Here is a 57,080-nt window from a genome sequence, read left to right as displayed (position 1 = left end):
CCATTTACCACCCCTTCAAACAGCGCTGCGGGCAACCACAGAAACCTGTTTAGGCTGGGCTGGCTACAAGAGAAAACCACCAAAAGAGATACGGACAAGTCCCCAGGGGAGGAGAAAATCAGTTTCCCAGTGTTGTTAACTTGCTGGGGAGGGGTTTGACAGCGAGAATTAGGACTCTGGGTTTCCAGCTAAAAGCAGCTTTATGCTGAGCTGAGGCAGCGGCGCCTCAGTGAGCGAAACGCATCAACGGAATCCAGCCAGGACGCCTCTCCACACACACCGCACCAACAGCAAACTCTGCCCGGCAAGGAGCGAAGGCATCATTACCACACCAACAGCGACACAAGCTCTTTAACGCCCTACCTCGACTGGGCAGCCGTCGCCAAGTTTAACGCCCCAAGTGTCTTCTCTCCATGAGTTCTCTCCCCAGCTACCCAGGCTCTACCCGGCTGCCAACGCCTCCTCGTCCATGTGGCGGTGCCGCGTCGCCCTCCTCCGGACGCCCGTCAGCGTGCGGCTCCAAGCGGCCACCGCACCGCAGCCCTCGCTCCCCGCAGCCCGGCGCCCCGAGCCCGGCCTGCCTCACACTCATCTTGACAGACATCCGGGCAGCCGCGCCCTCCTCCGGCGCCAGTCATGCCCGGCCGGCGACGAGGAGGACGATGCGGGCCTCGGCACTTTCAGCTGGGAGGGGGGAACTCACGGGGGGGACCGGACCTGACCACACGGCCCTCTGTGAAAAACCAAGATCTGGCTCGCAGCGTGCCAACATCAACCGCGGCCCGCTGCTCTTTTAGTCCTCTGTCGCTTTATGGGGAGCGGGTCTGGCAGCAGCTCACTGCCCCCACGAGTACCCGCACTGTGGTGCGCCCACCACCCTTTTTAGCAGCGCTGTCATGGTACGACCCAACCTCCTAAATTGGGCAGGCGGTTCTGTCAGTCAGCGCAGCAGAGCGGCGCGATTGGACAGGAGCGGGCGGGTGGGCGGGCACTGCCGCCGCCGCCGCGCACGAGTCTCTTCAGCCTGGCCGCTTGCAGCCGGCGCTCTGTGGACAGCGGGCGTAGCGCTGCGAGCGGCGGCTCCCTGCCCGCTGCCGCATCCCTCCCAGCGGCTTGCGCGTGTGCGTATGGGTGTGCAACGTTTGCTTGCTTTCGTAGAGGAAAAGAGGCTCGCGTGGCTTTTAGCGTTTTCAAAAGCAAGTACAGGACGCACGTGGCTACGCAGGTGTAGCGAATGGAAAGCCGAGGCGGCTGCTGCTGCTGCTGCTGAAGTTGCAACTGCCCATGCTTGAAATTGCAGGCTAAGAAACTTGGGGAAAATAAAGCCTCTGGTGGCGGTTTGTAGACTCACTCGAAAGCAGATTTAAACCAACACTGAAGCAAGGTTACACTCCTCATTTTCTGGTTCAGGGCACAACTCCCATCAAAGCACTGGGCAGATAACCAGGGAACAGTTTATACCCCATTTATAGCAAATAGTAAATTACAATTTTAGAGGCCATTTACAGAAAGCTTCTACATAAAGCTACATAGTTTTAAGTGCATAGTTTAAAAATGTAAAAACAACCAGAAAACGGTTGGGTTCTTCCCATTCCACATCTTTGTCCCGAAAGGAAAGATCCCTCAGGGGAGGACTCCTCACGCTCTTCCCCTGCTCCAGCGTGGGCTCCCTCCCAGGGCACACAGTCCAATGTGAATCCTCCCCAGAGGTGGCAGTTCTTCAGGAATGGCTCCAGCATCAGCCCCTTCCATGGGGTGCAGTCCTTCAGGAACACTCTGCTTCAGCGTGGGGCCCCCATAGGGTCACAAGTCCTGCCAGCAAACTCGAAGGTTACGGAAGGGGCCAGGATTTTCTTTTTCCCCTTCTTACATACATTATCCCAGAGGCGCTACCGCTGTTGCTGATGGGCTTGGCCTTGGCGGGTCTGTCTTGGAGCCAGCTGGCATTGACTACACTGCACACGGGGGAAGCTCCTGGCAGCTTCTCACCGAAGCCACCCCTGCAGGCACCACCCCAATACAACTCAGCAAAGCTTTTGCCTGTGCAGGCTACACAGACCCCCTGCTTAGGGAATTTCAAGGGGTGCGACTTGTCATATGGCTTGCAGCATATGTCATACGGCTTGCAGCATATGTCAGTCATATGGCTTGCAGCAGGTTCCAATGCTAGATGTGGACATAACGTACACTATCCAATATCACAGCATTGAAGAAATGCGCTGCACCGCGGCGAGCCAACTGTATCTACACCCCCCCTAGATGTAGGCAGCAGTCTTGCATTTGCTCTGCGGTATGAGGTTTAAACACGCATTTTCTTAACGGGTCAATGCTTTAATGTTTTCCTGCATAATCAGTCTTGTAGTCATGGAAGAAGCCATTGAAAAGAAGGCTTTTCACTATGATACTGAATGCAGTTACATTTCTTATTTCTCCATGCCATAATTCAACTTCTGTATTTCAGTGCTTGTCTCACTAATGCCTATGAAACCCTGCGAGACAGTTAAAAAACCTAACCCTGCTTCACGCTGCCTACCATCCATTTCTTCAAAGCACAGAGCACAGACTTCTGCTGAGGCTCTGAAGAGACTGCAAACCTGCAAATAATCAAGAGGATGACCCAATAGAACTGTGGCACAGAGGTACCTGCTGGCCTTTTTTTGAACATATTCCTTAAACAGATACACTGTGATGAAAAGGGCACTTAAGAAATGTTAGAATCACTGACACCCAGGCACTGACCAAGACATGACCATGAACCACTGGTAGTCTTCAGGACAAACCTATCCTGGTAGTGAAATACCTGCTTACAAGAGAAGGGGAGTCAGTGTTCGTAACAAGCTCTTTGGGTCTTGCTCCTCGAGCCTCTACCCCAGTGCTGTCATTGCCCCAACAACAAAATGAACGCCATTTTCATTGCAAGACTTGATGAAAAACGCTAAGTTCCTGGGGAACATTTCAAGTCTGATAAATGAGCGTTTCCCTGAAGAAAGCTTCCTGCCAGAACATACCCTGTAACCTGTAGACCCCCCCCCCCTTGCTTCTCTTTTCAACATTAGCACACTGCAGCTTTTCCCACCTGTGTTTTTATTCACTGATCAGGGATAGAAGTGTCCCCTTTTTCAGGTCCTTGTCTCTGACAGATGTGTTGCAAGTGAAGGAAACTGACCCCATTAGGTACAATGCAAACAAAACAAATCGATAACATAAGCTTCTTGTACTCTGCAGCTTATCCTTAACTCAAAAGGGCACTTCTGAGGTGAAGAGGATTACCAGAGTAATACTTCTGAAAAACCTAACAGGACAAGCTTCCTACTGGTGATCCTAATTCCAAATGTATTTAAGCTGTTTATGAGCATGTGAATTTTAGAAGATCCATTCTTACCTACTTATGCACTGAATAAAAATGGGAGTCTCCAGAGATAAAGCCTCTCATTTAAATAAACACTGCATAGAAATTCAAATCGAAGAGAAGAACAAGCAAAGGTGTGCAGGCAAACTGGATGCCGTTGTTTCTCGATTCTGAATTCCTGAAAATGCCGCGCTACTGACCTCAGGCATCAGCGATGAAGCACAGGTGGTGGGAACATTAGATGTATTTTATGTACACAGCACCATCTTACCTGGCCATATACTTACAATTTTACATGGGAGAAAGAAAAAAAACAAAACACGTGGGCACGCATGGGGGTAATATTACGAAATAAATCTTTGCACATTGTGTTTTCAAGAAGCATTAAATAAAACAAACACCAACAGAAAGAAAAACTTAACAGTAGCAATCAGTACCTAGCGTTGGTTGCAAGATTCCAACAAAACCGAATCAGGGACTGTTCAAAGGGGAATACAGCATCCCTTACCTCAAGAAAAAATGCAGTGTGACATTACACTAATAAAGATATGATAACCCATTAAGTTTCTGGCACAAATCCCAGAAGCTTAAGTATTGTGAAACAGTCAAGCAGAGTACCAATGAAGAAGGAATAGATACCAAGCGATATTAAAATCATTAAATGCATGGCTAGTAAGCTTTCCTAAAATCTCTTTGCTGTAAAGTAGAACATCTTGCGTCTTTCTCCACCAGTAGTCCAGGAATAGCCATGCAGCCTGTGCTACTGTAAAGCACAGGTTATAAACCATAAACCACACAATTTTAAGGGCTCCATGTACCTGGAGAAATAGATTCACCTGATCCCAGAACTTCTGCTTCCAAATACACTTGGAAGGCAGGCAAAATTCAGAAACCCATACGTGGAAGCATACACAAAAAACAGCTTAACAAGGTGAATGAAGCTGTGTGCTGTAAGCAGTGGCAAGTCTGAAGAAGGCTGAGGCAGCAAAATTCTCTGCTGACCCTGAATCAACAAAGCACTTTTACATAGCCTTGCTTTATAGCACCTTCTTAAACTTGGCACTTTCCAGAGCCAAAGCTGACTGCCAGCAGCACATCCTTGCTGGGCAAATCATGAAAAGCAGTTAGATTTCACCACACAGCATAGCTACGGTGAGGCTAGAGCAGCAGCAGGCCAAAGGGAAGAAACTGAGTAAAATACCTGAGAGAATCAAAAAAAAAACCCAACGACTTTAACAACAACAGAAGACTAAGTTGGATGCAGCCTGTTACGAAAGAAACTGCTTTACAGATGTTAGGAATCGAACACTTCTGAGAAAAGAAATTGAAACAACCCTTTCTCCTTCAATATTTAAATTGATGAAAATAGATTTCAAAGACAAATCACCTTCTCCCAGGAACCAGACCGCAGCAGAGGCTGCGCCCTACAAGCTTTTGACAGCCATCGGGAGCAATTTGCATCCTCTTCCTTGCCATTATCCACTTATCGTTCCGAATGCCATAAAATATTCCATAACCATATGAACCAGCATTGCTTTTCTCAATCCAAATGCGTGCAGAAATCCAAATGAGTGCAGAAATCCTTACTTTAAAGGCTGGCTTGCTTCACACAGATCACTGGGATGGCAACATTGCCCCCTGCTACGCTGAGGCTGTGAAAAGGACAGGATGCGAAGCAGTGGGGCTGGTGCAGGAAGTATCAAGGCAAGGTATGTTGTAAACAAACACCTCACCTCCCTGCGATGAGTAGTTTCCATGGGACAAGGGACTGCTCTCATCCGTGAGAATCACAGAATCATTTAGGTTGGAAAAGGACATGAAGATCATGCAGCCCATCCATTAGCTAGCACTACCATGTCCACCACTGAAAGGTGTCCCTAAGCGCTACATCTACACGAGGGTCACGTTGATATCCAGTGTTAATCACTGTCCGTTTTGCAGCAGATTCTGGTTTACCAAAGAGCTGATGCCTTTCGTAAAGACAGAATGTTAGATATGAGACTCCTCCTCTCCCACTCAGTCATTATGATGCTTGCATTGATGGGGGGACTATTGTTTTCAAACCTCTCAGAATTTGTCACAGCACCTGGGAAGCCACGAATACATCAAATTATCCATACCTGTCGCTGCTGCTCTTGTCCATTATGACGCCTTCAGGTGAGTCACGTCAATACTAATGGAGTATCTTCAACTGGAAGACGAAAAAAAGATATCAAACATCTTTTTTACAAAAGAACAACGCATTGTGCTCAGTAGATGTCACTCAAGCTGTGCTTCAACGGTCACAAAGGCCAACCCAGGAACGTCCTTCCTCAGAGTCAGCAGAGAGAAAAAAGAGAAAGTCAAACGAGCAAGCGTGAAAAATCTTGGGTTTCCAGAGCAGCGACTCATTACAGTACAGTGATGGCCAGAATGCCTGTTACAGCAAACAAAACATAAACCCCAACTGTTAATTTCCTTTGTCTGTGTGTTTCGGTGCACACAGTCTCCAAAGTTATTTTTCACTGCAAAATTTAAGACTCACCCCTCTGCACTCTCCTGCAGGTATTTCAGAGCTGTGTGAATCCCTCAATTCTCCCCAGCAGCCTAAATCGTCTTTCAGTTACGTTCAGGACGATGGTGTGAAATACTACACAACAGGAAGGTTAGATGTAACCTAAAGAACAGATTTCTTCCGCAAGACAACAAATCCTTTGAATTTCTGAGGTTCACTAGTTTGACAGATTTCTGCACAATCCTCAATATTGGCAGGCTGAGGCACAATCTCTGCATCAAACACACCTACAGTTCAAGACACCGACTTCTGGAAAAGCTCGTAAATGCTGGGAATGCTCCCGTAAACACCTCTGCTGGTTTCAGAGAGACCTGTTAGAGCCACAAACAAGCCACAAGCACTCATCACTATATTGTAACGAGTGTTTGCAGAGATTGGCCTTAGATGTTTAGGAACAACAAAATATGTTCAGTATTCACCTGCCTGGAACAGCAAGGCAGCAGGAGCCCCTGCTGAGCCCTTCATCATTCAACCCAGCGAGCTACATGGCAGCTGTTCTGAATACCTGCCTAAAGCAAGGGGTCTGGGTCAAGATCTCCAGGGAGCTATGCACAGAGCCTGAGCTGTCCCACTGGCATCCCAGGAATTCCAGGATGAATGGGAGAACCAAGATACCCATTTTCCCCTTCCCCCAGCAGTGATGCTGCATTTCAGGGCAGCTCTTAAAGAGAACTACAGGCTTGGCCAAGAGTATGACAAGCCAGGCTATAGGCTCCACTACAGTTAGTTCAACTTCAAATATGCCATCAGGGCACTGCCTTCAGACAGCCAGATAGCCCTGTGATGAATGGAAACAGCTGTGAAAAGGGGAAGGAGTGGAGAGAAAAAAACCAAGCATTAAAAATACAGCTACAGATTAAAAGGTAACTCCAAATACAAATTCAAAGCAGCAGTGTTGAGGAAGCAAGGAGAAAACAAGGGGAAGGACGTTGCATCAATTACCGCAAGAGAGCGACCCCCTCCCATCCCTGTAACAGCAGAAGAAAAGAAACAAGCCTGGAAACACAAAGACATGGAGAGCAAGCCTAGATTAAAGCGCAGGAACACCTCAGTAGAAGCAACAAATCTCCAACAGGAAGAAATACGACTGAAAACATTCCTGTTTCAGTTTGTGACATTCATTTGCAGCATCTCACACTCCTGAGTGAGCAAAATGATTTACGGCTGGGGAAGAGGCCACACTAGCATGATGTGAAACCTTGTGAACCCACTTAGAGCAAGTGACAGTCAACAGGAGCACAGATGCTTTGATGATTAGATGAAGGAGCTGATCTCTGGGTCATGGTTTTAATCCCAGGTAAGATAACATGGGATAACCCTTCTGCAAGCCATACAAAGATACGGATGGGAAAGACGGGATGCCTCTCAGGCACCCACCTCAACCTGCAGCTAGCGAGACTAAGTAGTAGATGTGCACACTAAGTTTACAGATCTGAAAGCAAACCAACCCTTAATATTTGTTCCCTCCTCAGAACCATGAAAAATGTCACTTTTGCTGGTAAATAAACAGCCTTAAAAGAACAAGAGGTCCACTTGAATTTAAAAATAAACAAAGGCAGGAGAAGCAGGAAGCACATACTGAAAGAATTCCAACTTCTTTTTAACTCCTGTTTCTTTAATTCTACATTCCTGGTCTCCAAACGTTCAGCCACTGCACGGATGTCACAGGGTAGTAACATATGCAGAGAGATGCATGCCCATGTTTGACTAAACAGGCTGCTGGGGAAGCCTGCTCTGTCACCAACTTATCCTTGACAGGGCTATGAAGCATGTGAGCGGCCAGCAGTAAAATCTACATTTCCCTGAACAATCCAGGGTTTGCAGGTGCCTTTGACAGGGCCAGCTTTTCAACCGTACTGATGCAGCATCCATTTGAGGGTGCACGGGCATTACTACTGTAACCTATTTCAACAAGGTACAAACGCCTTTGCTTTTACTTTCTGCAAACAAGCTGTGTATGTAAACCCAAGCTTTCCTCCCCGACGGCTTCTGGCCTAGCTGGTTAATTCAGTCAGGAGCTCCCGTCTTGCTCTAAAGCAACTGTTCCGTTATTAACTTACACAACGGGAGGTGGCAGAGCTCACGTCGCCGCGCGACGACCGCGACGGGCTGCGGGGAGCACCAACGGCTGCTGGCCCCGGCCCGCCCTTCCCCGCGGGTTGTCCCCGGCAGCTGCAGGCAGGCGCCGGGAAGCTGCTCCCGTCCGCCTTAACGTGCACCTCCGTGACGCCGCTGCTGGCCGCGCTTCGGCGCTCCGGCCTGATGCGGATAAGCCGCCCCGCACCGCCGCAGGGGGAGCGAATAACGTGAGCTAACAATGGGAGCTCCGTCGCGCCGCGGCGTGCCCGGGGGTTCCAGAACGTGCTAAGGGGCAGTAGTGCAGAACTGAGCCTGCGAGCGCTTCGAAGCCATTTTTAAATTCCTTGGGAACTGGATGAGAAAAGCAAACCACAGAAACAACAAAAACAAACCAAACCCCAAACTACCCCCCCCCCAAAAAAAAAAAATAAAAAACAACCAAACCACACCCCCCAAAAAAAACAACAAAAACCAACCAAAACCAAACCACACCCCCCCCGCAAAAAAACAAAAAACACCAAAAACCAACCAAAACCAAACCACACCCCCCCAAAAAAAAACAAAAAACAACAAAAAACAACCAAAACCAAACCACACACCCCCCCAAAAAAAACAAAAAACAACAAAAAACAACCAAAACCAAACCACACCCCCCCCGCAAAAAAACAAAAAACAACAAAAACCAACCAAAACCAAACCACACCCCCCCAAAAAAAAACAAAAAACAACAACAAAAAAAACAAAACCAAACCACACCCCCCCCCAAAAAACAAAAAACAGCAAAAAAAAAACAAAACCAAAACCCCCCCCCCCCCCCCAAAAAAAAACAAAAACCAAAAACCAACCAAAACCAAAGCAAAGCAAACAAAACCCCACAACAGAACCCCACAAAAATAGAAGGGGAGGGTTGTGAGGCCTCACTTGCAGCACCGTGCACAGTTCCCCTGTCCTCAGCGGAAGAAGGACATGGAGTTGTTGGAGCAAGTGCAGAGGAGGCCACAACAGACCAAGATAGGCTGAGAGAGTTGGGGCTGTTCAGCCTGTAGAAGAGAAGGCTGTGTGGAGACCTCATAGCAGCCCTTGCAGCTCCTGCAGGCTTTGCTGAGTAACCCCCTTAGCTTGTGAGTGCAGTATTAAATCATCTCAGTCAAATACACTCTGTTAATCTAAAACACAATAAATGAACACATCTCTGATGCGGTGCGAGTTACCAGTTCCACAAATTGCTCATGCGCTGACCAAGAGGATTTGCTCAACCCTATGCTGGAAACTACTCACCAGGTGATTGCTTGGTGAGAGCTGATCCCTGCAACTCAATTTCTGAGATTCCCTGCCACTTCCACAGTCTTCTGTGATGTTTGGTTGAAGATTTTCTGTGGAAAGGGCGAATCCTGTGTCAGGTTCCTGTTGAAGAAAGCTTTCCGTCACGATAGCCTGATCCCCTACAGCGCTGGTGGGTGATCGACTGGTCTCCAGGGGCAGGCTCTGCACACATAAATAGTGGAATGCTGTTATTTCACAAAAAGGATACCGTATCAAAAGGCACAGAAATTAACAAGAATTCTAGATCTTTCTCCCCATCAGCCGTGCACAAACCAAAACAAGCTTCCAGCCTGTTCCATGGGAGGTTAGCGTAACACGCCTTGTGCAATGCGTTCAGCTGCCTCATTTTCAATCTTCCCACACACAGCTCCACATTCTTCTGCGTTTTCCTCAAAGAGCCGCAGGCACGAGATCCTGAACCAAAACATACTGCCTGAATGATTTCATTTTGGTGCAGCTGAACCTGTGGAGCTTATGGATCTTCAGTATACCACTTCCTACAGGAGACTTGAGATCCATCAAACAGCACTGAACTCGGAATCAAAACTGCACCGTCGTTTCCAACTTGAAAGCCCAAGTAACCGTTTTGCTGCCTGTACTGACTGGGGACACAATACTGCCCAGCCTCTTTCCACCTAACCCAGGTTCCCAGCCTGAACTTGTGCGCTTAAGAGCTTGCAGAGACACAGATTATGGCAAGAATCGGCGTGCCCTTCTGCGAATCTGACTTTGCAGACCGTTACCCTGCGCTTGCAGAGTACACGTATCAAGCCAAACGTGTACGTCAGCGCTCTCCTCTAGGAAAAGTTCTGGGCTTCTCCACCTTTCTTCCTTTAATACTGGCATGTGACCGTCAAGTCTACCTTAAATGCTGCTTGTGACATGCGTTATAACAACACGTGGCAGGACCTACTTACAAGCAGCTGCCTTATGAGGAGGAGCTGAAACAGACTCAGTGAGTCTGCCCGACACTCTTCTGTTCCTCACCTGCTTGGCTGTTTTGGCCTTCCTTTCGAGTTAAAACAGGACTCACACCTCACCCACCAGGACTGCAGCTGAGAATCCCCTTAGCTCCAGTGTGATCTTCAGATACAGTGGAGGTGGTGGTGGGGAAGAGGAGATGGGGAAATATAATTCTGGTTCATACAATTCTAGTACATATCTAATTCTGGAGTATTCATTTCTCATTGGAGCTTTCTGTAAAACCTCACACAACTAAAGCCAATTTTCAACAGCGGCTTTGGGCTGCTAGAAACCAAATGCTGTGCCTAGAGGAGATACTGCCCAGCCTCTTTCCACCTACCCCAGGTTCCCAGCCTGAACTTCTGCAGTCACTGGCAAGAAAATCCAAGGTTTAATGAGTGTGGAATTTTCTGCTTCCTCACCTTTAAGCGTGCAGTTTTGGTTTCAAGCACACCAGCTCCTGAGTCCCCACGTTATTATATGGGATGCTGAATTATGTAAAAAATAAATCAATCCATGTTTATTTCTTGGCAAATTTCCTTTCAATCAAGCTTGCCGTTTCCCAGTTATCACCGCTCATTGCCCACTTACGCTGCACTCTCCTCTTCGGGCAGTCCTAAGGATCCACTGAAGAAAAACTGCTGCCACATACACAGCAACACTGCTGCAGATACCTAGAAAGGACAACATGCTCTAGAACTCACAAATTAGAAAATGAGTTTCTTAATTGGTGACTGAGCTAAAGAGACAAATATTCAGGTATCACCTCAAAGTTATGCTGCCACAGGGTGAAGGCACGACCCTACTGGACAGGAAAGCTATCTCACTAAGTATCAAAGGATCTCTAACAGAACAAAGATGACAACAAGGGCTTTGAAACAGCCTAGTGATGATACCTTCTTTGCTCCTCTGACCACTTCTTTGGTAAAGACCTGCTCCGCCTGATACACGGTAACTCTGGACCTCGTAACAAAGAAAACCTCTTCCCAACAAGAAGAGGTGGGAAAGAGAGAGCAGAAACATACTCATGGCCCCTAATAGAGTAGATTTCAGGTGGCAAGAAAGAGCAAATGGAAAGGCACTCTCACATGCAGCTTGCAACTCAAATACTCCAGCTGCTGTTTTCACTCACACCCTTATGGGCACATTACAACCCATGTATTTTCAAATCTTACCTTGCAACAGACGGAGAAGGTGCTTTTGTGGGAAATCTCTGCAGCAAGAAAAGAACTCTTGTTAGATTTGGGCTGCTCAGCTGCCATCAGTAACTAGCGCAGCCATGCATCTGGCAGCTCAGTTACGCGTGCCCTACCTTGAAGTGGTCGTTCAGAATGCTGGAATACTTTGCTGCAGTCTCTTTTTTGCCACGGAACAGGGCCATGTTCAGAAGGGACAGGCAGCGCATGCTGTCAACAGAAACACACCCAAGCTTGGTCAATATTCACGCTTGCTGCTGCCTCAGCTCTGCTGCAAAGTCCAGAAAGCTCGGGATTTCTCCTCCTTCTGCCTATCTTTAGAAAAGTCACTGTGAAATAATCACAAGGGGAAAGAAACCAAACGAGGGCGGGGTCTGGTCTTTCATATAAACAGGTGCCCAGCCTCTTACAGGTGCCACAGGCTGAGTAAGCCCCCCTGCAGCCACGTGCCTCAGCTACGTTCAAGCTACAGCTTCAGTGAGGTGGCTCCAACATGAGCAGCCAAATTGCATTCTTTCACCTTAGGTGAAAGCCCTTAGGTGCTCTCGAGTTACCAGAATATCAGATTTTAGAGCCTGTGCCTTCCACGTGTGGTCCCTTGTGATATGTTGGCTCACACTAGAGGTGTTCCAGTTCAGTCTGGATTTTCAAGTGTGAGGATTTCTTCCTTGCAGAACCCTGATTCCCATTTCACTCATTCCTTTTCCCCTGAAAGTAATGAGTCGTTCACTCGATCAAGTCTAAAAAGTACGAAGGCACAGAAAAAGAGTTACGCACCATAACACGGTAAAGATTTCTTCATGTGAAGGTGCTGAGGGGCTCATACAGTATTTTAGCGTCATGATGAATCTAAGGAAACAAAAGAAGGAGAACCTTGTCAGCCGTCAGTGATCTGATGGCCCGCTCTTTATAGGAGAAAACAGTGCATGCCATTATCTCAAAGGCTGGTCCAAAAGTCAGGGAACCTGCCCTGAGGAGGGGCAGGACTGAAAACATCCGTAAAACGGAGGTTTCTTCCTTAGTAATATTCCCCCCCATAGTCCCGTTCCCGATTGCTCACCTTTTCCAGGTGATCGCATGTCCAGACCTCTTCAGTGCTACCCCAGCAGCCTCCTCACCTCTGCCAGGTGACAGGTCCGTGTCTGGATCACTTCGGTGCTCCCCCACCGGACTCCTCTGAGTTCAGCAGAGCTATGCCACCGGCCGCCGACTCCGAAAGATTAGCCCGAGTTCCTCCTGTTTGGGCACCGTTTGTGGGGTATCAAAGATGGACTCCAGCTCTGGTGAAATCTGAAGACCTTTATTTCGCCTCTCGCATCCCTTTTAGAGTTTCCTAAGTGCTAAGCAGTAACTTTCACACTTTTACTCCCTTATCATCCCCATTTAGCAAAACTGCTAGGGGTTACAAATATTCACACTCTTTGGTCTGTCTTTGAGATGCACATCCTGCTTTATCTTGCAAACTGCCTGCTTTGTTTTGCTAACCAATGTTTACCCTTCATTGTTCTCTTTACAGTTCCCAAGGCTTAGGCCTCATCAGGGCAACAGCACCTGGTATTTTCTTTACCATTCCCAAAGGCTTAAGCCGGACCAGGGCGATAACGCCTGGATCCATTTCGTTAACTATTTTTATCCCATCACCCACAGAACGCTTGGTGGATAAAAAACTGGTTGGATGGCCGCACAAGAGGAGTTGTGGTCAATAGCTCAGTGTCCAGCTGGAGACCAGTCATGAGTGATGTCCCTGAAGGATCAGTGCTGGGACCAGTCTTGTTCAGCATCTTCGTCGCTGACAGGGACAGTGGGATCGAGCGCGCCCTCAGCGAGTTTGCCGATGTCACCAAGCTGTGTGGTTCGGTTGATACGCTGGAGGGAAGGAATGCCATCCAGAGGGACCTTGACACGCTTGTGAGGGGGACTGATGCCAACCTTAGGAAGTTTAACCATGCCAAGTAAAGGTCCTTCACCTGGGTCAGAGCAATCCCAGGCACAGCTACAGGTTGGACAGAGAAGAGATTCAGAGCAGCCCTGCGGAGAAGGACTTGGGGGTGTTGGTCGATGAGAAACTGAACTTGAGCCGGCTTCAGTGTGCGCTCGCAGCCCAGAGAGCCAACCGTATGCTGGGCTGCATCAAAAGGAGCGTGACCAGCAGGTCGAAGGAGGTGATCCTGCCCCTCTACTCTGCTCTCGTGAGACCTCACCTGGAGTATTGTGTGCAGTTCTGGTGTCCTCAACATCAAAAGGACATGGAACTGTTGGAATGAGTCCAGAGGAGGGCCACGAGGATGACCAGGGCACTGGAGCACCTCCCGTATCAAGACGGGCTGAGGAAGTTGGGGCTGTTCAGCCTGGAGAAGAGAAGGCTGCGTGGAGACCTCATAGCAGCCTTCCAGTACCTGAAGGGGGCCTATAGGGATGCTGAGGAAGGCCTCTTGATTAGGGACTGTAGTGACAGGACAAGGGGTGACGGTTTAAAACTGAAACAGGGGAAGTTTAGATTGGATATAAGAAGGAAGTTCTTTACCGTGAGGGTGGTGAGGCACTGGGATGGGTTGCCCAAGGAAGTTGCGAATGCTCCATCCCTGGCGGTGTTGAGGGCCAGGTCGGACAGAGCCTTGGTGACACGATTTAGTGTGAGGTGTCCCTGCCCGTGGCAGGGGCTTTGGAAATAGATCATCTTAAGGTCCTTTCCAACCCTAACAATTCTGTGATTCTAAGGTATGATTGTGGCTGGGGACTCCAGATGACTCCCACCATTAAATGGGGCTTTCTATCTTGAATTAGGCTGAAACTGCTTCCAAAACTGTTCTCAGCACTGCTGCAGTGCAGAGTTGTGCAAACCCAAGTACTTTATTCCAGATGCTCCACCTGAATTGTTTGCTGGCTGCTGTTACCACATCTGTATTTGTTTTCTGAACCTTTGCATGTTCTCTCGACTGGAGCCGGCAGCAAATAAAGCGCTTCTAGCCAAGAGATGACACTTAGATCTGCAGTTCCTTCCTGGCTCTAGCAGCAAGGTTGGTGGTGTTGCTGCCACTTCGTGGCATTCCAGCGCAGCTCCTTGGATTCCAGACTGTTGCATTTCCGAGCTGTTCCAGCACAAGAAAAGCCACCAGGAAGCTGTGTGGTTCCTGCCATCTGACTTGCCTGGTGTGCAGGGGTTGTGGCGCTCCATCGCTCCAGGCCAAAAGCCCATGCCAATCCATACCTGCCCTCAGTTTGCCACCAGACCGGTGACTCGGGCTTCCAGTGAGTGCACACAACCTATGGTAGGTGGGGCAGCAGTGTCCTCACAGAGATCAGACACACGGGCACTGGGCTGCGCTGAAGAGAACGCACGTGTGCCTGCGGCTGCCTGCCTGGCTTCTGAATCACAGATTGGATTGGGTTGGGTTGGAAGGGACCTTCAAAGCCCATCCAGTCCAATCCCCCCGCAATGAGCAGCGACATCAGCTACATCAGGCTGCCCAGACAGACCCACATCCACCCTGGCCTTGAACGTCTCCGAGGACGGGGCGTGGACCACAGCATCCCATGGGCACAGTTCTGCCAGTCCCTGCCTTTGCCTTCTGTGACTTGGGCAGTTGGCTGGAGCTCCGGCGGGTGAAGACCGAAGCAAAAAACTGTCCCTGAGTACCTCAGTGTCCCTTCTCCATGCCCCAGGTAACTTGGTCTTTCATTTCCTTCTGCAAGGGGGCCACACTTTCCCTCGGCTTCCTTTTATCATTGACACACCTGTAGGAGTTTTTCTTGTTGCCCCTAACGTCCTTGGCCAGATTTGGTTCTGCCAGGGCTTTTACCTTTCCTAACCTGATCCCTGGCTGCTCTGACTTTTCCTCAGTATTCCTCCCAGGCTGCCTGTCCTGGGTGACAGCGGACAACATTGCCGTATCGTTACAGTACGGAACGCTGGACCCAAGGAAACATTAACCTCAGCGATACGGAGTAGGAGAGGAGAAAAACCAGTGGGAATCCCAGGAATCCCGTACCTTGACTGAACACGTCGCTTGTGTTTGACATGGGCTGTAACGTGCCCAAGTCCTCACTGCAGGAGCATAAAGGTTACAGAAAATGGTGGCCCAAGAGCACTGCTGATTTCAGGTAGTGATGGGTTACTAAAAGTGCCATTAGCATACAGAAAGCAGAGGCTGCCAGCAGGCTATTTTAGTGTTTGGAGAGCAGCACGGGGCTGAGAAACCGCAGTCAACTTGAATGCAGCTGCTTTGCCAAATGTAACATTTGGCTTTGAAAAGGATAAGCCAAGCCGAAGCGACAAAGCCAGACAGTTTATGGTACGTAACAAATCTCAAAAGAGATTAAACACAGTTGCAAAATGAGATTTAGTCAAGAAAGGCTCAATAAACAAACAAACAAAATCTGATTGCAAAGCAACCCCAACGTAGTTTTGGCTGCTTTAGCTGGGGATGGGGCCACTGCCTTGGGCACAGAGCTGAGTAGGGCCGTGGATGCTTGCTGCAGCCCCACGGCCTCCTGCTCCCCCTTTGCCCTCCCTGGCTTTGAGATGACCTCCCTGCTGGCACGTCACACCTCCTCCTCCTGCTGCGTCCCTCCTCTTCCGCTCCCCATCTCCACCCCACCTCCAAAATGAACCCTCCTCCCTTTAGCCCCAAGCAAGGATTGTAGGAAACAAACCTTTTGGGGTGCGAGGGGTAGGGAAATGATGGAACAGAGGATGCGAGTGACACAGGTGCAGCTGCACCCTGGCCAGCAGAGAGGGCAGCTTGTGTTCAACTCACCCTCGCTCCCCACCAGAACCACAGCAAGATCCACACATGTATGGCCACAACCACGAGCTGCCTTCCCATGCTCCTCTTCTTACCTTCCATGCATCTTGCAGCCGGCCTGGGGGAGACCTGCTGTCACACCACTTGAAACACTGGTTGATGGCAGTGAACTGAGTCCCAGTCCCACCTTGCCTGAGCAAAGGCACCACCAAGCTCCTCCTGTCTAAGCCTGTAACTAAAATTCCCACCAGATGCTCACATGGGGATGTTTCACATCTGGGTTATTTTACTAATGAGATACTTCTTTCCTTTACTCTTTCTTCAGTACCAGTTTTGCCACTGGGGCTTTACGTGTGCAGCAAAAAAAGCGAACTGAGCCCCCCAAAAGTGTACCTTTTCTCTACGTCTGTAACAGGAAAGTGTCTGGTGGGTATTACAACAGGCTTCAGAATCCTCTACAGTTTACAGACTACGTTAGAAAACCACATCCATGCTTAGCAGACGTCTTTGGCGCAGAGTCTGATGCAGAAAGGACCTGAATAATGCACGAACTGTATCACAATAGTGCATAGAGACATGCAGAAATCATGCTTCCAAGGCACAGTCACACTGCCCAACATAAAACCAAATAATGGGAAAAGCCCCAAACAAGAACTGTTAAGGCCGTTGCAAAATGCTCACCTCACGGCTGCCGGCGGCTGACTCAGGCACAGTCTTCTCTGAATCCATTTCAGGAGGAGAAGAGGCTGATGCCTTGAATCATGACCCTCCTGCCACTCTGAGCACCTAGATTTGCACACATTCTTGTTCCCAAAGGAAAGGGCAAGGGGTGACAAACAGGGGAGCAATTGAAACGGAGACTTCTTGTACATAAATTCATACTTAAACCTCATTCAGAAGGGAAACGCTAAGACCAGTCAGAGAGAAAAGGCAACCCGCAACTTCTCTACAAGAAGCACGAAGACGCTTGCAACAACTCATAACAAATGGGCTATTTCATTTATTGTTTATTTCCCCACATAAATGAATCGGCCATCTCAGAAACTCCATCACACACAGGGCAGAAAACATCATTTACAAGACGAACCTGTGTCCCCAAAATAAGTTTCAGGCGTATAGATTTAGAATGGGAACCAAGAGGGAAGGGAGAGGACAAAACAAAACCAAGGACATCGCAGTCAGACTTTGACCTTAATTTACAGAAGAGATCTCTGGGGGGTTTCAACTATTGAATAAATGGCATCTTAAAAATAGATCATTTGACAGTTTCAACACGTGCATTATTTCTCCTAAATAAATAGGGCATGGAAATGGTTTCGCTTTGCTACCACAGCTGCCTCCTTTCCTTACGGGACTTCACCATCACCCGTTTCCCTTGGATTCATGATTTTGTTCCTCAATGGCAAATGTTATTTCCTCCACTATTACGTGTTTTGGTTTTAGTCATTCCTTCATTCGCACTTGTTAAGACCTGATACAGGCCCAAGTGCAAATGATGAGCATCTTGCCTAACCCTTCACAGGCCTCTGAGCTGGCTCGAGGTGGAAACATGATGGCTTTTAAAAAATTAACTATTATTGAAACAGTCTCCTCCATGACCTGCAACAAAGCACAGCTTCCTATGTAGCTTGGTACAATCCTCAGATTGCTTTTGAAACGAAAGCCCCCAAATACCGCCCTGCACACCTGTGACATGAACTGCCCAGGATCCCATTTCCTCCAATTCCAGGGGAGTTTGCTTTGGGAGTGGGAGCAGTCCTTGCATGACCACTGCCACACAGTAGCAGAGCACATGTGCCCTTTCCCAGCTGTAAAGAGGCAAATGCCAGTACATCTGCCTTGCCCAGGCGTCTTCTTACCAACTCTGCTCACATAATGCACTTGCATGAGCTTTCCAGGGCAGCAGATGATTGCCATCTGGGCAGCAAAGTGCCTAAAGGGCCGGCAAGGACAGGACCTGGTGCACCCACAGCTTACAGCAGGGGTGGGCAAGTGGCTCTCCAATGGGAACACGGTCTGGCAGCAGGGAGTGAGAGGGGTGTATGCAAAATTAGAGTCCCGAGGGGACCTGCGTCCCTGCTTCACCTTATGCTTACCCATAACTAACACTCTGCCAAGGCTCTTGCAGACTCCCACAGTGGTTTTCAGATTCAATAAAGCTTCCTTCCTCTTCCTCAGCCGGTGAGCCTAAAAATTGCTAAGTTGCTTTGAAGACAAAGTCACAAGGCGGCATCGACCCACTAGTATGGAATCGAGCTCCAAAGTGCATGTCAAGCCTTCAGGCTGGCTGGCCATCCCCATGCTTCCCGAGAACAAAACACTTAAAGCTGAGCCCCTCTCTGTCGCTGGCTCACCCAGAGCAGCCCAGGGAGAAGGAGCGCAAGTGAAGTTTGATAGCTAAAAGAGCGAGGGGGGGACATGGACCTTCCTTCCACTGGTTAGGACAGCTTATCCCTGAAAGGCACTAAGGCTTTCAATAAAGTGAACATACAAGGACAGTCCCTTGAAGGTACAGGAGGTCCCGCACTGCCAGGGTAGGCGAAGGGACTCCAGGCTTCCCGGTGGCAGAGGCCATTTCTACAGGAACTACTTCTGGAAACGAACACCTTTTGCTCTCCGCTTTCGTGACCATCCAGACTACTAGCAGGTAATTTACACAATACTGCTGCACACACGCAGACCTGTTCCTCCATCCTGAAATCATGGGGAAAATGGAGCTCATCCTTTCCTGCAAGTACAGCTATTTTAGGACACCATTCTCTTCACCACTCCCACAGGTCTGTCCGAGACAGGGCAAGGGGTGCCAGAGGGGACCAGAGGGCTAAGGCACACTGTGAGATATGAGGAGGGCAGGATGCTGCTGCCACACAACAGGAAATCTTTGGGTAGAGAACGGTGTCCCCCTACTGAACACACAAGTGCCGCAGATGCTGCCCTCACAGTTACTGTCACCTGCAAAATCACATTTTCAAAACGCAGCCCCCAACAAGGAAAAAATTGCTTGCAAACAGCTCATTATTCCCTCGGGTGTCCCCTTGACAAATTCCTAAGTTGCTGGGCCCATCCTATAGTTTGGTTCAGAGAGAGCACATGAGTTACCTCCCACACGAAGGAGGTTCTACTTTGCTACCAAACCCTGCTTTTACATAGTCACTGACACCAACAACGGTTACAGGCAAATACCCAAACACAAAATTTGTCTTGTGTTCCACATTCAACCACTCAGCCCCTCCTTAGAGAGAAGCGATTCCTCCCCGTGTAAGCTCTCAGACCCAGAACAGCGTCCAAACAACCACAGTGACCCAGTACAAGCCGAGTACCCCCACTAGTCAAAACGGCAAAAAGCAACAGGACAAGGAGTCCTCAGTGTCAGTGATGTCCCTTCACCACAGCAGAGGCAGAGCTCTTTCCAACCACAGTTCGTCATTTTGCCACCCCAACTGTGTTTGGCTTACAAGGTTTAAGCCAAACAAGACCCTAAGTAACACAGTTCAAGTGCTAAGAGCATGTGTGCGTGGCCAGAAGGACCAAAGCAGCGATGACTGGAGTGAACTTGCAGCACTGAAGGCGGTGGCTTTCCCCCAGTTCTCAGGACAGCGGGTGGCTGACAAATGCCAAAGGGTGAGGTCGGACACAGGCAAGGCAGTAATTTTTGCGGCTTTTATTAGAACGTAACGCTGCCCGGCGCTGGTGAGGGTGTTACTTGCCAATGCAGAGGTAAAGACAACAAAGACTGCACCAGTGCTTGCAATAACACTTCTCTCAGATGTCTTCTGTTCAAACAGCTGTTGCAAACACTGGGATGTTGCATAATAACCTCAGGAGGAAGATGTCCTTCTTGAAGGCACTTCTTAATGTATAATTATTGTTCCGCTGGTTATTCATAGAAATGTTTGTAGACCATCAATACATTGAGCCATTCAGACACTTCATTGCGCTTCATTGTTTTAAAGGAAGGTGCCATCAACGCTGTGGCTTTCCTCCCCAGAACAGTTCAATGTTTTTCCAGTATACCCAGATCTATCCCACGATGATTCCTCTTCCTCTGCAGGCGCTTTGTAGCTGACAGTTCCACAGTTCAACACCTGAACAAGCTAAGAATTCAATAAAGAGAGGCTGAGACATTGAAAGTGCAAAGAACAAACAAAACCCCAAGGGCAGAAAACAAAAATAAAGAAATAATAATAATAGAAATAAGAATGATAGTAAGAAAAAGAAGTTCCAGGTACTTCAGAAGAAAAAGTTGTTCCACGTACCTACGACGTTCTTCCAGGTACCTACGACGCTGTTCCAGGTACCTAAAAAGTTCTTCCAGGTACCTAAGAAGTTCTTCCAGGTACCTAAGATGTTCTCCAAGGTATCTAAGAAGTTGTTGGAGGTACCTAAGAAGTTGTTCCTGGTACCTAAGAAGTTCTTTGAGGTACCTAAGAAGTTGTTCCACGTGCCTAAGAAGTTGTTCCTGGCAGTTAAGAAGTTGTTGGAGGTACCTAAGAAGTTGTTGGAGGTACCTAAGAAGTGGTTTCAGGCACCTAAGAAGAGGTTTCAGGTACCTAAGAAGAGGTTGCAGGCACCTAAGAAGTGGTTGCAGGCACCTAAGAAGTTGTTTCAGGCACCTAAGAAGTGGTTGCAGGCACCTAAGAAGTGGTTGCAGGCACCTAAGAAGGGCTGGGAGGTACCTAAGAAGTGGTTGCAGGCACCTAAGAAGTGGTTGCAGGCACCTAAGAAGTGGTTGCAGGCACCTAAGAAGTGGTTGCAGGCACCTAAGAAGAGGTTTCAGGTACCTAAGAAGTTGTTGCAGGTACCAAAGAAGTTGTTGCAGGTACCAAAGAAGTTGTTGCATGCACCTAAGAAGTGGTTGCAGGTACCTAAGAAATTGTTGCAGGTACCTAGGTACCTAAGAAGTTGGTCGAGGTACCCAAGAAGTTGGTCGAGGTACCTAAGAAGAAGAAGTTGTTCCAGCTACTTAAGAAGAAGAAGAACAACCAACTTAAGTAACTTGAGCACCAGTTAAGGCATGTTGTTTTCCAGTCTCAGCCAGTGTAAACCCTGTCTAACATAGCGGACTAGTCTGATCAAGCTGCTGGTCAGTGACAGCTCCTCCGATGCTGCGCCGAGTTCCCCAAAAAACTCTGGAAAAAAAAAGAGAGAAAACATTTGGTTGGTTTCACACAAGAGGCACGGAGGAACAACAGCAGCACACTGTCACTTGGGAAGTCCCGTTAAACACGTGGTTAATACAGACAGCTCAGCGGTATTAGAAGGCTGGGAAGTGTTAACAAGCACGCACGGCAGGGCATACGAGAGGAAAAGGCACTCGCGTGTGCATACACACTGAACCACCTCCCCCAGTGCCTGTAAAAGGACATTGAGACTCCACGGCAGGGGGGAGAAGTCTGGGTGTTCACACCCCAGTCCCTGCCACATGCTCCTCCAGATGTTGAACCGGCCAGATTTGACCGTCTTTCTGAAGGATGCCCAGAAGCACACACAGCTGTCAGAACAGCCCTTTCCTTTCATCCATCCTCAAACCCTGGAGCCATCACGATTTCTCAACTGAACAGGTTTAAACATTTCTAAGGCTTGACAGGCTATACAGCTCTAATTTGAGTTGCTTTTAGCTGGGCACTTGAGGCAGGGTTAAGGTAGTGCTCCTATCCTCCCACCAACTTCAGGCACCATGCTCCTTCTCCTGCACAGGTAGGAGACGGCTCTTGTAGCCTATCTGAGGCTGCTGGGAGGTGCCGTCAGGCCGCACACCCTGCACTGTACTGGCAATCTTCTCTGCAGGTGACAGCAAGTTATGGGAAATCAGCCCACCTGTTCCTTTCCGGTCACCTTTCTGAGACGTTCCTGTAGGACCTGCCTTCCAGTGACATGGGCTTTTCCCAGTCCCTTAGTCCCTCCAGTCTCAATCATGTTGCAGAGTACCTTTCGGCTCTCCTTTTTTACACACAAAGATTGGAGGCTGAAAACTTCTGCTCAGCTGTGTAAGGAACATTTCGGGAGTATTCTCTGAATTCCAGCCACTGCCTCGTTAGCGAATTTTTACAACCTTCCAGCAACTGAGCCAGGCACATTGGTCTTTTTGGGTTTTTCTGAGTTTGCCAACAGATTGTGACACTACACCCCTTCACCCACAGCAGCTCAGAAAGCTGTGGTTTATGGAAAATGACTGCAATGGCTGCAAATGCCACGTGGAATAGCAGGTTACACACTGAAGGCACCCAATCTAGGGCTTTTGAGCATTCACCGCTGCTTGTACCTGTCGCGGCACCACAGGACAGTACAATCTTTTTAACAACAAAACTGTAAAACACAAAAAGTAGCAGCAATGTCAGGAGATGCTACCGGCAAATACTGATCATGTGCCCCAGAAGAACTCCAGTTCAAGGGCAGCTCAGCCTCTCTGTTACAGGGTGATGCCAGCCCCACTGCTCTCAAGACAAAACTACCTGGAAGATTGACCAACAAAAGCACAGGGCTGCAGGCCAAAATGTTTCTAGTAAAAGTGAACCCACTCAGCAAACCTAAGCATCCCAAAGGGAAAAGTAAAGAGCAAAAAACTCCTTATGCCTCTTGTGTTACCAGGAAATGCGAGTTGGCTGGTTCCCTGCACTTGATACGCTCACCCCTTAGCTCTTAGACATTTGAGGATGCCGAGCCAACCTTTAAATGGCAACACTCATCAATATATCATCATCTGGCATCTCTGCCAACATGCCATAGCTGTCTGTATGTAATGCTTTGATCTTTAGGTATGGTGCGTGCTACACTGTTAGAATTTAGGCATGCACATATGTACAAACACAACACAAAAGACAGAAAAGCCAGAGGGCAAAAGCTTACCCTGATTCTTCAGGATCAGTGCATCAGCTCGCTCCCAATAATTAAGCGCAGAGAGAACATAGGAAGTGATGTTGACGTAGGAATAGGTGATGTCTGGGATATCGGAGGAGACGGCGGTTGAAGAGCACATACTGTTGCCACTGCAGTTGCCAGCTCCCCGCTGAGAAGTGGTAGGAGACGGCATTGGAAACGATGGAGAAGGCATGCCTGTGCTCCTGCAGGAGAAAGAAACACCATCATGAACATTTAACTTTCGCTGCCACATACACAGCAACACTGCTGCAGATACCTAGAAAGGACAACATGCTCTAGAACTCACAAATTAGAAAATGAGTTTCTTAATTGGTGACTGAGCTAAAGAGACAAATATTCAGGTATCACCTCAAAGTTATGCTGCCACAGGGTGAAGGCACGACCCTACCAGACAGTGGCCAGGAAGACAGGAAGGGTATCTCACTAAGTATCAAAGGATCTCTAACAGAACAAAGATGACAACAAGGGCTTTGAAACAGCCTAGTGATGATACCTTCTTTGCTCCTCTGACCACTTCTTTGGTTACCTGATACACGGTAACTCTGGACCTCGTAACAAAGAAAACCCCTTCCCAACAAGAAGAGGTGGGAAAGAGAGAGCAGAAACATACTCATGGCCCCTAACAATAGATTTCAGGTGGCAAGAAAGAGCCAATGGAAAGGCACTCTCACATGCAGCTTGCAACTCAAATACTCCAGCTGCTGTTTTCACTCACACCCTTATGGGCACATTACAACCCATGTATTTTCAAATCTTACCTTGCAACAGACGGAGAAGGTGCTTTTGTGGGAAATCTCTGCAGCAAGAAAAGAACTCTTGTTAGATTTGGGCTGCTCAGCTGCCATCAGTAACTAGCGCAGCCATGCATCTGGCAGCTCAGTTACGCGTGCCCTACCTTGAAGTGGTCGTTCAGAATGCTGGAATACTTTGCTGCAGTCTCTTTTTTGCCACGGAACAGGGCCATGTTCAGAAGGGACAGGCAGCGCATGCTGTCAACAGAAACACACCCAAGCTTGGTCAATATTCACGCTTGCTGCTGCCTGCTCAGCAGTCACCAGCCTTGTGGGACGCAGGCAGGCATGCCTCAGCTCTGCTGCAAAGTCCAGAAAGCTCGGGATTTCTCCTCCTTCTGCCTATCTTTAAAAAAGTCACTGTGAAATAATCACAAGGGGAAAGAAACCAAACGAGGGCGGGGTCTGGTCTTTCATATAAACAGGAGCCCAGCCTCTTACAGGTGCCACAGGCTGAGTAAGCCCCCCTGCAGCCACGTGCCTCAGCTACGTTCAAGCTACAGCTTCAGTTAGGTGGCTCCAACATGAGCAGCCAAATTGCATTCTTTCACCTTAGGTGAAAGCCCTTAGGTGCTCTCGAGTTACCAGAATATCAGATTTTAGAGCCTGTGCCTTCCACGTGTGGTCCCTTGTGATATGTTGGCTCACACTAGAGGTGTTCCAGTTCAGTCTGGATTTTCAAGTGTGAGGATTTCTTCCTTGCAGAACCCTGATTCCCATTTCACTCATTCCTTTCCCCCTGAAAGTAATGAGTCGTTCACTCGATCAAGTCTAAAAAGTACGAAGGCACAGAAAAAGAGTTACGCACCATAACACGGTAAAGATTTCTTCCTGTGAAGGTGCTGAGGGGCTCATACAGTATTTTAGCATCATGATGAATCTAAGGAAACAAAAGAAGGAGAACCTTGTCAGCCGTCAGTGATCTGATGGCCCGCTCTTTATAGGAGAAAACAGTGCATGCCATTATCTCAAAGGCTGGTCCAAAAGTCAGGGAACATGCCCTGAGGTCTTAGTCCTGGCACCAAGTGCTTTTATGACCTTGAGCAGAGGACTGTCTCAAAACGCCTTGTTTTCCATGCCACAGGAACAGATAACGGCCTCTTATGTGACTCACTCTCCTCTTACACGATTAACAGGCAGCACCCCTTCAAGTAGATGTTCCCCATGGGCCACCTAATGGCCTGGGGCAGACATCTCAGAGGAAATGCGTCGCTTGGTAAAACACAGCCAAGCAACTCTGCTTTCTGAAAGCAAAGCAAAGCAACAGCAGCAGCTGGGAAATACAGTCCTTCAAGAGGAGAAAGCAAATAATTCCTTTTAAAAGTTTGCAGGCTATGACAGAAAAACCTGACAGCTGTTTCAGCTGTGAGGCAAGGCATCAAATCAACTCTCAAACACACTCATACATCCCCTCATTTCAATAGGAATAAACTGATACCTGTCTCCCTCCTATCCAATACATGGTTCCTCAGGTTGTGCTGCCTGTACATGTCACACGGCCCGTGTATGTCATACTACCTGCATATATCTACTATGGCTCTGAAACTAAATGGGGAAGGTTGCTAAAAGAAGCCCCAATAAAGCGTACTGGTAGAAAAACACATGGCAGAAACCAGTAAAGTCTGCCTTCAATCAAGTTGCAAGACCTCTGGGGCACTGACTGCTCTTCCACATGCTGTATTGCTGCTTTGCTTTTTAAAACTGAAATGCTACTGAGCTCGCATGCAAAAGCAACTTCAGGTCTGGATAAAGGAAAAATCCCTTCATGTCCTTTCTTGTCAGAACCGGTGTTCTCTGGTGTACCTCAGCTGCAAGGCTCAAATGCTCAAGAGGACATGGCGCCTACGTCTTCCGATAAGCAATGCTGAACCATTTCAAAGGATTTGTCTCTGGTGCCTTTGCATGGCCTGTCTCGTGCTTGTACAGCAACCTGAACTCTGCTCCATGGTGGGAACCCACAGCTGCCACAGGTGCAAACAAGCAATGCAACTAACCCTTCCCCTCCAAACATGCTGCTTTGAAAACTGCTTACTTGATGAAATCTGTGGTGTCCTGGAATATTTTGTAGGCGAAATTCTGTGCATTCGCTTCCAAGGCAATTCCGTACTCGATGAAGAAAAGGGCAGATTCTAGGTACTGAAAGGCCTTCGCAATCTTGTCAGTCTATTGGGAAGAATATTCTCATTTTTAGATTACGACAAAAATGGCTTAGTGTACCCAAATGTCTCAAGTGTACCCACATTCCCTTTTTCTCCCTAGTAAGTCAGGAGTTGAAGGAAGAAAAAGATGCGGGCCAGGCCTCCAGGTGACAGTTAATGTGGTCTGGGTGTGCTCTGGCTGTTTGTAGCTCTTCCTCTTGACCAATGGTTTCCCCAAGTATTTATTATCTGTACAGTTTTTGGATATTACTGTCTGGTCTTGGAGGCCTGCCTCATGAAAGGCAGGTTCCCTCACTTCATTTTCACAGGTAAATGGCAAGTAGCATATGTAACTTATCTGACTGAGGCCTAACTAGCAAAAAACTACACTACTTCATGTACACTGCTAAACTGCACATAAAGAAGAGAGCTGCTTACATCTGCAAAGGGCACTTCCAAGTCTTGTCCACCAGCAACACAATTACTGTCAGGATCGTGACATTTCAGGGTAAACTGTCCTATAACTGTTCTGACAAGGGCTTTGTCATAGCTCTGCAAAGCAAAGTGGCCTGCTAACCTCAGACAACATCTGCTCTAAATCCTGTTCTTGAGGCATGTTCTCTAGATGTGTTTATAACAAAGGGAAATGTCTGAACATTTTGGGAAACAAAGACAGCATCCCCACATATGACTTGAACAGACTCCAAGTTTGGAGTATGGGAAGTCATTTTAACTGGTGAATCCTTATGCACATGAACACAAATACTGGCTCCCAATGCATGAGCTGCTTTACATTTCTAGCACAGAGCCAAAACTTACCATTGCATCAGCTTTGTGTTTCAGCCTCCTGGCCTCTTCTGCGTAGTATTCTGCTGGATACTTCAGATGTCTGAATTTGGGACACAGAGAGGAAAAACAGAAAACAGGGAAAAGGCAGTGGGATAAACTATTCACCATGCAAATGGCACACAACCAGTCGTGCACTAACAAAACGAGCAAGTAAAGAGTCATGCCCTCTCAGAAAAAGTTACCTGCCTGCCCAGCACCTTGTCACAGAGTAGTTTACCACTTGCCAAGAAGGAGGCAAATCAAAACCTATCATTTGTAGGCAGGCACAAGAGGTACCTCCTCTCAGAGTGAAAAAGTAACTAATTTCTAGAGTAGTGCTTCTAGTCCAAGAAATGCTGTAATTAGACCTTTGCTTTGGGGTAGGTGGGGTAAGTCCCAGACATGAGAAGACAGTACAGGGCAAGTCACCGACACCTCTCCTTCTCTCTTTCCTCCCCAGAGAAATGCCTATTAAGGCAGAAGCCAGGGTAGCTGCAGGGCCAGGCTGGCCTGGTGGCTTTACAAAGTACAGATGACGGGTGTAAGACAAAACCTTACCTTTCAAACTTGAGTTGAGGTCTCTTTGGCTGGGAGGTACCATTTGGCAAAGAAGGCACTGGGAAAAGTTTTGTGACGTGTCCGGCAGATCCCTGACAAATCACAGAATACAGATAAATCTGCTTAGAGAGATGTCGAAAACGATTCCAAAGCTTGCCTTTCCTGAATTTCAATAGGAAATATTTTTTTGTCCCAGGCATAGTCTATCTCCCAGGCTCTACCTGTCTTCTAACCTACTTCCCCAGCACCTCCTCCAATAATGGAAATGAAAACCTGGCTTCTTACCTGACTGCTAGTAGAAAGGCTTAATACCATTCACATCATTAATACTTTTCCCAAGCATGGGGAAATTAAGTAGCAGCTTTCCTTGCACAATGGCTAAGATAGCAGTAAGGCTGCAAGCAGCACATTTTTCAGGAAACCTTTCACTAACCAAGGCAGCAAGAGGTAATATCCATTCACACTTATTTCCAGCTTAACCACAAAATCGTTGATTCTCCATTACCAACTACATTATAAGGAAAAAGCAAGCAGTTAGAAGCCAGCTGAGAGAGCGAGCACAGTCGGGCTTGACTCACACAACATACTAGAGCACACCCACCCAGTCACTAGTAAATAGGAAGACAACTGAATTTTACAACCCAAAAATACAAAGATCCAGCTGCAAGGATCACTAACAATTTCATAAGCAAACTGTGAGGATGGTGAGGCACTGAAACAGGTTGCCCAAAGAAGTGGTAAATGCTCCATCCCATCCCAAACCATTCTATGATACTATGAAAACCTTACACGCGGGTTGTATGTTTCTTATTTTTAAGCAGCCCACTTTTCCCTTTTGTAAACACCCTTATTTTACACCAGTATTGTACTTGCAGTTGCCTACAGTCAGAAACAGTTACTGCCATCAACACGATGCCTTTGGTTTTTACACGGGCACCTCTTCTCACTAAGCTTCACTAAATGAGATGCAAACAAACGATGGCAAGTCAGCAGAGAAGTTACAGTGTAGGCTTCTGGGCTAGTGACGTACGGTTACAGATAGCCGTGAAAGGGGCAAAATGCCTCAGAGAGCTTTCTCTGGTGGCTGGTTTATCTTCTTTCCTTTTCTATATCCTCAGAGCATGTTTCTAAAGAGAATCACGCAGCACCCACGGGTTGCAGGGAACTTCCTGTTAGTTATAACAGATACCTACCTTGATATCCTTTGATAGTTCAGCTTCATTACTCTGCACTTTGCGGTGCTTGCAGATCAAAGGATCCTTGTTGTTGCTCTCGGTCTTGGTTGTGTTGTCGATGGCAGACAGCTCGTCGTTCTGGCTTCTGCGTCTCTTCTGGGCCACCTTTGTTGACTTTGGTGCAGGAGGTATAGGACACAGTGGTGGCAGTGGTGGAGGTTGAAAATCTTTCTTCCAGTATTCATATGAAGCCTTGGAGTTTGATGCTCTGGAGACGGGAAGAGCATTCAGCAATTGGGATGAATACGGTGCATCAATAATGTAGTGAATTTTTACAAAATTCGTTGCATCATGTACCGATGATGCTGAAATCTCTCTGGAAGTGAAGATGACATTAAGAATCCAACAAAGGCAAAATGAAATTTCAGTGTGCATTAGATACCACATCTTCAGCTGCTAACAACAGACAAGCGAGTTGCTTTTCAAGTAGAATTAAGCCCCAGGACTTGTCCTTGGAATACAAATTTATAACCAGGATAGCAGGATATTGCAAAAAAGGCATCCCTCCAACACAGCCGCTTTTTACTTAAAGACAGAGACAGTCAGTTCTCTGGGAGAAATCAGCCAACAGGGCAAATAAACTGCAGCACTGCCTCTCTTGCCCCATTACGGTAGGAGGTGTCTTCTATGGTTACAGATACTCACCCTGACACTTGATCCTGTACACACTTGGACAGAATTAAACCGAACTGTTCCTTTAAGACTTGCCTGCTCAACTAGACAACACTCACAAGACTGAGAGGGTTCAAGTCAGAGATTTAAAATGTTGCACTTTTTGAATGGCAGGGACTATCACATTTAAGAATATGGTGGCATAGCAGATTTCTGATCATCTGAAGTTAGCAATACAAGGGAACTCCGGCAGCTCGAAGCAACACCAAATAACTCTAAACCTTGTTTCACAACTCCTCCTTTCCATCACTTTGATTCAGCTTCTCAAAGTTTACACAAAAATACTCAGCAGTGCATTCCACCTCAGGGACTGCAACATCACAAGGAGGAAATTAAGCTAAACCCAGAGAAAAGACTGAACTGTAACGTTGCGCATCTGGCTTCGTTCTGCTGTGCATGAGACAGTCCTCTCCCCTGCTCCACAACCCACTTTTCCCATGGCACAGTCCCTACCCACTGCACTCGTGCTCCCTAACTTCACTGCCTTGTTACAGCTCCAGAGAGGATTATAGCACAGCAGCACCCTCTGACCTGATCCAGTGCCCTCTCTCCTCCAAAATACATATTCTCCTTTCACTCCCAAAGCCGGAACATGGGGTTTGCCTTCACTGAGAAAAAGGGAGGAATGAACCCCAGTGTCAAAGCCCCTCCGTTATTACACCAGCTGAAATACCACCCAACTAAACGTTAGCCCAGCGTTTCAGCGCTTTAAGAGTACGTCTCTATTTTCTTGGCAGAAAAGCAGATTATTCGTATTTTCAGGCCACAAACCTCAACGCTATACCAATCCAAGGCAATGCCTCAAATTCAAGCCACAAGCAAGAATTTAATGCAGTAGCCCATGACTGATGCGCAAGCCTCCCATTTGAAGACATGCGCCTGGAAGCATTTGCTCTAGCAAAGATCTAGCCAAAATGCTGGTAGCACAAATTACGCAAATTATATAGGGGAAATCTCAGCACATCCATTAGAAGCACTGCAAACGCTATGCTGGAATAAAGGAGAAATTCCCGGCCATAAAGGCCCCCTGAAATTCCAGACAGAGTCATGATTCAAAACACACGCTTGTCTGCCCATTAAGTCACAGATACAAAAAGACAAAACCAACAAGATGATTTTAGTGGAGAAGGGAAATGCTCGCCACCTGCCTAGAAAGCATTTTAAGGCTACTTCTGTTTCTCATGAAAGCAGAAATAATGAACTCTCTGAGAGTTCAAACATCACAGAATAGAATCGTAGTTTGGTTTGGAAGGGACCTTTAACACTTGTCTAGTTCAACTCCTCTGCAATGAGCAGGGGCATCTTCAGCTAGACAGCAAGTTCTCTTGCCATCCCCTGAAACACCTCAACTACCATGCAGAACAAGCAGACGCCACTCCCCATAGAACAGCTAACACCCCCCAGACCATCTAGAGCAATCACCTGCTGACAGATTGCCTCCACGGAGGTTTGGAGAAGGGGAATGACTCCTGCATCCCAGCAGGCAGGCAGTCTACCGCACTGTATGGAACTCAACCAACAAATCTGGTTGGCACAAATGTGTTTCCTGCATCTGGTCCAAAAGGCAGCAGCGCAAATAGTTGCCTACCAGCTTAAAAGGACAAGCAATATGGGCACAACTGGCAATTACATTTCCTGCAGCGTAAAGAGATATCCCGAGCTATGCGCAATACATGGAACAGAGCAGACGGCAACGGAAGCTGCAGGATGGGAAGCGTTTAAAATCATGTCCATCTCGACGGTTAGAAATCTGGACAAATGCCACAACATTCAACGCTTGTGCAGCAGCGAACAGCAAGAATGGGAGGACGATCGGCCACTGCAACATCAGCTTATTCTTGAATGGTTAGAACCATAATCCTCAGCATTAAGAAGGGATCGGAAACAGGTGACACCCAAGTATCACTTCACACCTGCAACAAATAATAAGGTGAATAAATTCCATTCCCACAGCCACCTGGTGGGTTCCAGGAGTTAAAGACAAATCTTCAGCAGATGAAGCCTCAGGAGGCACATTACGTTATAAGCAAATGTGTGAGGACAGAAGATACAGTTCCTTGTTTAAGACACACTCACTTTCGTGCATCTTTCTGCCATTCCACCACCGTATACTCACTTCAGTTTCTTGGAGTCTTTCTTAGGTGAAGAGTTCAGTGATTTTTTTTCTTTCTCTGATTTCAGTTTCTTCCTATTCGTCTCTTCGTCCACCGCTTTCCTCTAACAGGAAGAAAGAAAACCAAATCACTCAGGTTTTTAAAGTTCACGTAAAGTATAAACCAATGCAGCTAAGTTTGATCAATTCTTGTTAGAAGTATTGAAAAGATAGTGGAACCAACAAAGTGGAAACCCAGACCACAGCAGATACAGATTTCAGGTTCACTGAGCAGTATCCTAAGATGACATTTTATCTCCTTCTGCTTGGATATTTTGTAGTGGCAGAGATGGAACTGCTCAACCTCTTGCGGCTAATAGTAATCAAAATTAAGGCACTTCCATTGCTCAAAATAAGCATTGCATCTGTTCTGGCTGGGCTTTTTTTCTTCTACTTGGTATGAATTATACAGAAATGTATTCAGATTCCTCCTGATGTAGTCATGAACTGCAGACAGTTGGGGGTTTTGATAAGTCTTATCAAAGGGAAGGAAAACGCTGCATTCAGATGTGCAGGGGTTCTTGGGTTTATTAACAAAACTATGATCTAGATGAAATTTTAAGAGTCAGTTAAAATTGCTGCCACTGTCTTCCAACAGGAACCATTAAGGTAGAGAGGTAATAAATACTACTTTTCAATTACACTCCCTGGATGGAAAAGTACAAGATATCAAAAATCATCAGCTCACATGAATGAAAATCTTCAGAATACTTTGCTACAAGCCAAGAAAATGTAAAAGAACCTGCACTTATCAGTCAGCGTTATCCACTGGCTGTCAATAGCCAATAGCATGCTAGGACTTTGTGTCCCTCCCAAGAGTACATCCAGGTTTATGTCACTATCACAGAGCTCAGTGGGCTGCGTGCAGCACCGAGTCTACCTTTGGCAGCGTGCTCAGGGCAAGGCTCCAGATCATGACCTTCAACTGTCTCTCAGGTTGAGCTCCACACTGCTGCAAAAGATGTCTGACAGCTGTACTGACCTAGCTGGCTGTGATGAGCCTCCAAGGACAGATGCATGCTTACATAATACAGACAGTGAGGCTCTGAGGGGGGGGGTCCTGAAGTCAGACGCTCAGACTGCCAGGCAGGACATGTCTAAGATCAAACAGCTCCTGCCTTGGGTCTTCTGAGGCAGCAGGAGAAGTGACAGATTTACTGCCTCTTCACCTTTCCCCCACTGCTCTGCACAAGGGGGACTGCTGGGGTCTCTCAAATTTCTTCACGATTTCCCCACCCTCCTGAATTCTCCCCTACAACTATGGGAAGTTCAGAAAATGCCAAGACTAAACTAAACCCACATGGGAACCAGGCTTATTCACCTACACATGCTAAGCTACCCGCTTGGTGCGGACCACCAAAAAGGTATACAGGCACAGAAATATCCATAGCGAATACCCATCCACCATAAGGCTTGCAGCCAACTTTCTCTGTGCCTGCCTGGAAGCTTATTCACAGTCCCCTTTGGGAGATAGATAGCTTTCCAAAAACCACTTGTGAGCAATTACTATCTTTGCTAAATAAAGGGCTGCCTTTAATTCAAAGGAAAGCAACTATTACAGCAGAAGGACTCTGCAAGGATGTGTCTGGAAAGCCCCTTACTGGACATACGTGTCTTTTCACGTATGTCTGTTCACTGCTAGAACCACGACAGCTCCAGGGAAAGCCAAAGAAACCTTCTATGTATTTATCCAAGCACTGAGATCCAAAGCAGGGTTTAGGGATGGTTGTTACTGTCAGTGAACCTGCTTCAGTTAAAAGCCTGCATTTATGGAAAAGCAAAAGGCACGAAGCTTCTACCATCGCCCCTAAGGAATAACACAGTTCAAGCCTGCAGAATTCCTTTCTCTTTGTGTAAGCAAGCAATCACAACTGTTTCAGACTACTCCACACAGGAAAAGGCTATGCTACTCAGACTGAGCTTACTTGGCTAATGGCAGCAGAAGGGGCACCCACGGACAAAACTGAAAAGCACAAACTGGGATGGCTGGGTTAGTTCTTCGGGGCACCCCCCCAAACTGCAGACAAGGTGCTCTCCCACAACAGACATTAAACGGGTAGCACAAATGACTGCACACTCTAGCAGGCATTTCAGATACTGTGCTGCTTTTAAATGGGTTGCAGGGAGAAGGGTGGGCTTACCTTGGTTAGGCAGTTGCCAGGCTGCCACTTACTGGAAGTTGGTGGGTCAGGCTGCAGGCAAAAAGAGAAAGGAGAGATGAAAGACTGAGGGCTTCATGAGCTATTTTCCTTCTAGCACAGCTTACTAGAACCCAGGAAAATTTCCTCTTTCAACTGTTTGAAAGAGCTTGAGAGACCATGAGACCGTGGGGATGCTCTAGCATGTGCACATCGACATCTGCTTCAGAAACACAGACCCCATTTCTCCACAGGATCAGTCAAACGTCTTGCACAGCACTCCTGGATCACTGCTAGCCCTGCCTGTCACTCACTAAGACACCAGTCTACATGAAAGCTTCATCTTTGTTTGCCACTAACCAACCCTGCTGCAAACTGAGACAACATCTATAAAGAGCGTCAACTGTAAAAACAGATTAGGTGCTGTCCTCGCAACGCTTGCGCAAAACTTCCTGCACGCAGCACTGCTTTCAAAGCGACAAGAACCTGTGCCAGCTGTCACACCTCTCTGCAGTCTGACAGGTCGGCTGTCAGGCTCCTGTGGTTTAACCATGAGAAAACCATTTACCAGAATTGTATAGCACATCAAGTCTGGCCTCTTCCCACTCCTCTGCCTACACAGCCCAACACACGCTTCCCTCCGCATCAAGCAAGGCATAAGCAATGACCGAGGTCTGAAGGCCTCTGGAGTCAGTCAGATAACAGAATGGGATTGCTACAAGCCCTGCCTAATCTAATAGCAGTCTGACATATTACAGTAAAGCCAACTAACCCTAAACCAGACAACAGAAGCTGCAAATCAGACACAATTCTCTGGGACCCATGCTGAAACTACCATGTGTGGGTCAGCATCACTCAAATGTGTAGCTCATTGTCTGGACACCAGAGCACAGCTATGCTCTTGCCCACATCAGTTCTCCTCAGTCACAACTCTGCTTCCAAGAGGAACCACAGTTCTTCTCCAAAAAGACAGCCTCTACTACATGAAAGGTTTACCGAGACTCCTGGGTCCCTTCCGCTGTGATTTTCTTCTCTATCCACATTCAACTCGCTGTAGAACACGTCGATAAACAAGACATGTCCTCAACTTTCTTTGAGTGAAACTACCTAGAAAACCGGTTTAAAACCCAGTTTGTTTCCCCATGGGTTTAGGGGTTTTCATTAGGTTTTCCAAACACTAGACTTCTGTTTAAGAAGAAGAAGGAACTATGGCCTGTAGGTCAAAGTCTGTGCTTTTGCATGGGAAGAACTAACTATAAACAAACAGGCCGTGTGCACTAACTTGCTCCTCGAGCATCATGGATGAACAGTTTGCTGTATAAAACAAGGATAAACCATCAGTGGCAAATAGCTGATCATTGGCAAACAGTGGCAAATAACTTCACTGGAGCAAGAAGGGTCTTTCAATGGAGGGTTCTCAGGACAAAGCAGGCAGCATTTGGTAAAAGAAGAGAAGCACATAACATCTGCTTCCTTCCAAAGACACCCACGTTGCAAAGGGCAAAGTCTGTAACTGAACTGCTGGATGGTAAAGCACGTAGATGCAAGATGAGAAAGATACTCCTTTTCAAAGTCTGTTTTCTGCACATAAAATTTTCCCCGTTGAGGTGCTTCTCAGGTAAAAGACAGGAAAGCTAGGGCTGGCGGAGGGGGAAGAAATAAATTATAGGGTTTCTGGGGTTTGTGAGAGCACCTCAAAACTGTCAGCAGACTGCTTACATCAGCTGTGGTCCATAGGATATAGGCATGCGCTTCCCTTCCCACTGGCCTGAGAATGTTTTGCAAGCTGGAGGAACTGTCTGAAACCATGGGACACGAGCACTTCCGCAGCAGACTTTTAGAAAATGCATGCTCTCAGTAATGAAACCTTAAGGCACCACATTCTGTTTGTCTGCATTTCCCAATAAAAGCCTCAGAATTGCCAGTGCAGCACTATCTGAGCCAAATCCAACAGAAGCAAGTCTAAGCACATTCCAGCCCTTCCTGCAGGTCTGATCACTTCAGCTGCAATCTGGGAGAAGCTCAATCTGTCACTTGTGCACAGGAGCTGCACTGAGAGAGGGGCTCCTCTTAACCTATCAGGAAAGTGGTCTTATCCTGAAGCAGTCCATAGCTTTAGCACCCAGAAAAGCCCCGTGAGCAGAGGTGGGTCCCAGACACCCCCAGACGAGCTGTGCTGCTCATCTGCGCCTTCCTTATGTTTTGCCAGTGAAGTCACTAATTCCTCAAGGAGTGCTAGACAAACACTTCAAGGTTAAGCAGGTAAAACTCTAATTATGCTGTTAACAAGGGTTATAGAATTGATCAATTCTAGAAGGGGAGCAAAGGGCAGGAAAAGTCTGATGATGCAGCATAGACGTCACAGGGACACCTGAGCCATGAGAGGATTTCAGGTCTCCTGTCCTGGCTGCATTCAGACAGCGGGGAGGCTGAGGCAAGAGGCTGTATTAAGCAGCCTCTGCATTTTATCTGCATTCACCTCAGGCGCTGACGCTCTCAAAGGTTCCTTGGCTTCACTGCCACTTGTCTCTGAGTCTGAAGAGCTGTCTGAGTCACTGGTGCTCCCTGAGTCACTGGTGCTCCCTGAGCCACTGGTGCTCCTTGACTCCGAGCTGCTGGAATGTGCTGATGCTACAGTCTTGGCCTGGGACTGTTGGACACTGCAAGGCCACCATGAGATAAAATTAGAAAGCAGCATAGGTGAAGTTTCTTGTTATATTGACATGACAAGATTCAAAACTAAAACTGAAACCCCTGTTTTGGTACTGAGACGAGAAAGGATAAGGCCAAGGAATACAGTGCCATGCTCAAAAGATAAAGCACCGGAATAAAAAACCTCTAGAAGTAATAAAACCTCCAACTCTATAACCAGGTCAGAGAAATCTCTGAGCAGGACTGCTGCAGTCTGCAGCTGCATTTAGCCAACTGAATTTTAAAAAGGAACCAAAACTGGCAAGTGCTCTTTTGAAAGCCTCATCCCTCAAAAGAAAAGGGTGCCGTAAAGGCTAATGACACAGAAACATCCACGCCAGGATGATTTCTCTTTTCTATATTCTTCCCATAAAGTTTTCAATTCATCTGTGTTACTTGGGCAAGGTGCTGGAACTGCTTCTTTAACAACCACGTCAAGCACCAGCAGTTTTTGCAAGACTCTCCTCTCTTCAGGAGTGTTTTCCTCCAGCACTGGCAACAGGAGTGAATGGAACTGAGGAAGAGCCATGACTTGGATGCAGTCCTTTGTTTCGAAATGGGCTTGTGAATATTTTTTTTTCTCTTTGAAACTTGTTCCATACGTCAGAATCAACACATTTGTATGGATTGGAGGCAAGTTTCTTGAAAATCTTGAAAATTCTGTGCTTCTCAACTTCTTGTAATACTGGCAGGTGGCCGTTACGTCTACCCTAAATATTGCTTCTGACTAACAATACATGGCAGGAACTACTTATAAGGAGCTGCCTTATCAGGAGGAGCTGAAACAGCCTCCGTGAGTCTACCCAACGCTTTTCCGTTCTTCGCCTGCTTGGCTGTTTTGGGCTTCCTTCTAAACTAAAACTGGACTCACACCTCACCCAGCACTACTACAACTGAGAACCCCCTTGGCTCCAGGGTGATCTTCAGATACTCTGGTGGAGGGCAAGAGAACTTGGGGAAATATAATTCTGGTTGATAAGAAAAATCCAGCATGCCTGGATTATTCATTTCTCATTGGAGCTTTCTGTAAAACCCCATACAACTAACGCCAATTTTCAACAGCAGCTTCGGGCAGCTAGAAACCAAATCCTGTATCTACAGGAGAAACAAGGAACCCCTTACCCATGCACCCCATATATTAAGACGTAGTTTGTTTTTCCCTTCTTATTTAGTCTAGCTGTTAGTTCAAGAACAAAGCTGTACCTTGGAGGAGCAAGTGGATTGTCAGCAACCTGTTTTGTTCACAAAAAAGAAGGAGGAGAATGAGAGTAAAGGTTAGCTTAAGGCATTCGGAACAACGCAACAAGGCCTGATGATTTAAAGGCATGTCTGCGCGCCCAGCGTATAAAACATCTAAAACCGACTTGGTTGTCATCGCTGTCTTCGCTATCACTGACTTGCAGGTCTTCCTGGAGCAGCACTCTGAAAGACAACCAGAAGATAAGTATCAGCCAAGGCAGACGTACTTTCAAGTACCAGACACTGAAAACGACTTGGTTTGTGCTTGCCAAAAGAAACCAACCTCCCACATTCTTTAGGAATGTTTGGCATTCTCTATCTGCTAAACCCTGTCGTTAATGAATGATAAAACGATAACACACAATCTAGGAACATTATATTGTACTTTTCAACTAATCTCAGGACATTTTGAAAAGGATGTCAGTATCATTGGCTGCCATCTACACACAACAAAGATGAAGCTCTGTGAGGGGAATGCTCCTCGCTTAAGTTTGTCCAGCGCACTAACGCAGCAGCACAGGGTGGAAGAACTCTGATCCTTGTACATTAAGAGAGTGGCGTGCTATTGGGCTGCACTGAGTCCCCAAGGGACAGAAAGCATCATCTGTGCACCAGAAGCTGCGTGCGCTCATGCTCTCTGCTCTCAGGGGCTGCAAATGTTTTTCTGTCACAAGGGTTCTCTTTTTGCTGCTCAAGTGTTCTACCGTACATACGTAAGTAAATGCCAAGGGCAAGCCTCCCTCCTCTTTCTTCTCTACACAATGAACTTGATGCTCCTGCACATCTCAGCAATATCTGTAAATCAAGCAGTTTAGACACTCCAAGCAGCTTACAAGTGGGGAGCCACAAACTCTCTTTTACTATTGCTAGAGAGCAGGCTGCCTGCAAATGTTTCTAGAAGCATCATTTCGTCCTCTGCCTGCAGGTGGTAACTACTGCTTGCTATTTCAATGTATTACTGAAGGCCTCGAGAGGCTGGAAGGGAAGGATCTGTGGGCGGGGACCCAGCCTTCCCCCAGGTGTTATTCTCCTCTGGAAATCACACAGGCATATTCAAAAGGAGCTGGAAAACAGACAGGCAAAACTCCTGCTGTTCGAAAGTACAGTGATTCAAATCCTGAAACTAGCTGGAGACCAGCTCCTCAACCCAGAGAATTACACAAGTGTCATTTCAAAACGGGATGAAAGCTTGGCCACTGACACAGGGATTTTGATCAATCAGGTCAAAGCTGCGTTTATTTCAACCTCATTTCCAACTAAGGGCTTTCTGTGAGAAATTTCTCTCATGCCCAAATAAGAAAAGTAAGCCTCCAACCCCTCAGGACAAGACATTTTAGAGCAGGAAAACAAGTAAGAAAGATTCCCAGGAAACCACATCCACCTTGAAAAGTGGGGGCAGAGTTTGTGTTCCTGATACTTGTGGGGAAAAGGAAAACGACACAAAACTTCACGTTCTTTCACGCCTTCATGTCCGATTATGAACAAAGCAAAAACCATTTACAGCTTTGGAGGTCACCTCTGATGACCCTGAGGTGACCTTTGCTTTCCTAATTCTGCGACATCGGAGGAGTGAAAACCTTGAGTCAAAAAAGTGATTCCCTCCTTTAAGCACAGTTCCCACAAAAGAGACACGCTATTTTACAGTCACACCAAAGCAGCTGCCATGCACGGAGATACTCTCCTTGAAACAGGACCACATTTACTGCCAAAGCTGACCACGGACTCCCAACAAACAATTCCACAAATCAGATGTGACAAATCCACTCTTGTCCACTGAGCAGGATGGCGCGAAGAAACCCCAAAGGTCTCCTGTGTCTACCAGTACAGAGCCAACCCTTGCCACACAGATGATGCCTGTTGAAAAGGCACCAACCCCACAGTCCCCGAGTACCTTACCCTGATGCACAAGAGGTTCTCTGCGCACACAGACTTTGATTACACCCAAAGGCCTACCGCGCTCTCTTTGCATTTGGCCCGTGCCATTGCCCTGTGGCTGCCTTAATTAGCTCATGCCTTAACAGACGCCAGGTTTTCATTTGCAGGACCTGTTCTTTTCCAGCTTAGATACACACCATCAATCTCCCTCCAAAGCTATATAAAAGCTCTGTTAGTGAGAGAAGGAGCACTAAAATCAGCATCGCTTGAAAGCAAAGGCTGGTCCTTCCCCGCCAGCTGGGCTAAAGATGCATCACCACAAATGAGTGAGACATTTCCCCTTTTAAAAGAAGGGCTCTTCCATTCCAGCACTGCCAGGTGCTAACTTCAGGCTGTATTCAAGAATGAAAGCCGTCTGGGAAACCCTTGCACGCTCTGTAAAGCCGAATGCTTAATTTGGGCACACGAGCACCCTGGGATTTCAGGGCTGCTTCAAATTAAGCAGCACAAGCGCTGTTTGTTTTCAGCCAGCTACACTTGGTAAGGCAAGCTACTCCAGGCAGCTGGATTTTCAGTCACGTGTGCTTTAAACAGCAAAGAAAGCAAGCCCTGTTGTGCGAGTGAAAACAGAAAAACAAAGAGGAAGGGATGCATCGGTTCAAGGGACAGGTGCAGAGGAAGTCCCTGGGGAAATCCTTCTTGACTCCATTTTGGACATTAGCCTAAGCCACCCTCTTCCTCCCACTTCAGCTGTCTTTGCTGACTGTGGGTACACTGGCTCTGAAGAGCCCGCACGGACGCTGAGCAGAGAGGGGATGTTGGCGAAGGACAGAGGTACGTACCATGCCGAAGTTACAATTCTGGACCTCTGCGCTAAGAAAGGCGTATTTTCAGATTCTTGTCTACAGTAAAAGTCTCTTCTCTCTCTGCTGCCTGGAAAACTGACTCAAGCTCAAAAGGGATTTTTACAGGCAGCTGAGAAGAGCTGAAAAAGATTGTCTGTGGAGGAAGGCAGAGCCTGCAGCAGTTGAAACGAATATGTTTAACAGCGCAAAGAAAAGTCCCAGAAGTCCTTCAGGAGGAGCAAGCTGGGGTGGAAGAAGGAGCAGCAAAAGAAAGAATGGATTAAAGCAGCAGCTAACTACTCAGGAAGACACTATCCCACACTACCAGCCAGGGGAGGCTCCTCTGCAGAATGTCAGAACAGCACGAAAAGGGTTGAGTTTTACAGACCTGACAGAGCTTGAGTGCAAGACTCTACAATCTCAACCAAGAGATGGCAACTGAGTCTGGTTACTTACGATACTGTTGTCTGAGAACGAGGCAACGTATCCGAAGGTCCATCGCACTGTCCTGTAAATCAAAAGAGAATCAGCGGGGTTTATCTGCCTCAACGGTAGCGTATTTTACCCTATGGTCTCTAAGCATCAGGTTAGAAAGTCACTTTCTTCCAGGACGTAACTGATTGCCACTGAGATTATTTATCACTCCAAATGGGGCTTCCTAATGAAATACTGTTTGTTCTCTGCTGAACTGCTGCCTTAATTTCTAGGTAAGGAATGCATACAGTCTCTTCAGCATTTTCTAAACTCATCAATGTTTAACAAAGCACAGGAAACCACGTCCCTTAATCAAGGTAAACATTTGATGTTCTCAATGTATGACACTCAAAACCGTCTCTCAATAGACATAGAACAGTGTGCTTTCCTTTGGATTTCTACTTACTCTGGTTCTGTGCTACACATCCAACAGGCTGCGACTCCTAGAAAGCAAGCACAAGGTGCAACTTGAGAATCAAATACATCATCTCTCAATAGCAGCGTATCAGTGATCCGATTTCCTTGTGTTTGTTACTCTAATCGATACTTTGAGCAACGTGACAAAGAATAACTCCGAAGTCTCCAATAGTCTAAGCTTGCCTGATGTAGCTTAGCACGGACAGAAGTGATGCATTGCAAGTAACCATCACACAATTCAAAATCCATTGTGACTTCTAAAGATAATTTCTCCTAAAAGCCTTTACCTATGAAAGGAGGTGCAAGAGTTGGAAAGCTCATCAGATGAAAGTACGTGCAAGAGTTGGAAAGCTCTCTTCTAATTTATCAAAAGCCTTGGCAAAAAGAGGGTGTTTACCTTTGTTGGTAATGGAAATTTGGAAGGCTCTGCAGTAGGAGGAGTAGGAATATCTGTCAGAAGAGGTGGCCATGACTGGGTCATTTCCTGGAAAGCAAATGACAGAAGTGGGTTACAGTATTTTTGCTGATACAGGCAACTGAAGTTGTACCTCAAAGACATTTATATTCATGTACAATAAAAAGCTGAGCCCATCGTAAACCCAAGAGGCAATACCACAGCAAGAAGCCCTCTTTGAGCTCAGCGAGCCAGACCGTCATGAGCACTTGCTCTTTTTCTCCAAGCATACTTGCATTGCCCAATTAGCAGCAATCTCGGTGAAGCTTGTAGAGAGTTAAATACTTCCTATGTTTGCAGGATTAGGCTATCACAGTTAATAAAGGGAAAAGGACATAAAACCTGTCTACCAGTAGCTCTGGACTTTTTCAAAGTTCAGGAACTTCCTATTATGTTCCTATTACAGCAACAACACCCCCCTGAAAGGCTTTTCAAAACTCAAGGGGGTCAGCTAGGGAGCTCTGACTGCCAGCCATTCCTCATGCTATTCTACCTGAAACACTGCCTTTTGCTCTGACTGGCCAAGATGCCTTTGCTGCAGAGCTCCAAGACGTGGTTTCAAACCAAAGAGAGCGACTGCCTGATGGGCTATGTCTTTAGGAGCCTTTCTGCCCTGTTGCCCTGCTCTAACTCTCACCCAGGTATCCTGGGTTCAGCAGTAGCAGTCATTTTTCTCCTCCTTGGTAGCTGGTGCAGTGCAGTGTTTTGACTTTCGGCTCGGGAACAGAGCTGATAACAATGATGTTTTGGTTTGGCCAAGGACTTTGTGAGCCTCACGCTCTGCCAGGGAGGAGGGGAAGCCGGGAGGAAGCAGAGACAGGACACCTGACCCAAGCTAGCCAAAGAGGTATTCCATACCACAGCACGTCATGCCCAGGATGTAACTGGGAGTTAGCCGGAAGGGCTGGGGCACTGCGCGGTTGGAGGAGGTATGGGTCGGTGCTTGGTCGGGCTGGGGGGGGGGAAAGGGGGGCGGGCGAGGTATTGGTTGACTGGTGGCAACGTGATGTATTCTCTTCCCTTGTTATTTCCTTTATCATTATTATTATTGGTGGTAGCAGTAGTGATCTGTGTTATACCTTAGTTACTGAACTGTTCTTATCTCAACCCGTGGGAGTTGCATTCTTTTCAATTCTCCTCTCCGTCCCTCTGGGAGTAGGGGGAGGGAAAGGAGGGGGGGAGTGAGTGAACGAGCCCTCTGCCTGGTTTTAAACCACGAGAGTTCTTTTTGGTGCCCAAACGTGGGGCATGAGGGGTTGAGATAACAACAGATCTGACTGGATTAATAGTCACTCGTCACAATGCTGATTTATTGGCTCTCAGAGTTGTTCCTGTTGATATCACAGTTTCAGAATGTTGTAACTTACTTAGAGCCGGTATTTGCTGTGTTAGTGTTTATCAAGTGTGGGGCTTGGGCTAAGGTTCTTGTCTCACTAGTGGTGCTTCATGGCAATGACTTGTAACACGGGCGGGCTCTAGCAGCAGGGCGGGACGGACGTGGCCGTGGACTTGTACCTGCCCGTCCGGTTGCTCTTCACCGTCCTGGCCCTCGCCCTCGCCTCCGTCTTGGTGAGGCCCCGGGGAGCCGAGGGGGCGCGGCCCCGGGAGCCGGCGGCTGCTGAAGCTGCCCGGGAGAGCGGCCCCGGGGACCAAGCGGCGGCGGCAGCGGGGCCCGAGGCCGCGAGGGGACGGCTGCCGGTGGAGGAGGTCGAGGAGCGCAAGAAGGCGGCTGCCGAGCAGCGGGAGAAGGCGGCGGAGGAGCCGAGCCCCGCGGAGGAGCCGAGCCCTGCGACGGCCGAGAGCATTCCCCGGAAGCCGCCCGCCGAGCCCCAGGAGGATGCAGGAGACCACGCAGCATTTCCATCGTAAACCCAAGAGGCAATACCACAGCAAGAAGCCCTCTTTGAGCTCAGCGAGCCAGACCGTCATGAGCACTTGCTCCTTTTCTCCAAGCATACTTGCATTGCCCAATTAGCAGCAATCTCAGTGAAGCTTGTAGAGAGTTAAATACTTCCTATGTTTGCAGGATTAGGCTATCACAGTTAATAAAGGGAAAAGGACATAAAACCTGTCTACCAGTAGCTCTGGACTTTTTCAAAGTTCAGGAACTTCCTATTATGTTCCTATTACAGCAACAACACCCCCCTGAAAGGCTTTTCAAAACTCAAGGGGGTCAGCTAGGGAGCTCTGACTGCCAGCCATTCCTCATGCTATTCTACCTGAAACACTGCCTTTTGCTCTGACTGGCCAAGATGCCTTTGCTGCAGAGCTCCAAGACGTGGTTTCAAACCAAAGAGAGCGACTGCCTGATGGGCTATGTCTTTAGGAGCCTTTCTGCCCTGTTGCCCTGCCCTAACTCTCACCCAGGGACCAGCTAGTTGGGCTAAGCCATGGTCCGGCTAAGAGCACAGCACACAGACCGCAGCCAGGAGATAGGGATCAACCTCCAACCTGCCTTTTCTGGCACCACAGCTGGACACAGAGGACTGGGCTAAAGCTTTGGCTTGCACTGCAACAAACACGTGAACAGCCTAGCACAGACAACGATCTTTGTCTTGAACATACGCTAAAACACCTTAATGGGGGTCAATCTAGACAAAGCCTTTGGGGAAGCTGGGGCTCAGAAATTCAGAACCACTCTGTTGAAATCACACAAGACAGACTTTTCTTGTCTCCCTATTAAGTTTAAATCCTGAAGAGTGTAATACTCCCTCCCAGAAATAAAGGAATTCATATGGCCTGCCACCCTCACTGCCTCTCCTGGAACACTTATCTTATTTGCACTCTGTGCTCGGTGAAAGGGTCCCATGTACTCAGACCCAGCTGAGTACTGGCAGCCTGTGCGCTGCCCACAAAGCCATCTCTGACACAGGTTGCAGAGGCAGTTTTGCATTAAGAGCTGGCTCAGATTGGCGCAAATGTACCATAATTACAGGGACAGAGAAGCCCAGTCCAGCAGCAGTGCCATGCACGCGGTGATATTCCTCCTCCTCCCCCCACCACTACTTCAATGTATACAAAACACAAACACGTCGATCTATTATTTAAGAGCACCTACCTTCAAAATTTCCTTAACGGCTTGGGCATCCCAGCGGAAGGTTTGCTACAAGCAAATAAAAAGAAGGAAGCAGCATGAGTTTCTTTGTTCCTTTACCAGCTGACTGAGATAAACAGAGGCACTCATCAAACGTTTGCTTACCAACAGTTCTACAAAGGCCACGGGAGTCCCTTAATAAGAAAAGACTAAAAAGCCCCATCAGAAGGGCACTTTATTCTACAAAGCCTGTTGTTTTCAAGTCTTTAGTAGAAGATATATTCCAATAAAGATGAGAAAGAACCAAAGTGAAAGAGAGTTCATTAAACAGTGGTGCTTGTCCAGCTGACAGGATTCCCCCTGCTTCCTAACTGGTGTCCTTCTGTGCACCCACGTGCACTCAGCAGAATAAGAAGCCAGTATAAAGCCCTAAACTGGGAGCAGGCAAAGTAAAGGTGGCTGTAAGTGGAAGAATAACCCACCGGACTCTTAAATGCCAGCTCCTGGACTCAAGGGAACACCAACTGTGATTAGAAAAGTTGAAAAGCAGTATGACTAACTTGTGCAGTTCAGGATAAAACCTTGAATGCACCGCCGGGTTAGAGCAACACGGGGAGGAACTAGCCTGCCTTCACTACAACAGGCTTGCACAAATGTACAGGTGCACACACCCGCAAAAGAAGGGAGATTTTTATGTAGAAAACAATTTAAGAAATGCACAGGCATTCTGTTCAAGCTGCACAGCAACTGTGTGACAAAACTCTCCGAAATACCTCCAAGTCCTCTTTTCACCGGCAATTCCAAAAAACCCACACACTTCCATAAGCACATGCCCTGAGGCTTACAGAGATCTCTTAGACACACTAGAGAGAGATGAACAAGGAACTCGGGATAATAAGAATCACCCCAAAGCAAACTAAATTGCTTGAGGAACCACCTGGTACACAAAGGAGAGGTCCACTGGCCATGATGTGTGGGCCAGACACCCAGCCATCAACCAGAAGCAGTGCAGTGCCCCAACCAGGCAGTAACTCAAGACAGGGACGGCATCAGCCTGCCCGGCACTGCCGTCTTTTGTGGCAGACTCAGTTACAGCCTCACAGCAGGAGGCACCAGTAGCCTGCTCCTTGGTCTCGGTGTGATAGCTGGAGGCGGAAGGGCAAAGCACGAGAAGCATTGACAGAATAGTGGCAAAAGCCCAGCTTTCTCCTCTCTGCACAATGCAGTCAACGCTCGCCAAAGCTGGGAAACTCAGAAAGTGGGCATCTTTTTGAAAAGAAGGTTTTGCCACAGATACTACAAGGAATAAGCAGCGCTGGTTTGGGGTAATGGCTGAAGAGCTTTTAAGGCTGCTGCTTTTTATCAAAGGTATTCCATTAGAAATTACAGCACACATTTTTATTCCACTCTGCCAAGGTGTGCCAAATGGAGCTGAAGGACCACACAGCTCTGGCATGTGGAAGTAGGGGGCTGAAGCTTGCTCCCTGATTTGTAAACAGCCTGCCTCGCCTAAAGACCTTTCTGCTCCTTCTCATTTCAGTAATTTCCGCCTGCTTATCTGTATGCCTCTGTCGTCACAGCCCACGTAGAGCTGCCCCTCTGACACCAATCAGCCCTGTGCTGCTTCTCAGTCCCTTTCACCTCAGGTGAAACTGGTGCCTGTAGATATGCAAGCAGCGTAGGTCAAGAAGAGCTAGAGCACGCAGGCATTTCCTATGTTGCCTGCTATCTCCTCCTAATTGAAATGGACTCGCAACGTGTGTGTGTGTGTGTGTGGCTCAAGAATACCAGCTACTGCTCTTTGCCTGGTTTCAGGCTAAATTATTAGTGCTGAGAAAACCCGAGCGAGCAGGATCAGAAAAGCCAATTTGAGTTCCATGCCCTTCACTGTGCTGGCAGTTTTCTTTGTTTCCTAATGAGAGCTTTGCCACTGCAGCTATCAATTATCAGCAGAGAAGGTCACCTCTTCAGGCTGCTGAAAAAGTTTCCCATTTACAGCTGCTTCCAATTTAATACTATATTTTAATAGAAATATTTGGTTACAAATTTATTTTTCCATGTCAACCGCATGGGCTTTTGCCCCTTGAATGCAATGGGGATCACAAAACTGCATATGCATGAATGAAGACTTAGTTTGAATAGAACAGGCGGGGCAAGATCAGACCAAAACCTACCACCCTGTCCTCACTTCATCTGTACGTGCTTCGCTAGCTCAGAGCGGGAGGAGATCTTGCATATTAAATGCACTCTCTGTTCACACACAAGTCACGCTAGGAATAACACACTAACTTACTCTTCAAAGTGATTTTCCACCTGCATTTCTGTGTTAAGAATCTACCCTCTAATACTATAGATAGATGCAAGATGCACACACATAGGGCACGCTTCCAAAATGACCCAGCCAACAGAAGAGACTGTATGTATTTTAACCAAGCCTCTAATCATCTTGATTAGGGATGCAATAATGTTCTGCTGTGTACTGAAAAAGCCTGCCAAAACTTGAAGCTACAATCAACTTGATGAAAACAAACACGTAAACACAGAAATCCATACAGGTTTTTGCAGGCTATCTTAAGGAACACCAGACACCAAAGCAGATGCTCTGCCAAAGATTTACCACTAAAGAGATTATAATACATCTCTGATACAAAGACAGGTCCAACGATCTGAAGCATGGCTTACTCCATCCACCTGGTTTTAGAGGATGTGGTGACAAAGCTGCTTTTGGGGAAAGCTGAAGCAACCGTTCCTAGTTACCTATTCAGGAAAGCATTTATTGGAACAAATACGAAGACTGTGTGAATATACCTGTGATTAAAATAATTTCTAGTCAGGCAGGCACCATCCTGCAAGCAAACTAGCAGCATGGGTGGTCCTTAAGCATGTTTTTAAGGGATGTTTATCGCTTGCTGCAGACACAGTGCACTTGTTCAACAGATCTCTTTCTTTCATCCGCTCACCGATTCCCACAAGTGTTTGACGCATGGGGAACGTCTACCCTTTCTTAAGAGGGCAAACAAAACTGGCAGCTGCTGCAGTAAAAAAGGCCCCTGCAAGCCACAGGAGAACTGGCTACACAGGGGAAACCGCAACACTGGTGTCGAGCAAACAAAAGCAGCAAAACCGCATCAAGTACGGGAGGTACAGGCAGGTAGTTAACACAAGATTTTCTTCTGACTTCTTTCAGGTTCAGGAATTGTAGGGGTTGTTTTTTATATTTGTTTCTGTTTTAAAGTTCACACAAAAAGAGTTATTAGCCTTTTTATAAGGAAAAATATGGAACTTGAGCTGAAGCTTACCGAGGTGTCTTCGCACTGTTGCCTGTGGGCTTTGCACTAAGCCAATAACAAACCAGATAAAGTGTGCACAGACTTCGAAACAAGCTGTATTTTAAGGATGAGTATCCCTTCCCTGACTTCAGCGTGGGAATACTTGCACACCCTTAGGTTTCCCTTGGTGCTATTTTTGTATTGGCTCAAAACCATTCAAATCAGAAGCTCAAAAAGGGACTTTTGTTATCTAGTCACAAAATCTTGGTTGATATAATTTGTTTAAATTCTCAGATTGCACAGAGTTAAATATGTCTTTCATGACTGCTCCATGAATTATAGCTACAGACTTTAAAGGCCATTTTGTTACGTGGAAATTGCCTGAGGGTTCGTTGCTACTGCAAAATAACGTACAGATACTGTTTGGCAGCCGAGTCCCCGTAGCAGCAGCTCGAGCTGTTCTACGAAATTCGGGAAGCTGCAGTCAGAGAACGACAAACCCATGAGCAGAGAAGGCAATTTTCTGAGCAGATTGCCTAAGGCTAGGATTAATTTTCACAGAGGGTTAATAATTACCGCAAGACGCACCGTTTTTAGCGCAGAAAATTCACTTCATTTCATCAAAAACACAATGGCCACAACAAACAAGACAAAAGGTGGAAGAGAGAAGGAAAGGCAAAATGCAACTCAAAGAAAACTGAAACGGAAACCCAACTTTCAAAAACCTTCCTATCCGACTGTCCTTGTGGAAAGAGAAGAAACTTGGTTCCAGTGCTGCACTAACAAGGCACCTCACACTGCAGCAGCTGTAAAATGTACGTTTGGGGATGCACTTGTTCAAGTTTTCTTCTAGCTTCAGGTAGCCAGCTGGGTGGGTTTAGCAGTGCAGGAGGAGCAGAAACAAGCAACGCATCCTACATCTCCCCTCTCACCAGCTTAGTTCTTGACCGTAATGGAGCAAGACTCTTGTAATTCCAGCAAAGCAAAGCTAAAGTCCATCTGCTTGCCATTGCTCCCAGCGTTAAGTTTCACTTCTACATTTCATGAAAAACAAAAACCATGCTATACTTTTTGCTTTATGCACACTAAAGCAATACTGAGGCACCACAGAAATGTACAGAATGGCTCTGCCTCATCCAGCGAGACAGAAATCTTCAAAGTTACATCAAAATCTACTTGTTCTCGTATTTGTGTTTACGCTGCTCGCTTGGTTTTGACACCCGCGACTTCATGGCAGACTACAAATCAAAGCCACCAGGCTCAAAGTCCACAGGAGCCTTCTAAAATAATTTATCTGGGTGCTATTTCAGGTCCTCTGTGAGCCCCAGTTTAACCAGCAGGTTGCATGCAGCCAAGTCCCCTGTGGACGATTTCACAAGCGCGCTTAACCCATTCAAGTCCACTCCTCTCCTTTCCAAGGCAACCTAAAGTTGAGTCACTGAAACAATGCCATACCTCCAGGCACTCTCCTGCTTCTGTCCCAGGGTCAACCCAGAAGCCCCACTCACAGACAAGACAAGACAAGACAAGACAAGACAAGACAAGACAAGACAAGACAAGACAAGACAAGACAAGACAGCAGCTCCAGCCTGCCACCACCCTTGCTGCAGGTTTGAAAACAAACCAAACCGTTTCCATCAACTTCTACTCTTGCTTTCTTCAGCTGACAATGAAGGCTCCTGGCAATGGAAGCATTTTACATCAAAATGCTCAGTAAACAATGGGTGCACTGTCCTGTTCCTGCCTGGCTGCCTGGAGGAAATAAAACAGTCCTCAAAGATATTACATGCTTTTCTAACTCCAAGATGGATTATTTTGCTCAATCTCAAACTAAATGCATGGACCTCTTTCTTGTGTCCAAAGAGCTTCGGAGAAAAAGAAAAAAAATCACAGGTTTGCCTTCCTTTGCCTGAAGGTTTCAAGTTTCTCAGAAGCTCTAGCTTTACTTCCTAAAGCAATTTAACCACTTGAGGGTTTATGTACTGCTGGAGGTCAGCAGGAATCAGGCTATTAAAAGCTAAAAGGCATTTTGCAACAAAATTCTAGTCACTTAGATCCAAACCCAGCATAGCTACTGTTTGGTTGGGTTTAGTCTGTGTCTATTACTTGTTTCTTTTCAAACCTGGGCATTAAGGTACCTGTTAACTTCTCATCAATGTCATTTTGCCAGTTTCCTCTCCTTTTCCACAAGAAATTGCCTACAGCCGTTTGCAGCTGATCAACACCCTCTTCCACAAAAGGCAGAAGGCACCCACACTCTCCCTTTCTCCTACAAAGGCAAAACACAATCTTAAAACTCTCTCCACCTCTCTCCTTGCCCAGCTGCCTTAGGTCTCAGTCCTTGGCAGAGAAAGGACAAGTGCAGTGACCAGAACTAAGATATGCTCGAGCTTGCTGCCCAGGATGCCTTCTGCTGACAACAACAAACAAAAGAGCTCTGCTCCTTTTGCTCATAGCTGGGGGACAAGAAAGAGCCTACAGTCTTTCCCTGAATGCAGAATTTTAGAGGGCTTTCAGGGTCTTGCTTATGATTTACAATCCCACTTCTGCACTAAATTTCCTTCGAGAAACTGCTCAAAAAACATTCCATGGAGCGGGAAACAGAATGGTCTCGTGCTTCCCAAGGGCTAAGTCCATCTGGTAGAAATCTTCAGGATATTTTTTGTTTACATGGATACTTCCCTGAGGGTCTACAGTTACATCGTACAAACTCACTTAGGAGAGCCCTGTGGTGTTCACAGACAACTACCCAAAACCCCAAAAAGCCCAAAAACCTTCATCCTACCAGGTGACCATAGAACTCCCTGCACAGTCAGCTGTCCCAGTACTCAGCAAACATATGGGACTTCTACCCACCAGCACTCAGACCGAGTACCAACGCTCTGCATGCACTGACTGTAGGTACATCACCCCCTGACCTCTCAGCGTATCATTTCCCCCCTTCTTCTTTTCAACAATCTTTACAGGCAAGAAAAAAGTCACAGCAACAGAAGCAGTCGCTCTAACCATAAGGCCTGCTGCAGCCTCACTGATAAAACAGACACGGAATCATGGCGAGTGCTGCATTTTCACCATCCAGGTATCTCCCCCAGATGTACTGGCAAAAGGCACTCTTAAAATACACCTTCTAAAAGTGATAAAGTGTGCACAGCCATCAATGCTGCTCGTAGTCTCTGCCCTTTGGTGACCTGTCCTCCCATAGCTGAGCTTACCCTGCCAGCAACAGAGTCTCCTAACTCACCTTTACGGGCTCAGAAGGGATTTCTGATTTGAATAGTCTGGCTCTGGCATTCACCTTCAGATCTGAGATCTTTTCAAAGGGCTCTCTATGGTATTCCTCCAGGAGAGGTTTGAGATCTGGCGATTCCTCTCGCGCCTGATCTTGGACATCCATTGGTCTCACACAGGCAGTTGGTTTCTGCTGCATCGCGCTGGGCTTTGATGGCAAAGCTGTAGGAACCGTCCGAGAGGAAGGCCGAGTGTTGCTGCTCAGGTCAATGTCTGAGCCGTCCTGACTTTCCTCTTCCTCTGATCCTGTCACTAGGTCCTGAAACGATTTTCTTTGACTGTAGGTCAGCTCCTGGCTTTTGCTGCTCTTTTCTGACTTGGAACTGACGTGCAGGTCGGAACGCAGAGGTGACAGAGGTTCCAGTGGAGGAGGCAAAGGTGTCAGAAATGAAGAAAATGAGAAAATGGAGTAGTCCAGATCATGAGCACGACCTTCACCAGCCGCACGCCTGTCACTTCCCTTGCGATGAAGACCTTCGTGACTTTCCTTGTCACCACAACTGCGTTTGCGACTTTGGCTCTGACCGTTGGATGAGCTGCCGCTCTGCACGTGCAAACCTGAATGCGGTTTTGTCCTTGATTGTGCCTTTTCGCAGGGACTTGAGCGGTGAGCAGGAGGAGCACTTACAGCCGTAGTGGGTGGATGGTGGGCTGTGTCGTGGAATGAAGGTGATGATGTAGGGCTGGTATTTTCATCAAGGGAGTGTGGGAAATGAGGTGCTTCAGGTGAGACCGGAGGAAGGACTTCCTGAAGCCCTAAGAAATTCCATTGGGTTTTGGAGTTGATGAGCCCCATGACATCCTCATAATTGCCCAGCACGTTCCGAATTTGGTTTGACAAGTCATCTCCTTTATGAGTCTGCAACAGAAGAACAGAGGCAGAAATGGAAAAAGCACGGACCCTCAACTTCAGGAGACTCAGCTCTGTAAGAGAGATTCGTCAGGATCTTAATTGCATCACTGTGTATCACCACAAGCAAAGTTAGGCAAGCTCATCTTGATCCTGCAGTGCAGTCCCTCCAAAGCAAGTGGGACTGCTCTGCTCACTCTTAGTTCTTCTGAGCCAAACTTGTAGGTGTGCCTGCAGTCTTCAGGAACACTAACAGCAGACCCGTTTGTTTCTATCACAGCTGCACACAGACAGGCAGCCAAGCTGCTCTTGGGTGCTCTCCCTCAAATTCCCAAACTACAGGAAGTAGCCTCCAAATGAATCTGCCCAGCCCAAAGACCTTACTGCGCTTGCACCATCTTCAGAGCTTTAAACCCATACTCTGATGAGCTTAAGTTAAGCAGATGGGAAGATGCTGGTTCTGCACGTGTCACACTCAACTCTGCTACACCATATGCAGAAGCCACAGCTCTGCTCTTACGCTCCAACCATCTTTCCTCCTCTCCCTCCACCACACCGCCCCCCCCCCATTACCTTGTAGGGTGCTGCAAAGACGGGAGGCTTCTCAGGGAGCTTGTTTTTCTCCTGCTGAGCCTCCCCAATTCGTCTCTCTCTCTCTCTAGCATGCAGCAGGTTTCTGTCCTCATTGCATAAGCTTTAGGAAAGAGAGAAAGAAAGGATGGTTAACGCTTTACACCACTGTTACCAATGAGTACCTACTGTGCTTCTCAGACAACAGTGCATGTCCAGCATGAAAGTCATTTTGAACAGGATGCTTACAGTTGGCAAATCAGTTACGTCATGTCACCGCATGGTGCTATAATACATACAAGGTACAGCAAGCATCCTTCTCGGGGCTTTCTACTCTTGATACCATACATCAAGAAAGGTGGGAAGGGAAAAACTATCCGTCCATTGAATCATCAAACACTGGTTCCAGACTCTTTTCAGTGGTGCTCAACGGCAGGATGAGGACCAATGGCCACAAACTAAAAGTCAAGAAGCTTCACCCCAACGTGAGGAAGAACTTCTTTACATCAAGGGTGGCAGAGCACTGGAACAAGCTGCCCAGGAGAGTAGTGGTGGCCCCCTCTCTGGAGACATTCCAAACCTGCCTGGGCACCTTCCTGTGTCATCTGCTCTAGGTGGCCCCGCCTTGCCAGGGCGGGTGGGCTGTATGATCTCCAGAGGTCCCTTCCAACCCTCACGGTTCTGTGATTCTGTCTAACTCTTCACCTGAGGGTAAAAAAGAATCTACTATTTTGAAGGTGTTGCCACTTTCAGAGACTGAACTTTGCCAGCTTTATAAAGAGGCTTGAAAACTTAGTCTTTACTTTAAATTGGCAGTCAGAAAGCTGCTTGCTTACCTGCCAAACCATGCAGTTCCATTTAAAGCAATCGTGCAAATGTATTTAAAGTGGTGGTCTCAGAAATCTGGAAAGCACCAGGTCAAATCCCCCTGTTCCTCCTCAACCGCATACGCATACACTCAATTCCGCCAGCCCCACATCAAAACAGCAATAAAGCTGCGTCACATGCGCAGCAGAATAACTTCACGGAAAGCCAGATACTTTAAACTACACCATCTCTGTGAAATACTCCTGCAAAATCTGGGACTATTAATGGACATTTGTCAAGCAGCAGCACGGAGGCACAGTATGTGGATGCAGGCATTGGCCTCCTCTCCTGCTTCTACTCTACTCACAGGCACACTATGTGGATGCATTATTTTTCTCTCTTCCCTCCTCTTTCTACCCTACCGCACAGTCTACTGCATACATGCAATTCCTATATTCTTCTTAGTACACTCAACTTCTCGAGCGTCCCAGTTTGGAAGGGAAGAGCCTTGCCTTCCCCACCACTGACATTTTCTCAAAGACCACACCGATGATCCCCAACTGAAGGTCAAGCTAGAGGCCTGGCTTTCCTGAAACAGTTAATCAAGAGGTCCAATTCCTGCAGAAGTGGCTTCCTGACACAATGTGAGCTATGGAAAACTGCTGTCTGATGGCAAGCTTCCTGCTAGGCCCTGCTCCCATGTGCCCTCCTGCCACCCAAGAAAACGGCTGTGTGACCTCCAAGACATCAAGCGTGTCCCTAGCCTTGGAGCCAAGCCAAGCTTCACAGCCAGCCAGTGGCGCTAACACTTATGCTGTAGCCCCTCTTAGCACGCAGCCTATTAAAGCAACGGGCTGATACAGCAGGCCAGTAAATCATGCCAGTAAGTCATCATACAAAGGAAAGGGAAAGGATGCCGCAAACTTAAGCCTTTGCCACTTGAAGTGCTCCCAGTCTCCCCACATGCAGAGAGAGCAGGTAGTCAGAGCTAGAGAAGAGGTCAGCTGTTAACGAAGCAGCCAACCTTCCCGTCCTGCTTCCCCAAAGCTCAGGGCTCTGTCATCTTGCAGTCTGCAACGTAAAGCCACCTCTTGGCTTCAAGCCTGTCGAAAAGCACCACTGTGAAAACACACTGCGGAGCGCCAAACTTCTGTGCAGGATATACCACCAGTTTTAATTCCTTGTAATCATCCCTCGCCTGAAGCACAGGGGAGCAGGGTGGGGGGGGCTAAAGAGCAACGAGAGGAGTTTCTCCCCTTGGCATTTCTGACACGCTCGTTAAAGCATCCTAAAAGCTAACAAGGCATTTAACGGGTACCTTAAACAGCACTGCGTCATCAAACACCGTGACTTCAGAAAAGCTGCCTCCCCCATGCCGAGGGTGAAGTTGACTTTAGACAGGATGCCCCCCGCCCCCCAGCAGCCAGAACACAGTCACCCGAAAACGATTTAACCGCCACTGCTGCATTCGCTTGAATTCTACTGCCTGACAGCAACGACATCGGACCCTTCGTTTCCGTACTCTTCTCTACAACCATTTCCCACCTATCCAGCAGACCTGCACACAGGCAGACGCAACCTCCCATTTACACTGCCAGTTCTCCAACCCAATCGAACAGAAACCATTTACCACCCCTTCAAACAGCGCTGCGGGCAACCACAGAAACCTGTTTAGGCTGGGCTGGCTACAAGAGAAAACCACCAAAAGAGATACGGACAAGTCCCCAGGGGAGGAGAAAATCAGTTTCCCAGTGTTGTTAACTTGCTGGGGAGGGGTTTGACAGCGAGAATTAGGACTCTGGGTATCCAGCTAAAAGCAGCTTTATGCTGAGCTGAGGCAGCGGCGCCTCAGTGAGCGAAACACATCAACGGAATCCAGCCAGGACGCCTCTCCACACACACCGCACCAACAGCAAACTCTGCCCGGCAAGGAGCGAAGGCATCATTACCACACCAACAGCGACACAAGCTCTTTAACGCCCTACCTCGACTGGGCAGCCGTCGCCAAGTTTAACGCCCCAAGTGTCTTCTCTCCATGAGTTCTCTCCCCAGCTACCCAGGCTCTACCCGGCTGCCAACGCCTCCTCGTCCATGTGGCGGTGCCGCGTCGCCCTCCTCCGGACGCCCGTCAGCGTGCGGCTCCAAGCGGCCACCGCACCGCAGCCCTCGCTCCCCGCAGCCCGGCGCCCCGAGCCCGGCCTGCCTCACACTCATCTTGACAGACATCCGGGCAGCCGCGCCCTCCTCCGGCGCCAGTCATGCCCGGCCGGCGACGAGGAGGACGATGCGGGCCTCGGCACTTTCAGCTGGGAGGGGGGAACTCACGGGGGGGACCGGACCTGACCACACGGCCCTCTGTGAAAAACCAAGATCTGGCTCGCAGCGTGCCAACATCAACCGCGGCCCGCTGCTCTTTTAGTCCTCTGTCGCTTTATGGGGAGCGGGTCTGGCAGCAGCTCACTGCCCCCACGAGTACCCGCACTGTGGTGCGCCCACCACCCTTTTTAGCAGCGCTGTCATGGTACGACCCAACCTCCTAAATTGGGCAGGCGGTTCTGTCAGTCAGCGCAGCAGAGCGGCGCGATTGGACAGGAGCGGGCGGGTGGGCGGGCACTGCCGCCGCCGCCGCGCACGAGTCTCTTCAGCCTGGCCGCTTGCAGCCGGCGCTCTGTGGACCGCGGGCGTAGCGCTGCGAGCGGCGGCTCCCTGCCCGCTGCCGCATCCCTCCCAGCGGCTTGCGCGTGTGCGTATGGGTGTGCAACGTTTGCTTGCTTTTGTAGAGGAAAAGAGGCTCGCGTGGCTTTTAGCGTTTTCAAAAGCAAGTACAGGACGCACGTGGCTACGCAGGTGTAGCGAATGGAAAGCCGAGGCGGCTGCTGCTGCTGCTGCTGAAGTTGCAACTGCCCATGCTTGAAATTGCAGGCTAAGAAACTTGGGGAAAATAAAGCCTCTGGTGGCGGTTTGTAGACTCACTCGAAAGCAGATTTAAACCAACACTGAAGCAAGGTTACACTCCTCATTTTCTGGTTCAGGGCACAACTCCCATCAAAGCACTGGGCAGATAACCAGGGAACAGTTTATACCCCATTTATAGCAAATAGTAAATTACAATTTTAGAGGCCATTTACAGAAAGCTTCTACATAAAGCTACATAATTTTAAGTGCATAGTTTAAAAATGTAAAAACAACCAGAAAACGGTTGGGTTCTTCCCATTCCACATCTTTGTCCCGAAAGGAAAGATCCCTCAGGGGAGGACTCCTCACGCTCTTCCCCTGCTCCAGCGTGGGCTCCCTCCCAGGGCACACAGTCCAATGTGAATCCTCCCCAGAGGTGGCAGTTCTTCAGGAATGGCTCCAGCATCAGCCCCTTCCATGGGGGGCAGTCCTTCAGGAACACTCTGCTTCTAGCATGGGGCCCCCATAGGGTCACAAGTCCTGCCAGCAAACTCGAAGGTTACGGAAGGGGCCAGGATTTTCTTTTTCCCCTTCTTACATACATTATCCCAGAGGCGCTACCGCTGTTGCTGATGGGCTTGGCCTTGGCGGGTCTGTCTTGGAGCCAGCTGGCATTGACTACACTGCACACGGGGGAAGCTCCTGGCAGCTTCTCACCGAAGCCACCCCTGCAGGCACCACCCCAATACAACTCAGCAAAGCCTTTGCCTGT

General features: G+C 47.8%; 1 protein-coding gene across 1 annotated transcript; it reads right to left on the bottom strand.

Moving 5' to 3' along the window:
- Positions 1-21,877: 21,877 nt before the first annotated feature.
- LOC133264977 (AF4/FMR2 family member 1-like) lies at positions 21,878-52,878 on the bottom strand. The gene is made up of 20 exons (XM_061445174.1): positions 52,874-52,878; positions 52,610-52,730; positions 51,140-52,045; positions 44,654-44,698; positions 41,539-41,625; positions 41,131-41,167; positions 40,707-40,758; positions 37,656-37,713; positions 33,604-33,654; positions 31,427-31,527; positions 28,597-28,846; positions 27,404-27,495; positions 27,049-27,052; positions 26,837-26,896; positions 25,912-26,042; positions 24,688-24,759; positions 23,975-24,077; positions 23,847-23,884; positions 23,056-23,270; positions 21,878-21,990 (listed from the first exon to the last, which is right to left on the bottom strand). The coding sequence occupies exons 1-20, from the start codon at positions 52,876-52,878 to the stop codon at positions 21,878-21,880; spliced, it is 2,541 nt and encodes an 846-aa protein (XP_061301158.1).
- Between the last annotated feature and the right edge of the window lie 4,202 nt (positions 52,879-57,080).

Source organism: Pezoporus flaviventris, unplaced genomic scaffold, assembly GCF_033815535.1.
Source record: "Pezoporus flaviventris isolate CSIRO_AGI_PZ_B2104156 unplaced genomic scaffold, CSIRO_AGI_Pfla_v1 ptg000002l, whole genome shotgun sequence".
Classification (NCBI taxonomy): domain Eukaryota; kingdom Metazoa; phylum Chordata; class Aves; order Psittaciformes; family Psittacidae; genus Pezoporus; species Pezoporus flaviventris.
The sequence above is the reverse complement of the archived record's forward strand: the minus strand, read 5'-3'. Positions and strand labels throughout refer to the sequence as shown.

Excerpts from the sequence above, each read along its gene's own strand:
- LOC133264977 (XM_061445174.1), bottom strand. Across the intron at positions 40,759-41,130 it reads ATGTGTAGCACAGAACCAGA|GACAGTGCGATGGACCTTCG; the intron begins GTAAGTAGAAAT and ends TTTGATTTACAG. Across the intron at positions 23,885-23,974 it reads ACCACTTCAAGGTAGGGCAC|AGATTTCCCACAAAAGCACC; the intron begins GCGTAACTGAGC and ends TTCTTGCTGCAG.